At 36.9% G+C, this 72,089-nt stretch overlaps 4 protein-coding genes across 4 annotated transcripts in view; 3 read left to right on the forward strand and 1 right to left on the reverse strand.

Moving 5' to 3' along the window:
• Positions 1-9,899: 9,899 nt before the first annotated feature.
• LOC141394743 (sporozoite-associated mosquito saliva protein 1-like) lies at positions 9,900-11,410 on the forward strand. The gene is made up of 4 exons (XM_073969568.1): positions 9,900-10,297; positions 10,356-10,649; positions 11,054-11,161; positions 11,229-11,410. The coding sequence occupies exons 1-4, from the start codon at positions 10,232-10,234 to the stop codon at positions 11,271-11,273; spliced, it is 513 nt and encodes a 170-aa protein (XP_073825669.1). The 5' UTR covers positions 9,900-10,231; the 3' UTR covers positions 11,274-11,410.
• A 9,660-nt stretch (positions 11,411-21,070) lies between these two features.
• On the forward strand, positions 21,071-29,356 carry LOC141394744 (sporozoite-associated mosquito saliva protein 1-like). Its single transcript, XM_073969570.1, has 4 exons — positions 21,071-21,201; positions 28,655-28,948; positions 29,023-29,130; positions 29,203-29,356. The coding sequence occupies exons 1-4, from the start codon at positions 21,136-21,138 to the stop codon at positions 29,242-29,244; spliced, it is 510 nt and encodes a 169-aa protein (XP_073825671.1). The 5' UTR covers positions 21,071-21,135; the 3' UTR covers positions 29,245-29,356.
• Positions 29,357-32,591: 3,235 nt separating this feature from the next.
• On the forward strand, positions 32,592-43,337 carry LOC141392415 (uncharacterized). The gene is made up of 4 exons (XM_073965359.1): positions 32,592-32,645; positions 42,751-43,041; positions 43,112-43,219; positions 43,296-43,337. The coding sequence occupies exons 1-4, from the start codon at positions 32,592-32,594 to the stop codon at positions 43,335-43,337; spliced, it is 495 nt and encodes a 164-aa protein (XP_073821460.1).
• Positions 43,338-65,058: 21,721 nt separating this feature from the next.
• Positions 65,059-72,089, reverse strand: part of LOC141393134 (zinc carboxypeptidase-like) — a 12,678-nt gene continuing 5,647 nt past the window's right edge. Inside the window, exons 3-6 of the mRNA XM_073966089.1 lie at positions 65,953-66,331; positions 65,794-65,887; positions 65,434-65,730; positions 65,059-65,339 (exon numbers count right to left, since the gene is read on the reverse strand). Of these exons, the coding sequence (XP_073822190.1) occupies positions 65,146-65,339; positions 65,434-65,730; positions 65,794-65,887; positions 65,953-66,331 (964 nt within the window). The 3' untranslated portion in view covers positions 65,059-65,145. The remainder of the gene's footprint in view (positions 65,340-65,433; positions 65,731-65,793; positions 65,888-65,952; positions 66,332-72,089) is intronic.

The following is a 72,089-nucleotide window of genomic DNA, read 5'->3' on the forward strand; positions in this document are numbered from 1 at the left end:
GGACCTATATCGAGAAATTTCAGGTGGAATGTTTTATACCTCCAAGGAAGACTTAATACCAAATTTCAGCCATTTCGGAAGAATATTGAGCCCACAACCTTCAAAATACCAGAAATCCGGAGGTACCGTTCTATGGGGGCTATATGAAGACGTGAACCTGTGCCGAGAAATTTCAGGTGGGAAGTTTTTTACCCCCAACGAAAACTAAATACCAAATTTCAGTCATTTCGGTGGAATATTGAGGCCACAACCTTCAAAATTTCGGAATTTGGGAGGTACCGTTCTATGGGGGCTATGTGAAGACGTGGACCTATCCCGACGAATTTCAGGTGAAGTGTTTTATAACCCCAACGAAGACTAAATACCAATTTTCAGTCATTTCGGTGGGATATTGAAGCTACAACTTTAAAAATACCGAATATCGGTAGGTACCGTTCTATGGGGGCATTGTGAAGACGTGGACCTATGCGGACAGATTTCAGTTGTAAAGTTGCATACCCCTAACGAAGTCTTAATACCAAATTTCAGCCATTTCGGTGGGATATTTAGACCACAAATCCTTGAATATATTTTTGCATATGGTTTTGCATATGCTCATTTTATGCAGATATGTGCAAATATGTCAAAATATGCACGATATGCAGAATATGCAAAATATGCAAAAATTTCTGGGCATAATTCGTTTTATTTTGTAATAAAACGAGTTTCTGTCTAATCAGATTTTCTCTACGACCATCCTAACCATATATGCATTTGCATAGGATTCCGCAGTCTACTGATCATGCACACCAACATAATTGGCATCAATTGAAAGGTCAAGGGTTCCACTTTCAAGTATATCTCACTTGTCCGGAATGTCACTTCCAGGAATTAAGATATAAGCTGTATATTAAAAATTTTCACAATTTTCACACAAAAGTTTTGGTCCATTTAACCCTCTAATTGCAAGCTTCTCCTTTGTGATATAATCTTACCTTATTTAAAATTACGCGTTGATCGGACTATTATTGAGACCTACAGAGCCGCTAGAAAATTGGATAAATATTATGTTTTTGGTCCATTTCACCCGCTAAATATTTCACGATCATCACCAATAAGAATAGGGATCTATTCTGATCTGAATCCGACCTCCATACAAAATTTCGTGACGATCGGTTCATAATTGCGGCCTGGAGCGTGTTTACAATTTATAATTGACAGACGGACGGCAGACGGACAGACACACATCTCAAAATCGCTTTATCTCGTCGAGATATGAAGATTGGTATACCACATTGGGGGTCTCCCACGAATATTTCGCGGTGTTACATGAATTTTTACCAAAACAAACTTATAATACCCTTTTCCACATTGTGGTATAGGGTATAAATAGAAGAAATGGGAAAAAGTCCAACATTTCTTTTCTATCACGGATAATGGAGGTTCCTGGATAATCGATTCACGGACAATCGAGGTTCAACTGTAGTTCATGGGCTTAAGATTATTCAGTATTAAAATCAGCTACCATCTAGTGCCCGACTATAAATGGTGGGCCGCTGACTAAAGCTGCCCTAGAATAGGGTTTCTATGGATATATTAGCGTATAACTCTGTTATCTGACCACGTACATTAACATAATTGGTATCAGTGGCAAGATGATGAAATCTTCTTCCAAATTTGTCTTACGTTGGCGGTACGTGCCTTCCAGGAAGAACGCTATAAGATCTATACTAAAAATTTTACCAATTTTCAGAAAAAAGTTGATTTTTATTAATCCGCTAAATTGGTTGGATTTTAGGTTGTTTTGGAGATTGTTTTGTTTCTCCATGCCTATTTTTGCATCATAAGATAATCGGATGCTTTGTTCATGTCATTTTGTATCAACAGCATAAACAATTCTTACCGTATACGCCCTCCAGAGGGACAAGGAGGGAGAGTGTTACGTCGTGGTTTCTTAAAACACTCTTCGCAGCAGCACAAAGCTGTAACAGGCGCATTGGCTTGATTTTTACACTCTAAATATTTTTGGCCACTTTCTCCATGCAGTGGATCCACTGTGATTTTTGGGTATTTACTATATTGACTCGCCAATACAACATCTTACACCCTATTTGTGGGTATAGGTTTTGAAATCGTTTCAAAATGGATAGTTTTACAATACTTCAAACAAGTGGGTAAATACTTGGGTAAATACCCGAGCATTTACCCAAATGTTGGGTAAAAACTCTTTAACTACCGAACCACTTGACGTAGTCTGACGAAATTTGGCTCAAATCTTACTTATATTAAGAGAACAACTGGTATTGAAAATACGGTCACTGGGTCCATGTTTTGATATAGCCCCCCACATAACCGTACCTCTCGATTTAAGGTATTGTTCTACCTTTTAGCCACATTTTACAATCATATTGGCTGAAATTTGGCACAGTGAGTTCTCAATATGTAGAAAATATCCTTGCAAAAATTTTTCAACATAGGACCACGTTTTCTAATAGCCCCCATATAAGGGAACCCCGATTTCGAGTATTTACCAAAAGTTGGGTAAAAACTCTTTAGCTGTCGAACCACTTGACGTAGGCTAACAAAATTTGGCTCAAATCGTTCTTATATCAATAGTATTAAAAGTATTGAAAACGGAGTCCCTGGGTCCATGTTTTGATATAGCCCCCATATAACCGTACCTCCCGACTTCAGAAACTCATATTGGGGCTACAAGAAAACGTGGACCTACGTCGACAATTTTTTGCAAGAATATTTTATATATATTGAGAACTCACTGTGCCAAATTTCAGCCAATATGATTGTAAAATGTGGCTAAAAGGTAAAAAAATACCTTAAATCGGGAGGTACGGCTATATGGGGGCTATATCAAAACATGGATCCAAGGACTTCATTTTCAATACCTTTAATATTATTGATATAAGAAAGATTTGAGCCAAATTTTGTTAGCCTACGTCAAGTGGTTCGACAGCTAAAGATTTTTTACCCAACATTTGGGTAAATACTCGGGTATTTACCCACTTCTTTAAAGTATTGTAAAACTATCCATTTTGAAACGATTTCACAACCTAAACCCAGAAATAGGGTGTAAGATGTTTTATTGGCGATTCAATATAGTAAATACCCAAATAAATACCCACAAGTGGGTAAATACCCGGTAAATACCATATCTAAGCTAGAGCTACGAACACGTGTCACTGTTAGAATGCAGGGTTGAGATGAAGAGGCGGTTTGATAGTATGATGCTAAGCGTTTGCGCGACGCCAATGCTTATTCCCATGAGAAGTCAAGTTACAGCCACTTTTGTAGGAAAATTCTATAAAAAACTGCACATCGGGATGTATCGTTTACCTTCCAACCTGCTATCAAAAATAAGCACAAACTTTAAAAAGGCTATATCAAAACGTAGACTTGTACCGATCATTCACAGATAATGTGGCTAAAACTTTTAAAATACCGAAAATTGGGATCAGGTCCAATGGGGCGTTTTAAGTTGACGATTGAATTTGGACTTCCCAACTTAAAAAGATTATTACACAAAAATAGAATAACTACTTTGACCATATTTTGCGAACAGGTAGCTAAATATCAGTTCTAAATTTCTGCATTATTTGAAGTATTTTAGTGCTTCATAAACTCAAAAAACTGTCTTGCTGAATGATGATGAGCTGTAACTCGATGAGTTTTAGAGATATCAGCATTTGACACAAGATAAAGTAGAAGTCGTAGAAAAAATAGAAATTGCTAACGTTTTTGAGTTATGCAACTCTTTGAGTAAATGAGGGATATATGGAATTTTCCAATTATTGTAAGACAATGCGGCTAAAACCCTGAAATTACCGAAAATCGGGCGTACCGTCCTATGGGACCTATATCAAAACGTGATATTTCTAGGGAACCAAAGAAGACGGAATACAAAATTTCAGCCACATCAGTGGGAAATGGAGGCCACAACCTATACCGACAAATTTCAGGTGGAAAGTTGTATACCTCCAACCAATACTCTAAGTCCGAAATATCAGCAATTTCTGTTTATAATGAGGCGAAAACCTTCATAATACCGACAATCGGGAGGTACCGCTCTATTGTGTGATAAAGAGGCTAAAACCTTCAAACTACCGTCAATGGTGAGGTACCACTCTATGAGGGCTATTTGAGGGCAAACAAATTATATGTTTGGGTGCAAACAAATTATATGTTTGGGTGCAAACAAATTACACTAAGACCTCGCTTTGCGTCGTTTCAGTTTGCGTTGTTTTCGCAGTTGCGTCGTTGCTTAGTTATTACCAATTTTCACTCTGCGTCCATCGATTTTCGATGTTGCGTTGTTTTATATTTGAGTGTCTAATTTTTTATACCCTCCACCAAAATTTGGAGGGTATATAACATTTGTTTTTGATTGTAACGCATTGAAATAACCATTTGTGACCCTATAAAGTAGGTATATACATACATATATTGTTGGTCAGCGTAAAATTCTAAGTTGATTTAGCCATGTCCGTCCGTTTGTTGTAATCACGCTATCTTCGAATTATTTGAGATAGAGGACTGTAATTTTGCCTACATATGTATTTGGTCTGAACTTACATCAAATTCAAAGATGGGCTACATCGATCCACGTTTTAGTAAAACCCCATATAACGGTACCGCCCAATTTCAGTTGTTTTTACCTTTTTAGCGATATTTTCAGAGCGAATTAGCTTAATTTGCCATTTAGTGTTCCCAGTGATGTAGAAACTTGACATTGGTCCACGTTTTGTTATAGCCCTCACAGAGCGATACCGCCCGAGCATTTTGACTGCTTTAGCTACATTTTCTGGCCGAATTAGACCAAAATAGCTATAATTTGGCCTTTAGGGACCCTAGAGTTTAAGTAATTTCTCCACCTAAATTGTGGGCATAAGAAAAAATTGTGTTGTTCTAGCCTGGAACCAATCTCCGAACTTAACATGGTTTTCCATAGAAAATCTTAATTCGCTTTGCGTCGTTTCACTTTGAGTCGTGTTTTTTGGAACGTATCTACGACGCAAAGAGAGGTCTTGGTGTATATGTTTGGGTGCAAACAAATACAAACCTAAAATTCACAAAAAACAGACACATGCACCGGTGGGCGCTTTCTGAGAGCAAGGGAGCCTAAATGTCAATGTGAAACACATTGAAATGTATGCTCAATTGCTCTCAGCAAGCGTTCCTGGCTATCTCTACACACATTTATAAATGGTGGTGTTTTATTGAAAGGCATAGAAAAAAATCACAACGGACACAAAGGTACATAAAAAATTCAAAGAAAGACAAAACTGACTTTAATAAAAGAAACAAGTAAGAAAAGAGTTAAGTTCGGCCGGGCCGAAATTTTATACCCTCCACCACAAATTTCAGCCATTTCGGTGGATTAATGTGACCACAACCTTAAAAAAACCGAAATCCGGAAGGTACCGTTCTATGGGGGCTATATGATGGCGTGGACCTATACCTAAAAATTTCTGGGGGAAAGTTTTATAAGCCTAAAGAAGACTAAATACCAAATTTCAGCCATCTCGGTGTGATAATGAGGCTAAAACCTTCAAAATATCGAATATCGGGAGATATCGTATTATGGGGGCTATATCAACACGTGGACCTATATAAAAATTTTATGGTAGAAATGTTTCTTAGTCTCTGGAAACACAAATACAAAGTTACAACCGACTGTTTGGTCACATGGGTCGGATACATTCAAAATATATTAAAATGACGCGTACTATAAAGGGGGCCTTATGTGGGGGCTATAGCAAAACGTGGACCTATATAACCCAACTTTGGTAGGAATGTTTTTTGGCCTCTGAAGACACAAAGTACCAAATTACAACCAATTCCGCGGTCAAATGGGTCTAATACATTCAAAATATACTAAAATGAAGCGTACTTTATATGGGGCCTTATATGGGGGCTATACCAAAACGTGGACCTATATAACCCAACTTTGGTAGGAATGTTTTTTGGCCTCTGGAGACACAAAGTACCAAATTACAACCAATTCGGTGGTAAAATGGGACAAATATCTTAAAAACTCCTTAAAACGACGACGCGTCACGCGTCATTTTGTATGGGGGCTATACGAAAGCGTGGACCTACATAGCCCGCTTTCAATACCAAAAGTCCTACGTACATATAATATATTTTCCCAAAGTTTCATCAACCTACGTCGATCCGTTCGGACGCTAGAGTGATTTCCACAGACGGACAGACGGACAGACGGACAGACGGACGGACATGGCTATATCGACGTAGAATTGCACGCTGATCAAGAATATATATACTTTGTGGGGTCTACAATGATTATTTCGAGTAGTTACAAACGTAGTGACAAACTTAATATACCCCCATCCTATGGTGGAGGGTATAAAAACTGAATGAAATAACTTATAAAAAGTGACACTTTATGTATGTATGTATATGAAAAATATATTGATGTAATTACCAATATTACATGCGATTTCTTCCTTGTCTAATAAAATATTTCCATTCACCTTTTTGATTCAATTATAAAATGTATTCAACATTTAATTTACTAAAAAGCACAATTTCTTTAAGAAAAGACAAAACACTGATTTATTCACTCACTTTACCGTCTTTACTCAACGATTGTCTCTAGAACACTGAAGAATTAATACCATTTTTTCTTTCCTCTTCGCTTGCTACGTTGGTTAGCAACAACAAAGCACGAAACACACGTGTTTTACGCATATACATCACAAAACTTCTGCGTCTCCTATTACATCATGCACACAGTTTTTTATTATAAACCAGCATTCCGCAGCTGCGAGAGCCCTGTTGTTACTCTCTTTGACAAAAATCCTTTCCACTCATAAAAAAATATGTTGGTACCCAAACATATAAAATTGATGAGATATGTTACAAAATGTTGCAAACATACATATATTTGTTTGGACACAAACAAATTATGTTTGCATCCAAACATATACATATATGTTTGCAATCAGTCCCAAACAAATATTTGTTTGGATCCAACCATATTTCTAACATATATTTTTCTGCGTGTATGAACATTGTAGTTTCAGAATCCGTAAAACTTTCCCAGGTGTAAGCACCTTCCATTTAAAGATGGTTCAAGAGCACCGCTAGCTTCAAGATGAATAAACGTATCTGCGTATATTTTATTGGTCTTACATCAGAATCTTGTCTTTAAACGAGGGAAATTTTTTGTTTAACCCATTTTTTTTTTTTGCTGTGGGCAACCCATTAATGCGAAATAAACAAATTTCAGGCTTTAAATTATATGTTACACATTACTTGATAATGTTAAGAAGGCTATAAATCCTTTCGAAAAGTAAAGCAATCGTATTTTAACTACTGACAGTGGCTATGGAATTATATTTTAGTACATTGCACCTTGGCCAAATTTCCGAAAAATCGAAAATAAAATAGTATCAATTTACATTATATAGTGACGAATATTGTTTATAGGATCCCACTGCGTTTAGTTATGAAAAAATATATCCGTTTCTTGTATAGTAAGTGGGTATAAAAGCAGGTCAAAGTGACCCTATTTGGAAATATTTAAGTTGTTTTTTTTTTTTTTTAATATTATAATATCCAAAATAAACAACGGGTTTTAAATATTTTTTGCAAATGTATTGAAAGGCATGTGAAACGAATTTAAAATGTTCAGTGTCGCCAATGAAGTGCGAGTTTTTTAATAATTGATGTCCGTATTTGTTGATTTTTGCCAAGCCCAATTTTCACAATGAAAATAGTTGTGAGTAAGGTCGAGTTGAGCTGTGTACCTTATCATTTCGTAAAATGGAAAGAGTTTTTTACCATTTTCCATCGAAAGATCCTGCCCATGTTTGCACTTTTCGTTTATGTGATATTTTGTAATGCAGATATGTACAGATTTTTTTTGATTCAGAATATCAGAATATAGAATAGGTCACTTCCTGGCGTTTTATATAATTTAGAGTTTTGATGTATTCTAGGATCTGTAGTAAAATTGTATGGCGGAAAAAATTTCTAGAATATTTTGATCACATTTTATATGCGATTTAAAGGATTTGTGGCCCCTTTTATGACACGCACGAGGGTTAAGTTTTTAAGAAAAATATTCCTCGCAAAGACATCATATACCTAAAGTGCAAGGATTCCAAGTAATCTTAACTCAAATATTTCCAAAACTATAGAAATGGTAGAAGCTTGCACCCCAATTTCAGTTTCTTGTTTTTTTTTTTTTTTTTTTTTGCAAAATTAATGCCGATTTTTCCTTGGTATGTAACGCAGATACAGATTTCATTTCTGTGGTGACTTATGGTGAAATTTAGCGGAGAACATTTTTGTCTTTGACGCCATTCTTCTAAAATGATGCTTTTTTATGACAATTTTGCTAAAACTCTCATGAAGAACGACCTTAACCCTAAAATGTGTTTTTGATTTTGCATGTTTCTGGAGTTTAGGTAAAATATAGAGTATTGGTGTATTCTAGGACCTATAGTAAAAATTTATGGCGAACAATTTTATAGAATATTTTGATCTAATACGATCACATTTTATAGGAGAAGGGACTAAAAAGATCCCCTTAATGACCGTATGAGGGTTAAAATATATGAAAAATAAAACTAGCGATCCGAAAAAACGTAAGAACCCATTAATTTTTAGAGTTTTTGGCCAGGTTTTTTTTTTGTAAAATTGGCCACTGTGCATTGTCTGAAATTTTATTATTTTCATGCTTTGTATTAAATAGGAGACGTTAAAGTTAAGCGAAAATAAATTGTGGTTTTCATATAACAATACAATATTTAATAAAAATAAAAAAATAATTAAAAAATTAAGTTACAGTGTTTTTTTTTATAAATGTACTTAAAACTAGAAAATAATTTTTGATGATAGAATCTCTCAAATAAAAAACTTGCATTTGAATTAAAAATTGTGACAATGTTAAACGGCAAGCGTTTTATTTGAGAGATTCGATCATGAAAAACCATTTTCTAGTTTTAAGTGCATTTATAAATAACTTAACTTAATTTTTTTATTTTTAAGTTTATAGTAAATAGATTCTTTGGTCACTGACCATTTTTTTAACATAACCAAATTACAGTCAATTTAGTGCTACCGTTATATGGGGGCTACAACAAAACCTGACCCATGTCCACAATTTTTGGTGGAGGAGTTTCTGTAAAATTGGGTCCTCCAAATGCCAAGTTACAGCCAATTCGGACTAAAAATTAAGACAAAATCCTCAAAACATCCTCGGTTGGTACCGATATATGGGGCTATAGGAAAAAGATTGACCTGTATTGGTTTTGGTTTCATAATGTATTGTTATCCAAATCTGTTCGATTGGTCAACTGCAACTGAGTTAAAAATTAGTTACTAGATTTGAACTAAACGGACACCAAAGCAAATTAAATAAAACCCTGTAAAAATATTTAGATTTTAAAATTATTATTCTTTAGTTTTTAGCCCAAGTGCTTTAAAACCATTTGTTCCATACGTCGTAACTTGACAAAATTGGGCAATTTTTTGTTCCAAACGCCATGATTTTTGGTGCGGAACAATTCGTTTTTTGTATCTTTATGTTCCATACGCCACCTGGCATGGATATGGAACAAAAAAGTTCAAAGTTGTTTTGTTCTATACGCCAGGCTTTATGGATATGGAACAAAAAGACAAGATTTTTTGCATCACAAAGCGGATGTGGAACATATTGACATCAGAATATCTCAAAAACTATAGGAGATGGAAGAAACCTATTAAAAATCTGAAAGAGCATGGTTTAAAACGTAGTAAGGTACCTTTATCATAAAATGTCAAAGATGGTGTATGGAACACTTAAGCATGACACCGACAATATATATAAATCATACGAAAAAGCACACCCTATTTCTTTCGCTTAAAAGTAAATACAATGCCTCGTTTTTCTATTCAGAGTTTAATTCAATTGAATCTATAGCCTGAACTAAATCGATTGGGGGAAAAACTAGCAAAATATAAAAACTTAATCTGGATTTGCAGTTAGAATAAATAAAACAAAAAGCATTTCAAAAACTCAACAATATTTGATAGTTTTGTTCATAATAAATGAAACAAAAAGAATTCAATTTCAATAGAAAATAATAATTTATACCAACAATTGTTTTTTAATCATTCCGGGTTGTAAGCATTAACCAAATATTCCCTATATAAATCCCAATTTTTAAATAAATGTGATTAAAAAAAATTATTTAAAATTGAAATAACTGTAAATTGACGGATAAAAATGATGCTGAAAATTATTTATCACGTTGCAATCCTACTTGTGTTAATTGAAGTTGCCTTAACCTGTGTAGGTCCTTGAATTTTGTTCAGTTACTATACTATTAAAATTTTTAACTCTACCATAGAATGGCTATAAAGCGAGAATCATAAAAGCTGAAAATTGTGCTGGTCCCGATGGAGTTATAACTCTGGATCCTAATTTCTCGGTTAAGCTGAATAAAAAATGTGAAATCGTTCCCAAGGGATGTGTAACCAATAAAGCCTTTAGTACTGCCAATTCGAAATATAAAATTGTCAAGGATGGGGTGACGGTAGCTGAGGGCACATTCGATATGTGCGGTATGGCTGATCAGGCTCCTGATCAGGCAAGACAATATATGAATATGTTTGGTGTTCCCTCTTCGTGTCCAGTTGATGATGTAAGTAGTCGGATTTATAAATAAATCCGACGTTTATAGTTTTCCTTTGAATAAAAGAGATTTACTAACTAACTAACTGGAACTACTACTATTTACATTAGACAATTTTCCTTGCGGCATTTGTCAGTTTGAAGGAGAGGGAGATGAAGCCTGTAGCAACCCTTTGCTTCTCAACATCCTCTCTCATTGACAAACTGACAATTGCCGCAAGGAAAATTGCCTAATGTAAATATGGACTAACTACCAAACTGTTTTTTGAAAAATATTTGATTTATTTCTGTTTCAATCAAAACAGTATTTCTACAATTACAAGAGTTTGGTAGTAATTCGAATGAATTTTGATTCGTATCGTGTTTGAGAAACCTAAATTTTTTAACAAGAAGAATTTTTCTTTTAATTTTCAGAATAAAATTTGCTCCAATGACAACAAGGTTGATCTCTCTCAATATAAATCCATGCTTAGTCTTGCCCGTGGTAACATCGTTATTGATTCGCAAATAGAACACGATACGGTAAGTAGTTGCATGTTAGAAGAGCGTGCTAATAACATATCCGCCCACCTCTTTTTCTATTTTTCAGGGTAAATCATGTTTTCATGTAGAAATGCAAATCTCTAAATCATAAAATCGTGCTAATTTGGGAAAATATGTAATTAGTAATTTTTATAGCAAATCTCATAGTTGTAATCGGCATAACATGTAATTTGATTTTTATAAATATTTAAACGATAATTTTTCAAATAATTTGAAAATTGGTGGAAAGCAAAATGTTATAAATCTTCATCAGTATCTACGTAAGTATTGGATATCCAATATAACTTGTAAGTACGAGCGCTGCCAGATAACATTATTGTCATTTCCATAGGAATGTTCGACATTTTTAGCATAAACGTACTTAGGACGGTTTGACATACCACCATGTGTTGTTTTGTTTACAGTGCCCTATGGTTTCAATCAGGATTTTTTTTGCCAAAACTATTTTTTTGAAGTTCCAAAATTTGTATATTCTTTTTTTGTTCTTACTTACTTAGTTGGCCCATTACAGAACATTTGTTCCATAGACCGAACTAAGAAAAGATCTCCATTCCTCTCTGTTTTTCGCTTGACTTTTTGGAATACCGCGCCTTTCCATTTCTTCATCCACTTGTTTGCTCCATCGAAGCTTAGGCCTGCCGATTCTGCTTGCACCGCCATGTGGCATGTATTCATACGCCTTTTTAGCGGGTTCATCATCGCTCATTCTCATGATATGGCCTAGCCAACGCAATCGTTGCATCTCGATACGTTTAACTATATTCATGTCTTTGTATAGCTTATATAGCTCGTGGTTCATACGACGTCGATATTCACCGTCAACGCAAATCGGCCCGTAGATCTTTCGAAGAATTTTCCTCTCAAACACACCAAGCACTGCCTTATCTGCTTGCGCAAGTACCCATGCTTCGGAGCCATACATTAGCACGGGTAGTATCAGCGTTTTGTATAGTGTTATTTTTGTTTGACGAGATGTGGCTTTGTTTTTAAATTGCTTACTTAGACCATAGTAGCATCTGTTGGCCAATACAATTCTTCTTCTTATTTCACAACTGATGTTGTTAGTTGTGTTTATGACAGTGCCGAGGTAGACGAAGTCTTTAACTACCTCAAAATTGTAGGTACTAACTTCCACAGTTGGTCCGAGCTCTATGGACGCTTTGCGCGTCGACACCATCAATTTGGTCTTTTCGCCGTTTACCGCCAGACCCACTTTCGCAGATTCTGCTTCGACCTTCCTAAAGGTATCAGTTACTTCCTTTACTGATCGTCCTATGATGTCTATGTCATCAGCATAGGCAAGTAACATGTGGCTATTGGTGTAAATTGTGCCATTTCTTTTGACATTTGCATCTCGTATTACCTTTTCCAGCAAAATGTTGAATAGGTCACACGAAAGGCTGTCTCCTTGTCTGAAACCTCTTTTGGTACAAAATTCTTCGGAGAGGTTCTTTCCAATTTTAACTGAGGACCTAGTATCAGTTAAAGTCATCTTACAAAGCCGGATGAGCTTTGCGGGGATACCAAATTCAGACATTGCGTGGAATATTTTTGATCGGAGGGGACTGTCGAATGCTGCTTTATAATCGACAAAAAAATGAAATATGTCGATTTGCATCTCTTGGGTCTTCTCTAGGATTTCCAGCAGGGTAAATATCTGGTCAATGGTGGACTCGCCAGGTCTAAAGCCACATTGGTATGGTCCAATTATTTCGTTGACCATTGGCTTTAGTCGTTCGCACAATATCCCTGACACTATCTTATAGGCAATAGGGAGAAGACTTATGCCCCTATAGTTTGAGCATACAGTCTTATCTCCTTTCTTGTGGACGGGACATAGGATGCTCAGGTTCCAATCGTCGGGTACGCGTTCTTCCTGCCAGATGGTGCTAACTAGCTGATGCATACACCTTATCAGCGCGTCACCTCCGGTTTTAAACAGCTCGGCTGGTAAGCCATCAGCCGGTTGATTGCTGTTTTTACCTCATCTTGGCCGGGCGGTATACATTCTATACCATCTTCTGGGATAGGATCTGTGGTATCATCGTCTTCGCTACTATTGGATACCAGCAGATTGGAGAAATGTTCCTTCCATATCCTGAGCACGGTATCTGTATCTGTTACCAGATTACCTTGCTGGTCTCTACAAGAGGATGTGCCTGTACCAAAGCCATCTGTTTGATGTTTCACTCTTTGGTAGAATTTTCGGACTTCATTCTGGCTCCTGTACATCTCGATTTTTTTCACACTCCCGCTTTTCCATTTCTCTCTTTTTCTTGCGGAAAAGACGTTTCTCTTCTCTCCTTTTCTCCCGATATCTCTCTCGCGCGCTACGCGTTGCTACTGATTGTAAAGTAGTTCTATATGCCGCATTTTTCTCTTCGGTAGCAGCACGACACTCCTGGTCATACCATGAATTCCTTTGTGGAGGTCTCTGGAATCCAAGTATGGATTTTGCGGCTGTTTGCATGGAGTGGGCAATGCTTTGCCATTGCGCTGATATGTTATCGGGATGAGGAGGGCTTTGATTAAGCAATTGGGCTAGTTGAGTGGAATATGCTGTGGCTATCTGTTGTGATTGCAGCTTACCGATGTCTAACTTTCGTGTTGTGTCTGTTCGTACTTTGTTTGCTACGTTTAAGCGGGTGCGTACCTTTGCTGCAACAAGGTAGTGGTCCGAATCAATGTTTGCGCCTCGGAACGATCGTACATCCAACACGCTGGATGAATGTCTTCCATCTATTACAACATGATCAATTTTATTACTTGCTCTTTGATCTGGAGACAGCCAGGTGCCCTTATGAATATCGAGATGATTAAATCTGGTACTGCTAACTACCATGTTTTTTGCAGCTGCAAAGTCTATCAGCCTCATACCATTGTCAGATGTTTCACTGTGGAGACTGAATTTCCCGACTGTTGGGCCAAAGATATTCTCCTTTCCAATTTTGGCATTAAAATCGCCTAGAATGATTTTAATGTCATGGGCAGGGCAACGGTCATATGTTTCTTCTAAGCGCTCGTAAAATATATCTTTGGTCTGTTCGTCCTTTTCTTCAGTGGGAGCATGAGCACAAATAAAGCTGATGTTGAAGAATTTAGCTTTTATTCGAATTGCAGCAAGTCTTTCATTCACTGGGGTGAAGCTGGATACAAGATGTTTTAGTCTCCGACTAACTACGAATCCGCAACCAAACTCATGCTTCATCTAACAAAATCCTTCACTTTTTGGGGATATGGTAAAAAAAGAAATAATTCAAATCAAATTTCACTATGAGTCTCTAGGTCTAAAAGAAATCTGTTATCATAACATATAACATTCTTAGCAGTCCTTGTTTTTGATATAGGGTTTAGTGCCATATTTTACAAATTTTATCCAGATTGTCGTTGTGATTGGACACTATAAATATCTTATTAATGGTTTTTCTTTATGTATTCATACGGAAAGTGTTGTGCGCTCCATTTAAACAGCTTTGAAATATTTCCGGACCGGAAGTTGTGAGATAGAGGCATTCTTGGGCATTTCTTTCACCAACTAATATTTGATATTGCAGGAACACCTGGCCCCAAAAATGGGGTTTTCTCGTTAGATCCAGCCCTATTTGACAATCGCTAAAAAAGGCTCTTGTCGATTGGTGCAAAGAAAGTTTAAATAATACGATCACGGTGCTTCAAACGACATTTAAAAGATCGTCACAGACGAATCTTGGATCCATGCTTATGAGCCCGAAGCAAACGATCATCTGGGTCTTCGAAGGCGAGCCAAATCCAACGAAAGTTGTTAATGAAAGAAGCAAGTCGAAACAAATGGTCGCCTGTTTCTTCGGCATTACTGACTATACGGCTTGAGCTTGAGGACGGTTAATTCTGAGTGGTGCACTACAACTGAAGTCTTCGTAGAAATTTGAAAAACGAACAAAAGAAGACAAATCATTGTGCACCATGACAATGTGAGCTCTTACACATCGATTCAAACTGGCGCCTTTTTGACTGCAGAAAACGTGGAATTAATGGGTCATCCGCTGTACAGCTCTGTCTTGGCACCCAATGACTTCATTTGATTGAGGTGTCTCAATCGGAGTGGAAAAAGTGCTTCAACAATTGATTTGAGCGCATGAAAAAATGTATAATTTATGCTGGAGACTACTAAGAGAACTATTTTTCGCATTTTCATTGTTAGGCTAGAAAGTTATCGTACAAATTTTAAAGCCACCCGCAAACAGTCATTAAACTATCGTTACTCAAACATGTTTTTCCATTTGTAATGCATTGAAATAATCATTTACGACCCCATAAAGTATATGGGGATTTCTGAGTGAAATCCGACACTTTTTAAAAAAGTGGTTTTTGATTTCCTTTATTTTTTGCTGTGGTGAATTGAATTGAATAGCTGATAAAACAACCTCCAGATTTTCGGTATTTTGAGGATTTTAGCCAAAATTTTCACTGAAATGTCTGTAATTTGACAGTTTGGCAGGCCCTATATAACGGTACCTCCCGATTTTCGGTATGTCGATGATTTTAGCTACATTTCTTACCAAACTATATGTTACTCGACATTTGAGATTCCCCGTGATCACAAGATTTTTTCAGTAAAAATTGTCAACATGTTTTGGAATAGCCTCCATATAACGGTGACTCCCTATTTTAAGGATTTTGAGAATTTTAGCTACATTTTTTGACCGAATTACCTTTTATTTGACATTTGGGTTACCAGTGGTCGCAAAACTTCTTCACTAAAAATTTTCAATATACCTATATTGTCAATTGCCCAATATAACGGTACCTCCCGACTTTCGGTATTTTGAAAATTTTAGCTACATTTTTTAAAGAATAACCTGCAATTTGGCATTTGAGATTACCATTGGTCACAAAACTTCTTCACCAAAAATTTTTAACATATGTCCATGTTTGGGTATAGCCGGATTTTGGGTATTTTGAGAATTTTAGCTAAATTTGCAGACCCAATTAGATGTAATTTGGCATTTAGAATTCCTAGTGGTAAAAACACCTCTCGATTTCACCAGAAGTTCGAACTATGTTTGGTCAAAATTTTACGAAGTCCAAATTTTGGACCGAATCAGCTGATGCGTTCGAGACTTGTCGTGTGCTCCATACTGCCTTGGGGATTTTTACACCTTTCGGGCCGTTTCTCAAGAAGTGTGGACTTGCCTCTGAAAAAACTTATACTGTCCAAATCGATTTGAGAGCATTTCTTAAACTGGATTTGTCCGAAATTTTGTGTTGGAGGTACTTGAAGGAGTGGACCGATATAGCTCATATTTGAACTAAGATTTTCAGAAGTATGGACCAACTCGGTAATTGCCTCTGAGACTTATTGTGCGCTCGATTTTAGGAAAAATTTTGAACTTTTGTGGGGGAGGTATAGAAAGATGTGAACCGATATTGCCCAATTTCAAACTTAAACTAAGTTTGGAAAATATATTACCGAAGCCAAATTGTGGACCGAACCGTTCGCATAGTGTGGCCAAATCCAATATTTTGTGCCAAAAATGCTAAAATATTTTTTTTTTCAAATTACCCAAATATTTGACATGAAGTGATAGAAAGCAAGCTAGTTAAGAAAAAAATTTAAAAATTTCGTTGGTTGCAACGCCACTCTTGGTAATTTGGCCTGTTTCTGAGGAAAAAATTAATAGCGGTGGATATGTGGGCTTTTTATACATTTTTATTGCTTTATATGCAAAAGTAAGATAAAACAAAGAATTACAACATAAAATTCGGATAAAGCGAACATCGGTTATAAGAAACTACGTTTATAGCGAACAAAGTTGTATGTTTCCAAAGAATGTTTCTTAATATTTGTACACACATTCAACTTCTTAAAATGACCACGATTATAACAAACAAAAATTGTTACCCCGCGAGTAGAATTTTTTACAATTTGTTAGGATCAGAATTTTTTACAAATTGTTAAAGCACAAGCGGATAGCGACGAATTTAAGCACTGTTTCAAATATTTTAACATATGATATTTAAAAGTAGGCTTTAATAAGAATTTTACAAACGAACACGTTTATAACGAACTCCGGATATAACGAACAACTTTTCTTTTTCCTACCCCCTATTCGTTCCAACCCAATGAACGCGGTTAAAACAAAAGAAAAACGGTTACAATTAACTAAAGTACTGATCCGCAATATTATTTTTTAAAGGACCAAATAAATCACGCAATCATGATCCCTAGTTAGAACATATTACGGCTATAAAATGTTGACCACAACACGCATGTACATTTTTAGAACACATGGTGAATATTTCTTTAAAGAAAATGTCTTTTTAGTTCAAATCGGATGCTTTTTCGTGTTTAATATTTCCTTCACCAAACAAAAAATTAACAAGTAAGAACGGCGTTAAGTTCGGCCGGGCCGAACTTGTTATACCATCCACCACAAGTTGTATTGAAGTAAAATGGAATAATTAGTTTCCTTTCGTGTGTGAAGAAGACTTAATACTAAATTTCAGCAATTTCGGTAAAACAATGTGAGGCACCATTCTATGGGGGCTATTTCAAAACGTCGATCTATACCGACAAATTTCTGACGGAAAGTTTTTAGGCTCAAAGAAGACTGGTATTTAGTCTTTTCCTATATTTCCTATATTTTGGGTAAGAGAATGTGGCTAAAACTTAAAAAATACCGAAAATCAAGAAGTACGCTTCTATGGGGATATAGGAAGACGTGGACCTATACTGATAATACTCTTCTGGAATATTTTATAACTCTTGGAAGACGAAATAACGAATTTCAGCCATTTCGATTGGATATTGACGTCACAATCTTCAGTATAACGAAAATCGGGAGGTACAGTTCTATGGGGGCTATATCGAAACGTGGACATATACCGACAAATTTTAGTCAGAAATGGGGCAATATGAAAGCGTGGACCTGTACAGACATATTTCTGGCGAACAGTTTTATATCACATTGAAGACTAAATACCAAATTTCAGCCATTTTGGTGGAATATTGAAGACACAACCTTCAAAAGACGAAAAATCGGAAGGTACCTTTCCATGGGGGCTATATGAAGGCGTGGACCTATACCGACAAATTTAAAGGGGAAGTTTGAGTACCCTTAACGAAGTCTAAATGCCAAATGTCAGCCATTTCGGTGGAATATTGAGGCCACAACGTTCAAAATACCGAAAATCGGGAGGTACCGTTCTATGGGGGCTATATGAAGGCATGGACCGATACCGACAAAATTCTGGGGGAAAGTTTTTTACCACCAACGTAGACTAAGTACCAAATTTCATCCATTTCCGTGTGATAATGAAGCTAAATCCTTCAAAATACCGATAATCGGGAGGTACCGTTCTATGGGGGCTATATGAAGGTGTGGACCGATGCCGACAAAGTTCTGGTGGAAAGTTTTATATCCCTAAAGAAGACTACGTACCAAATTTCAGCCATTTTGGTAGGATAATGAAGCTAAAACCTTAAAAATACCGAAAATCGGGAGGTACCGTTCTATGGGGGCTATATCAAAACGTGGACCGATATATTGTTCATGTTCAATACCAACCATCCTGCAAGTAATAAAAACTTCTGTACCAAATTTTGACTCTATATCTTTAAAATTGCGACTTGTATCTTGATTTCAACAGACAGACGGACGGACGGACAGACGGACATGGTCAAATCGACATAGAATTTTATGCTGATCAATAATATATACTTTATAGGGTCTCCGACGAATATTTCGATGTGTTACAAACGGAATGACAAATTTAATTATACCCTCCATATGGTGGAGGGTATAAAAAAATATATATTTTCTACAAGGAGGGCACCTTCAAAAAAGTGATATAACTCAAAAAACGCAAAAATCGCACCTTGGTAATTATGCAGTTGATTCAGAACCCTTTGCTGAAGATATTCCCGGTAGCAGAATTTCGAACAAAGTTGGACAATTTTGTAAAAGTCTATAATATAAAACAATAATTTTGTTAAAAAATAATTCTTAGGTTGTATCCAATATGACGTTTTCTTCTGCTGTAACAAACATTTTGAAGAAAATTATTATTAAAACAGAAAGTACACACCGCCACCATTCCACTGAATAGCATATCTTTGTATCTATTATTACCAAACTCTTACAAATTGTGTTTAAATTCTGCTCTGAGTTTTAATCTTTTTTAACATTTTTTATTTTGTCTTCGAATTACACCACGAGTTTTGAATATTTTTGAAAACAAATTACACATGCATAGAATTTGACATGTTCTTTCTTCGAATCAAATTAGAAAACTCGCGTTATTAAAAGTACAAAAATCGACTTTTTGTCTAAAACCCTGTCCCAATTACCTATAGTGCAACGTTATATTTGAAGTACCGGTACCTATAAAATGACCTTTTTTCTTTAAAAAATATTAAAAAACGGCAAGGAAATGCCCGATTTTGTGTGGGCCATATTATTACGAGTTATTGGAATTATATAATGGACCTTTTTGCTATCCGATAGTACGAAAAATGAACTATCAAAGTGTGCTTAGAAGCAATTGTATTTGGGTTACAGTTCTGTAGAACAATCGCATTTGTTTCGGAACCGTTTTTACGCCAATATTTTTAATTAGTTATTTTTCAATAGGATATAACTAAAAGGTTCCACGAGGTTCCACTATTCTAATGGTACAGAAATTTTGGGGAGCTTTCGAACTATCAATTTCTCTATAGATTAATTGCGACCAATTGCGACGCCGGGAAATAGACCCCCTATAACGGTACCGCCCGATTTTACATATTTTCAGGATTTTACCTACAATAATCAACCGATTTAGCTAAAATTGAAATATAACGTTTTCTACGAGTACTCTACCAAAAATTCTCTATTTAGGTGCACATCTTGATATAGTCCCCAAATAACGGTACCTCCCATTTAAAGGTTTTTAAGTTTTCTGGCCAAATTTTAGGATCTTATTGAGTAAGGAGCATCCCAGCACAAAAGTCTTAATGTAGGTCCACGTTTAGATATAGCCCCCATATAACGGTACCACCGCTTTGCGGTTATAACTTAAAAAATATATGAATTTTTTGTAACTCGCAAAATAATAGATCTCCTTTCGATAACATCTCCTCCAATTTTTATAGCTCTATCTTCATCAGTTTAGAAAATATAGTTTTTTGACACAAAAACTCTATTTTGGGCACACTGTGCCTCGTTAGCATAAATGCTGAGGGTATAATGAACTAATTACAATGGAGAACTTGCATGCAGTCGGTGCGGGAACTTTTGTAACGTAGAAAGAATCGCAATAACACACATCTTAATACGGATATGTGGTGGTATTTTTGATATTTGAAAAAAATGCAAAAAAGTTAAATCCCTAATATGCCATTAACATTGATTTTTTTGCATTATTTTATATATTTATCAAAAATTATTAGAGTTTTTAATATTGATATTTTTATTTGCCCTTGAAGCTCCATAAATTTTTTGTCCACAGTAAATAAGTGGCTATTTTCAAAAAGGAAATTAAATAAACTGTCAAAAAAATAAAAGTTCAAAGTTTTTTTTTATGAAATTATTGTTTCATTTCTATTTTCCTTTGCTGATGGCCATGATGATCAATAACAACAACCTACAAATGTTATTGTTAAATTACAAAATAATACACAAACAAAATTATTTAAAAAATCCAAATGATTTTTTAACATTAATATAATGGTATTTTTCAGAGATAACGGTCATATTTTAGTGGGGAAAAATGTTACGTTATCTCTGATGACTGAAGTTATGGGGTGGAAAATTTCACAAAATGCATAACTTGCCCGTGAAATATACCTTAATTATTTATTATGAACTGGGCAAAGAACGCCTATATAAAGTGGCAAACTCTGTTCGGTCTTCACCAGTTGTAGCCGATTAACAATACAAACGAGTTAATTATTTTTTTGTTTGTTTTTATACTTTCAAATCCGAAAAAACAAAATGTTGTCGAATATAAATTTCAAAGTTTTCATTTTTGCTGTAATCTTGGAGGCTGTTTTGGCATGTGTAAGTAAATTTGAATGGATGTGTTGTTTTTTTATACATCATCGAGCAAAAAATATTGTATAGGGTATTCATAATCCTTCAATCAATTGTTTCTTAATCCTTATTCAGATATCTTAAACTTTGTCCGAGTACTCACAAAAGTGACGTCAGTTATTTAAACAAATGTTATTGTGTCTAAACTGGCGTTGTGTTCATTCGAACCTCATTAGCTTTCGAACTATATTTTAACTTCGTTGTGTACAAAAAAAAAGTTCAAAAATGTATGATTAAGCGCAATTTAAAGGCTGTTCTAGAATGGTTTTGCAATTTTTACCAAATCGATGTAACAGTCCTTGTTATTATATTACATATTACAATGATATATATTTTGTTCGTGGGAAAGTCCATGCTGACTGAGATAATGCCCCAAAAGCACTAAAATCACGTCCAGCATAAAATAAAATGGCTGAGGAGCAAAATAACTTAAGAACGGAGTAAGCGATTTGGCAGAATCGTAATATTTCTTTGTGTATTTTTTTTTACCGAAAGTAGTCCTTGTGGTCCGGTTTAAAACGATATAATATCCATTCTTTCTAACATAATGCCTCCAAGCTCTACATACTTCCCTCAACGGTTGACACTCACTGTTCTGCAAACCCGCAGGGTTAGATTTCCAGGTCGAACAATATTGCATTGTCAACGGTGGCAAAAATACCCCTCAACGAATTATTGGCAACATTTACTGTGTATTTTAGCCATGTAAAACTTCTCTACAAGGGGTGACGTTCGGACTTGACTATAAAAAAGTAGGCCCCATATCAATGAACTAATAAATCGGGGTGCGCTTATAGATTTGAGAAAAATCTCCCTTGTCACTTCTGGGATGTTTGTGGGAACTATACTTCCCTCTATGACGACCCGAAAGTTCCAAAAACCATGCACTAATGGAGTTCTTGTAATATATTAATGATAATTGATTTTATTTGTGTTGTTGTTGTAGCAACGCATATATGTTCGTTCGTGTATTATTTCAGTTATCAAGTTCCTCTGTATCCAGACTCAAGAATTCTGCAGCTGTCGTTCTTCTGCTGCGATGGATGGGGGATGGTTTCCAAGTACGGCATTCACACTGTATCTTCGTACTGCATGCGCAACCATGTTGGTGTGAATGCGATTCAAGCCTGCCTGATAGGCTCGTTGATCTAGCGGTTCTCTTTTATACCTTTGGACCTCTCTCTCTAGATCATGAAGGTCTCTCCTGACGTGCCTGGGTGGGGGGAGCCTGTCCATTAAATCGTGACAGGGATGCTCACTGCGGTAACACCCAAGCAGGTACTGCATCGACAACATCTTATTGTGCTGACGCACCGGTAAAACCTTCGCCTCCTCATGAAGATGGTCCACTGGTGTCATGAGGAGGCACCCTGTTGCAGTCCTCAGGGCGGTATTCTGGCAGGTTTGAATCTTCTTCCACTGCGATGCGCTAACCTTTGCGGACCACGCTGGCGCCGCATAGCTTACCACAGACCGGCCTATTGCATTGTAGGTGGTCAACAAGGTTTCTTTATCAGCACCCCAAGTGCTGCCAGCCAGCGACTTGAGAACCTTGTTCCTACTTCTGATCTTATTGCAAATAGCTGTGGCATGCGCGGACGACTTGAACATGCTATCGAACGTTACGCCCAGTATTTTAGGGTAGTTAGTGGTCGGAATCAGTGCACCATCGACCAATATGTTCAGTGGGAGCCTCATCTCAGCCGTCCATGTGGTGAACAGCGTGGCTGTGGATTTAGCGGCGGATATTTTCATATTCCTCAGATGGAAGAACTGCACTAGGTCAGCTATATAGACATTTAACCTATCACATATGTCATCGACGATAGGACCCCACGCCAAGATCGTACAATCATCCGCATACATCACGATCTCTATGCCGTCTGGAGGGTGTGGAATTTCAGAAAGGTAGAGGTTAAACAGTTCCGGAGATATCACCCCTCCTTGGGGAACTCCCTGTTTCACTCTACGGGTTTTGGACTTCTTGTTTCTGAATTCTACAAACGACTGGCGTCCACACATATAGTTGATTACCCAACGTTTCAAACTTGGCTGGAGATTAGTTTTCTCTATATCCTCGAACAGCTTGGCATGGTTGACGGTATCGAAGGCCTTCGATAGGTCAAGAGCCACCATGACTGTTCGGTCGCACGGCCTTTTCTAGTTCAGTCCTCTACTGATATGTATGGATATGGCGTCTAATGCTGTTGTAGTACTATGCATTTCCCGAAATCCATGTTGATGTTGGGCAACTGGAAAACACCTTCTCATCGTGGGGAGGAGTAGCGCCTCTAGGATCTTTGCTACTGGCGACAGGAGTGAAATCGGCCTGTACGATTCATCTCTGCTGGCATCCTTGCCAGGCTTCAGTAGCGGGACCACCCTGCCAACTTTCCAGGCATCCGGTACAACATGGGTGGCTAACGATAGGTTGAGAACACTTGTTAAATACTCAACTCCAGGTTCATCCAGCTGCTTAAGCATTACCATCGATATTCGGTGCGGGCCCAACGCTTTGGATGATTTAGCGTTTCGGATGGCATCTGCAACATCGCTCATCGTAAATTGTGGTGGTACCTCCTCGGGTGGAAGAGTTCTTCTTATACGGCGTAGCACACTTCTCTTCGCCCTATCACTCTCGGGGTGCTCTATGAACTGCCGGTTAAAATAACACGCGAACCTCTTTGGGCCAGTTACTGTCACGCCGTTGAAAGTAACAGCCGTTCTGTCATCCTTCTTTTCCGGACTCGAGAGTGATTTAACCGTTGCCCACATTTTACTTATTCCTGCACCAATGTTGCATTGCTTCAGATGGTCTAGCCACTTTTTCCGCTTATGTTCGCCCACTAGCCTGTTGACTTCAAGAGTAAGTTCTCTAACTCTTGGGTCTTCGGGATTCGTACGACGAAGCTCATCACGTTCATTTCAGGAAAGTACGGCGTTCAGAGGTTATGAAGTCGGGCGGTCTGTTTACGGAGACGATGATAGGGAGGTGGTCCGAACTAAGGGAAATGACGGATTGCCAGGATACGTCATTTATCAGACCTGGTGCCACAATGGTGATATCTGGCGAGCTGTGGCAGTTTCCTCTTATCCTCGTAGGAGCGTCTTCATTCACCGTGCAAAACGTGGAGCTATCGATTTGCTCTGCCAGCGCTGTACCCCGCTGGTCATTACCAAGACGGAGTGCAAAAGCTCATGATGAGCATTGAAGTCCCCTAGCACCAGACGGTTATCGCCCTCTAACAGCAAACTGATATTGGGCATATAACGTCGGGCACAGCTATTCATCGGCGGTATGTACACATTAAGCAGCTCTACCTCGGCAGTACCACACTTTACTGCTACCCCCATACACTCCATGTATGGGTCACTAGAGCCAAGCTCAAGCGAGAAAGGTCTGTACTGGACAGACTGGTGTATTAGGAAGGCAAGTCCTCCTCCTCCGCTTCTTGTGCGATCCTTCCGCAAAACGTTGTAACCATCACAACGTAAACTACAGGTGGCGGTGAGCTTTGTTTCCTGGATCGCGGCGACCATGATGTTTTTCCGACTCATAAAGTCCACAATTTCACTGACCTTATTGCGGAGACCGTTGCAATTGAATTGCAGGAATGATGCATTTCCGGGCCGTTGAACAACAACATGTGGTGTTAGATGCTGCATTTGTTGTTGTTGTTGTTGGGGAGACTGCGGGGCGTCTCGTATTCCGACGACGACGAAGAGTCAGACGACGACGTAGAAGACGCACTGGGTGATGCGCTGACGCAGCAAGCAGCAACATACCTGTCGCTGTAATCCCTGGTGCTACTAAGCCCAGAGCACCCACGAAAATGCACCCATTCCATACATCCATTACAACTCACCATTGTTGACATGTGGTGGATGCGGATCTTGCAAACGGAACAGATCCATACTGGCCCGGGGTTCATTTCTATCCCGGCACGGACCAGAAGAGCTCGGAGCAGGCATTCCGGGATAAATTGCCGCTCCCATGGTGAAAAAATACACGAACACAAACACATAATTGTTGAGGTGACGGCCCCTGGTCGAAGATTCCTCCGAGTATCCGGTGCATAGAACCGGCCGTCGCGGGATTGTTTTATTTGTGTAGACTGTTTCGATTGGATCTGTCAGTGAAGTAATTAGGCCCACTTATGATAATAACAGTTCGGACACGCTCTAAAGTACGCAATGATCTTTCGACTACTTTGCATGCTCATTGGCATTTGTGATCATCATTAATCTGTTACAACACACAACGTTTTTTGTCACCTACAAAATTGGGGATTTAAGAATTTGTTGCTAAATGTCCACGTTGTGATATAGACACCACTAGATGATACCTCAGATTTTTGTTATTTTTAAGGTTTAAGAAATAGCTCATAATTGGTATTTCATATTCTTTGAGAATACAAAACTTTCCCAAAAAAATTGTCAGTATAAGTCCAAGTTTCGATAGAATGGTACCTCACAATTTTCGGTATTTTCAAGGTTTTGTCTCATTATCGCGCCAAAGTGGCTGAAGTTTTGTATTTAGTGTTCGGTGGGAGCATTAAATATATCCCCAGAAATTCGACGCTATAATTCCACGTTTTGATATAGCCCCTATGTGAAGGTACCTCCCGATTTTCGGTATTTTCAGGGTGTTTGCCTCATTGTCGCACTAAAATGGCTGATAATTCGTATTTAGTCTTCGTTGGGAGCATTAAACCTATCTCCAGAAATTTGCCGTTATAGGTCCACGTTTTGATATAGCTATGGGTGCTAACGGTACCTCCCGAAGTAACCGAATTGATCATAACTTTGCACATGGTAATATTGCTTTCAGTCCACTGCTTCGGGTACCTCCCACACAAAGTTCTGAAAAAGTGAAGTTTAAAATCTCCTCTCGGATTGTTTTGAATATTTTTGGTGCATATTTTCCTTTCTGTGACAAATCCATACTTCCTGACATAATGGCCTAAAAGCTCCAAGAAACCTTGACGGCACCAACTAACTCGCGCAGTTTGTTTCTGATTGCACGTCGTATTATTTCATCTGTAGTGCGATTCTCTAACTCATTTTTTGATTTACCGACAAAAATCAGTAACTTTAAAACTCAAAATTATTACTGAAAAGTTCAAATAAAAGTTGACAACACTGTAGCTATCGGTAGGATTTTACGACTACTTTTTATTGGTCGCTAACTTACCGAATAATATCGTTAATTACCGAAATAATAAGCATTTTAATTTTACCGATTTTTGTCGGTAACTGCAAAAATGTGTTAGAGAATCGCACTACTGGTCATGTCTTACTTTGGAATATGGACTATATCGGTCCCGTCCTTCGTCTACCTTCCATACAAAATTTGGAAAAAGTGCAGTTTAACAGCTCATCTCGGATCGTTTTGAAATGTTTACCAAAAAGTTCTTCTTGTGGGCCGTGTTACGACGGCACATTTTTGGGGGCAAGTCCATACTTCCTGAGATAAAGACAAAAAAGCCTGCCGTCCCCAACTAAACTGGATACTACCTAAGATAACCCTCAAAGAGAGAAACCGATTTTGTCCAACGTTGTTCATCTTTTTATTCCTTACAGCCTCGAATTATGTCCGAATATCGACGTCATCAGACCTCTCTTTCGGATACCTCCAACACAAAGTTTATAAAGAGAGTAGTTTAAGGGCTCGTCTGGGATTGTTTCTAAATTGTTGGCAAGTTGTTTTTTATGCGGTCCCATTTAAAACGGTACAATTTTTTCGGGCCAAATTCATACTTCCTGAAAAATTGGCCCAACAATACAAAAAACACCTATAGTAGTATTGTATTTGCTTCATTTCTTTAGGTTCGTGGCTGAGGGTATATCTCTGACGGCAGAGCTGACTGATACTTTCTTACTTGTCTCTTTGCAATTTTGGCATAAAAATCGCCTAGAATAATTTTAAATGTGATTGGCAGGACAACAGTTTTATAATTCTTTTAAGCGCTCGTAAAATATATCTTTGGTCTGTTCGCCATTGTCTTCAGTGGGAGCATGAGCGCAAATAAAGCTGATGTTGAAGAATTTTGCTTTTATCGGTATTGTCTTTCATTCACTGGGGTGAAGCTGGAGACTAGATGTTTAAAGCTCCGGCCAACTACAAACAAACTCATGTCATGGCAGCTATACTCGTAATGCAGTGCGTCAGAGGGATGGTCTACTATCCCAACGCCCAACGCAAGTTAACTCACTACCTATAACGGGTGTTAAAGGTAACTCCCAGGTGACACCACGAGGAAGTCAGTGTCCACTTGATATAAAACAGAGGCCAAGAAAAGTCCTGGGCTTTGCCAGGTTAAAGTCGGTAATTAAGGGAAGTTTTCGGTAAGATAACGACTAAAATGTAATAGTTGTTAAGTCCTACCGATATCAATAGTGATGTTAACATTTATTAAAACTTTTCATTGATAAATTTGCACTTTAATTTTACCGATTTGTGTCGGTAACTAAAAAAATGAGGTACAGAATTCCACTACAGGGCCGTTGCTTGGTATCTTTCATTCCTTACGTCACCCACTTTCAGAAACTAAAGGAATCTAATTATTACATTTTGCCTCAATACAACTCGTGGTGGAGGGTACAAAAAGATATTGTCATCCCATAAAACCAGTTGGTAACATTTTTGTATTAATTGCATTTAATTCTCATATACATTTTCCAAATAAAATTATTTAATATATTTACTTCAGATTGTTCTGATAGACTACTGTTTAATACGATAAAAACTATTGTTGTAGGGACAATATTACATGCTGAGCCTGACAATATTTTTAAAATACAAATTTCGATTTTCAAATAATGACTACTTGGGTGTATTGTTATTTATACTGACGTTGTTTTCAACATTTCCCCGAAGACTTTGAATGAGTTTTTTTACTACGTTCTCCTAACTTTATATATTGTTGTTCCGATTATACATATTTTTAAAGGGACAAATGACATGATTAGCCCAAAAGTCTGTATTAACCAAACGATCAACTTAGGATAATTTGAGAAGAGGGGTCATGAAAATCGCCCCATGTCCACATGGACATGAATTTAAACCAGAGTAAGTTTGTTGTGTACTCTAGAAAATTGTTTAATACGACAAAAAGTATTGTTGTAGGGACAATATTACATGCTGAGCCTGACAATATTTTTAAAATACAAATTTCGATTTTTAAGTATTTTCAGTGAACTTGGGTGTATTGATATTTATACTGAGATTGTTCTAAAAATTTCACCGAAGACTTTAAATGAGGTTCACCTAAAGATTCTGCACTGAGGAACTTAAAGTCGTTCATAGTCGTTTGATACTTTACCTTTTAGTGCATTATTTTATTTAAGTTTCCTCCTAAGTTTTCAATCATGATTTCACTTATAATTTAAATTTATTTTCTTTACTTCTTCTTTTAAGAACGGGTTTAAGGCCAATCTTATTAAGGCAGAAAATTGTGCCGGTGAAGATGCAATCATAAAAATGGATTCCGATTTCACCGTTAAACTGAATAAAAAATGTGAAATTGTACCCACCGGCTGTATTTCAAATAAGGCTTTCAATACAGCCGTTTCAAAGTTTAAAGTTACCAAAGATGGTATGGTACTTAAAGAGGGTAAAATGGATTTGTGCAGTATGGCTGATAGTGCACCAGCTGAAGTAAAGGATTATCTGAAGGTGTTTGGTGCTCCATCATCGTGTCCCGTCGAAGAGGTATTTAAAGCAGATCTCAAAAATAAATCACCTTTTATTCAATAATAACAATTTGCGGTTTTTTTCTTTTTCAGGCCAAAGTTTGTGCCCATGATCACAAAATCGATTTATCCAAATACAAAGCCCTCTTGGCCGTTGCCCGCGGTCACATTGTTGTCGATTCGGATATTACCCATGATACTGTAAGTAATTTTGCTGTTTAGCCAAGCATTATTTGTTATTGAAATCTTCCAATTGCTTCGTTTATTTTCTAGGGTAAATCCTGCTTCCACATTGAATTGGAAATAACAAATTAATTGCAATATTTACGATTTACGTTTCGGAGGAGTTGGTTGGTGGTATATTCAGTATTTATTTATTCACTATTATGGTACTAATATTTTTAATGTTAAATGTAAATAAAATGGAATGGACCAATTATTTTAAATAGTTTTATTTTCCAACTACAATATTTCCCCCCGAACATCCCAGAAAGTAGGCAGAGACTATCCATGTCGAAAAATGCTGCCGGTCTATTCTACTTTAGCTCAATGAAAAGTTTTACATTTAACAAGTAAAAAGTCATTAAATTCGGTTACGCCGAACTTTTTACACCCTCCATCATCAAATATTGTTAACAAAAAATGGAATAATTAGTTTCCTTTCCTGTTCACAATTTTAGATGCAAAACTTTTTCGACCACGTATACCCCAATTACCTAAATTATCTTATCTAATGTATAACAACCTGATGATAACTTCATATTGGGTCTATATAATGTATATCTACCTTGAATATTTTTGGTGGAAAAGTTTTGTAACTGCAAGGAACCTCAAATATCACATTATGGGTAGTTCCGTCAAATAATGTTGCTAATTCCCTCAAAATAGCGAAACTCGGGAACTACAACTGAGAACCTTCAATGTTAAATTACAGCTAGTTCGGTTAAAAATTTCGGGTAAAATCCTCAAAATACTGAAAATTGGGAGGTACCGTTATATGGGCTATACCAAAACAATGACCTATATATGGGCTATATGGGCTATACCAAAACAATGACCTATGTTGATAATTTTTATTGTAGACCTCAAATGTCAAATTACAGCTAGTTCGGTTAAAAGTTGTGGCTACAATCCTTAGAATTCCGAAAATAGGCAGTACCCTTAAAATACCTCAAAATACCGAAAATCGGGAGGTACGGTTTTATGGGGCCTATACCATAACATGGACATATGTTAACAATTTTTGGTGGAGAAGTGCCGTGACCACTAAGAACCTTAAATGTCAAATTACAGCTAGTTCGGTTATAAATTCTAGCTAAAACCCTCAAAATACCGAAAATCGGGAGGTACCGTTATATAGGGGGCTATACCAAAACATTGACCTATGTTGATTGTTTTTATTGAATAAGTTCCGTGACCACTGAGATCCTCAAATGTCAAATTACAGCTAGTTCGGTTAAAATTTATAGGTAAAATCCTTAAAATTCCGAAAATAGGTAGGTACAGTTTAATGGGGCCCATACCAAAACATGGACCGATATAAATAATGTTTGGTGGAGAAGTGTTGGCATTAGTAGTCAACCTGAAGTGTCAAATTACAGCAAGTTTGGGATGTACCGTTATATCTGGGCTATACCAAAACATGGACCAATGTAGACGATTTTTTGTGGAGAAGTTTAGTGACCATAGAGAACCTGAAATGTTAAATTACAGCTAGCCCGGTTAAAATTTGTAGCTAAAATCCTTAAAAATAGGGAGGCTATACCAAAACATGGACCTATGTTAAGAATTTTTAGTGAAGAAGTTTCGTGACCGCAGTGAACCTCAAATGTCAAATTGGAGCTAGTTCGTTTAAAAATTTTAGCTAAAACACTTAAAATATCGAAAAAAGGGAGGTACGGTTTTATGGAGCCTATACCAAAACATGGATCTATATAAACAATTTTTGGTGGAGAAGTGCTGTGACCTCTAGGAACCTCAAATGCCAAATTACAGCAAGTTTGGTTAAAAATCGTAGCTGAATTCCTCGAAATACCGAAAATCGGGAGATATCAAAAAATGAAGCTATCTTGACGATTTTTGGTGGAGAAGTTTCGTGGCCACAGAGAATCTCAAATATGAAATTTCAGATAGTTCGGTTAAGAGACCCTAGAGTGACTACAACAGACGGACACGTCTATATCGACTCAGAATTTTATACTGATCAAGAATATATGTATACACTTTGTGGAGTCGCAAATTATTACTTCAGTGGTGGAGGTTATAAAAAATTAGCCAACATAAGGTTAAGGGATATTAAAAAATGGGACCCAGGACTCCAAATCTTCTGTCTCCTCTGTCTGCTACCAAAAGAAGGAGGGTAGGAAAGACACCACAGCCAAGGCAGTCGCTCAAGCTATCTTGAGTCATAAGGTGTTTCCGGATCTCCTGTCACCGATGATATTTGATGAACTTGGACTTCGAGTAGCAGTCATTAATAGATATCATCCTTACGGCAAGATCAGCGACAATCGCAGTTCGGTAGCGCTGCCCCCTACAGAGGCATTACAGTCATATGTTTCTAACAACAAAGAACCTCTAGATGTCTTTGTCAACACCAGCGTACGTAAAAATACTTTATGAAACATTTCCAATGGTTTCATTTCGTATTTTCCAATACAATACAAAACGAAACATAACCCACGTTTACCGAACTCGCTGTTTTGTTTCGTTTTGTTTACATTCGTGAGTGCGAACAAAACGAATAGCGATAAGTTCTCAATTCCACAACAACAGATAGAAAACGAAAAAGTTCAAAACACATGAATGATTCAATGAATGATTAATTTGGTGGTTGAAAAAACAACATTCCGCATCGCGAGCAAGCAAAGAGAGCTTCCCTCTCCACTCACTAATGATGATGTTAGCTGATAGGGTTGATAAGCAATCAAATGTGTGTGTGTCTGAGTGTAGCATTGATCATTTCGCACAGCAAATGTTTGCCAAAAATTCTTTTTGTTTCGGTAAAGCATAGCCGAAGTACATTTCAGTAATCGTACGGTTTTCGTATTTTTGCATTGAAAAGTTGGTGGTATTGTTTTGTTTTGAGAGCGAAACGATTCAGAGAAACTGAAAAATATGTGACTTTGTGTCGGTGGTGCTCAAAATATTTTGTGCATTAGTCTCTCTGATAATTTTTTTCCTTTGCTAAACCACGACAGAGGAGAATAAAGAGTACGGATGTTGTTGTTGTAGTCACGTTAACGTATATGGTTGATCTTAGCTGCTTTGTGTGATTGGTACGGGAATCGTTTTGTTTGTTTCCGCTCATTGGTCAACACAATAGATGGCGAAGGTGAACTCTGAGAATGGGGCCGACTCGCGACTGGCAGTGTGAATGAGATCCCCTATAGAAGGGTATTGTCAGCCACCGCCACCTATGGATCCAGCATACTGACAATAATCAGTTATTCTGCTCACTAACCCAATATACAGATTAGCTCATGGAAGCTTGTTAGTCACAGTCCGTAGAATGGTGGTCTTGCCATCAGGGTGTCAGACTGCAAAAGGCAGGATTATTTAAGGACTCGTGAGCATTTTGGGCTAGACGGAACCTTAGCCATGCTAGAGGTTCCGTCTAGCCCAAAGCGATAAAAGAACGCAAGCAGCAACCGCTTCGCATAATGCACTGGGGTGGCAGCGACGCAAATGAGTGCACCTTCCAAAATAGAACCAGGGTAAGTTTATCGATAAAAACCCTTATAAAGACGAATCCCTCATTATTGTCTGGAATATATGCAATGATTGCTCTTTTCCGACCACCGCCAAATACTTTTCCAAGTCGAAGGCATTCGGCAACCACCACATATGAATCCACGGAAAACTGACCGGAACAAATTCACTGAATTAGCAAACTCAAAGCAGGACACATCGCACTGTCCTACTACGGCAGCAAAGGTTGACAATGCATGTGAAGCATGTTAGACAGGTTCTTGTGGATAGCCCAGAAGTCTGTCCACAAACTCTTCCTGGTAGGAGAAGTCAGCAGGTTTGGTGCTCAATGCATCTTGCTGATCTCCGGAAGATCAGTAGAAGGCTTTACAACAAAGTCCACAGATTGGGAGAACTATAAGGTGTATTTCAATAAGTGCAACAGCGAAATTGAGAAAGCTAGACGCGGATCGCTAGGAACGAAGGATTCCAAAACCATCGGTAATATTAAACTTGATATTCGACATGGTCAAACGCTGGTCTAGAGTCTCTGAAACTTCTAGCCAATACTCATTTCCCGAACTATATGAACGTACCATAGCAGTTGTCGTCGGACATCATCATACCTGCAATTCCGCCGGAGGGATTTTTAATTAAATAGCGGTCAAAGTTCACATTTTAGGTTTTTGTTGTCCCTCTGGAGTTGTTATTGGCAAAAGAGAGTGGGATTCGTAGAAAAGACGAATACCAACATTTCGAGGGATGTGTGAAGTGATGTATGAACGTCCGGTCAGGGGCGATGGCTAGAATCAATTACCGCATCGAGTGCAGGCAATCGTAAAAAAACTATCATTATACCACAGTTATTTTTGGTATTATATGAGTAATTGTCATCATTTCATGGTACATTTAACACACCAAAAAATGTATGTATAAAGCCCCTTGTCATTATTTTGTGTTTGTTTGATTTGTATTCTTTAATGGTATTAATTAAATGTAATGTATTATTGTTAAAATAATTTTTTGACAAAATTATAGATATCGTTTCCTATTTTAATTATGATGATATTGACAAATTTTGGTATAAAAAGTTCATCGCCAAAATAATAATGCGCAAACGTTTATCAGTTCTTCAGTGAAAGTGTCGTTTAATTAACATCATTGTTTTTGTTATAAAAGTGAACATGTTATCGAAAGAAGTCCTTAGTTTTTTCCTACTTGCAATGGTATTGGAAGTAACCTTGGCCTGTGTAAGTTTTCACTTAATAACAAGTAAAAAATTTGCGACCTGTAGCGTGATTGCAAAAAAATTGAGAAATTGGATGCATTACCGACTATTGTGGTATCTCCCTTGTTTGACCACCTTCGCCAACCTACTTTACACCAATGTAAAGGTAATATTTGCTTATTCCATTGACAGGCATTGCCGTTGGAATATACCTACTAGAAGCCTATATATTCACAAAGAATAAAAGTTTGGATTTGTCTCCACATGAGTTTTTCCGCATTCCGACCCCTAAACATTATCCACTTACCACCAAAATCAATAGGCTTCTTCCTCTGTGAGGCCCCATCAACCCCAAAAATTTCCTGACTATCCGATCAAAATCCCAACCTGTAGCGTGATTACCAAAAAATAGAAAAATTGGATATATTACTGACTTTTGCGATACATCGGTTGTTTTCCAACTTACGCTAACATACTTTGGATCAATATAAAGGAGATCTTTCCATCTTCCATTGACGGGCTTTCCTTTTGGAATACTCCTACCAGAAGCGGATATATTCGCATAAGAAAAAAACTTTAACTTATCTTCACATAAGCTTTTTGCTTATTCCGTCTGCTGAATATTATCCGACCATCACCAAACTTAATAGGCTTCTTCCTCTGTGGGTCCCGCATCAACTCCCAAAAAATTCGTGACGATCCGATCAAAATTGCGACCTGTAGCGTGATTACAAAAAAATCGGAAAATGGCATGCATTACCGACTATTGCGATATCTCTGTGGTTTGACCACCTACGACAACCTACTTTACATCGTTGTAAATGTGATATTTTCTACTTTCCTTGCCAGGTTTTGCTTTTGATATACCTCTTAAAGAAACAGAGATATTGGCTTTGAAATAAAACGTTGACCTTTTCTCCAAATAAGTTTTTGGCCATTCCGACCCCTAAATATTATCCGACCATCATCAAAAGCAATATGTTTCTTCCTCTGTGGGACCCCCATTAACCCCCGAAATTTCGTGACGATACGATCAAAAATGCGACCTGTAGCGCGATTTGGAAAAAAAAAATTGAAAAATTTGATGCATTACCGACTATTGCTATGTCTCCGTTATTTGGCCACCTACGCCAACCTACTTTGCATCATTGTAAAGGTGGGGTATTCTACTTTCATAATCAGGCTTTGCTTTTGGAAGTTCCCTATCCAAAGCTGTGATATTCGTCATTATAATTAAAATCGCAAAAATGAAAAGTTGGGTTTTATTTTCGACTATTGCGATGTCTTCGTTGTTTGACCACCTGCAACCTACTTTACATCGTTAGAAAGGTGACACTTTCTACTTTCATTGACAGGTTTTGCTTTTGGAATACCTATTATAGAAGCTGAGATATTCGCTTTGGAAAAATAGGTTGACTTTTTCCCTAAATAAATTTTTGCCCATTCCGAATACTAAATATTATCCAACCATCCCCTCCGGGACCCCCATCGACACCCAAAATTTGGTGACGATCCGATCAAAATTACGACCAGTAGCTTGATTACAAGGTTTAGATGGACAGACGGACGGACGGAAAATTTCGGATAAGTTCACTTTAAGAACTGCTATCGAATCACTTTAATTTTTATTGAAGCAACTTGCATTCGCTGCCTCAATTACGATGGTAAACGTTTTTTCAGGGGCAAGTCCATACTTCTTGAGCAAACATCCCGAAGGGTGTAAAAACCCCCTATGGCACAATATGTAGTGGCTGGAGATCCACTTCCATAATGGTCAATGTAGATCCATTCCTTTTAGTATCTCCTCCGCAAAACTTTTGATATCTAATCCTAATGAACATTTTTGTCGGTTCAAATTTCATAAATTTTTAAAAACCCCTTAATACCATAGTATGGAGGGTATATTAAGTTTGTTTTTCCGTTTGTAACGCATTGAAATACTCATTTGCGACCCTATAAAGTATATATATTCTTGATCAGGGTAAAATTCTAAGTCGATCTGAGCACGTCCGTCCGTCCGTCCGTCCGTCTGTGATAATCACTCTAGCATCCACAAAAATGAAGATAGGACGCTGAAATTTTGGGAAAATGCGTCTTTTGTTTGCAGGCAGGTCAAGTTCGATGATGGGCTATATCGGTCCACGTTTTGGTATAGCCCCCATATAACGGTACCCCCGATTTACGGTATTTTGACGTTTTTAGCTACATTTTCACACCGATTTGGCTATAATTTGACATTTAGGGTTCCTAAGTGTCAATAAACATATATAATAAAATTTGTGGACATAGGTCCACGTTTTGGTATAGCCCCCATATAACGGTACCCCCCGATTTGCGGTATTTTGACGTTTTTAGCTACATTTTTAGACCGATTTAGCTATAATTTGACATTTAGGGTTCTTAAGTACCAATAAACTTATATAACAAAAGTTGTGGACATAGGTCCACGTTTTGGTATAGCCCCCATATAACGGTACCCCCCGATTTACGGTATTTTGACGGTTTTAGCTACATTTTCAGACCGATTTGGCTATAATTTGACATTTAGGGTTCTTAAGTGTCAATAAATATATATAACAAAGCTTGTGGACATAGATCCACGTTTTGGTATAGCCCCCATATAACGGTACCCCCCGATTTGCGGTATTTTGACGTTTTTAGCTACATTTTTAGACCGATTTAGCTATAATTTGACATTTAGGGTTCTTAAGTATCAATAAACTTATATAACAAAAGTTGAGGACATAGGTCCACGTTTTGGTATAGCCCCCATATAACGGTACCCCCCGATTTGCGGTATTTTGACGTTTTTTAGCTACATTTTTAGACCGATGTAGCTATAATTTGACATTTAGGGTTCTTAAGTGTTAATAAACTTATATATAAGAAGTTGTGGACATAGGGTGACGTAGGGGATGGAAGATACCAAGGAACGGTCCTGACCGGTTTTAACATGGCAAAGCCCAGGATTTATCTTGGTCCCTCTTTCATCCCAAGTGGACACTGACCTCCCCGTGGTGTCACCTGGGGAACTGCCTTTAACACCCGTTAAAGGTAGTGAGCTAACATGTGCCGCGCGTTCACCCATAAGAACGTTAAAAACTTGGGTTTGGGCGTCGGGTTAGTAACCCTCCCCTAGAAAAAACAGCCTACTATGAAAAAACGAAAGAAAAGAAAAACAAACCCCTCTAAAGTTGACGAACCCCGCAAACGTTTTAAGGACCATGATCTGCGAATCTGCACCTGGAATGTTCGCACTCTTTATAGAGAAGGTGCAGTCTTCGCATTGGCAGACGTACTTGAAAAGTACAAGACCGATATTACTGCCATACAGGAAATACGATGGATTGGGAAAGGCGTCACAACAACACCTAAAGGTGACGCACTGTATTATAGCTGCCATGACGTAAAGCATGAGTTTGGTTGCGGATTCGTAGTTAGTCGGAGACTAACACATCTGGTATCCAGCTTCACTCCAGTGAATGAAAGACTTGCTGCAATTCGAATAAAAGCTAAATTCTTCAACATCAGCTTTATTTGCGCTCATGCTCCCACTGAAGAAAAGGATGAACAGACCAAAGATATATTTTACGAGCGCTTAGAAGAAACATATGACCGTTGCCCTGCCCATGACATTAAAATCATTCTAGGCGATTTTAATGCCAAAATTGGAAAGGAGAATATCTTTGGCCCAACAGTCGGGAAATTCAGTCTCCACAGTGAAACATCTGACAATGGTATGAGACTGATAGACTTTGCAGCTGCAAAAAACATGGTAGTTAGCAGTACCAGATTTAATCATCTCGATATTCATAAGGGCACCTGGCTGTCTCCAGATCAGAAAACAAGAAACCAAATTGATCATGTTGTGATAGATGGAAGACATTCATCGAGCGTGTTGGATGTACGATCGTTCCGAGGCGCAAACATTGATTCGGACCACTACCTTGTTGCAGCAAAGGTACGCACCCGCTTAAACGTAGCAAACAAAGTACGAACAGACACAACACGAAAGTTAGACATCGGTAAGCTGCAATCACAACAGATAGCCACAGCATATTCCACTCAACTAGCCCAATTGCTTAATCAAAGCCCTCCTCATCCCGATAACATATCAGCGCAATGGCAAAGCATTGCCCACTCCATGCAAACAGCCGCAAAATCCATACTTGGATACCAGAGACCTCCACCAAGGAATCCATGGTATGATGAGGAGTGTCGTGCTGCCACCGAAGAGAAAAATGCGGCATATAAGGCTACTTTACAATCCGTAGCAACGCGTAGCGCACGAGAGAGATACAGGGAGAAAAGGAGAGAGGAGAAACGTCTTTTCCGCAGGAAAAAGAGAGAGATAGAAAAGCGGGAGTGTGAAAAAATCGAGATGTACAGGAGCCAGAATGAAGTCCGAAAATTCTACCAAAGAGTCAAGCATCAAACTGATGGCTTTGGTACAGGCACATCCTCCTGTAGAGACCAGCAAGGTAATTTGGTAACTGATACAGATAGTGTACTCAGGATATGGAAAGAACATTTTTCAAATCTGTTGGTATCCAATAGCAGCGAAGACGACGAAGATACCACAGTCCCAATCCCAGAAGATGGTATTGAATGTATACCGCCCAGCCAAGATGAGGTAAAGACAGCAATAAATCGGCTGAAGAATAATAAGGCAGCAGGGGCCGATGGCTTACCAGCCGAGCTGTTCAAAACCGGAGGCGACACGCTGATAAGGTGTATTCATCAGCTAGTTAGCACCATCTGGCAGGAAGAACGAGTACCCGACGATTGGAACCTGAGTATCCTGTGCCCCGTCCACAAGAAGGGAGATAAGACTGTATGCTCTAACTATAGGGGCATAAGTCTACTCCCTATTGCCTACAAGATCGTGTCAGGGATATTGTGCGAACGACTAAAGCCAATGGTCAACGAGATTATTGGACCATACCAATGCGGCTTTAGACCTGGCAAGTCCACCATTGACCAGATATTTACCCTGCGGCAAATCCTGGAGAAGACCCAAGAGATGCAGATCGACACCTACCACCTTTTTGTCGATTATAAAGCAGCCTTCGACAGTCCGCTGCGCTCAAAGGTATTCCAAGCCATGTCTGAATTTGGTATTCCCGCAAAGCTCATTCGGCTTTGTAAAATGACTTTAACTGACACGAGGTCCTCAGTTAAAATAGGAAAGAACCTCTCCGAAGAGTTTGGTACCAAAAGAGGTTTCAGACAAGGAGACAGCCTTTCGTGTGACCTCTTCAACATCCTGCTAGAAAAGGTTATACGAGAGGCAAACGTCAAAAGAAGTGGCACAATCTACACCAATAGTCACATGTTACTTGCTTATGCTGATGATATAGACATCATGGGTCGATCAGTAAAAGAAGTAACTGATACCTTTATAAAAGTCGAAGGAGAATCTGCTAAAGTGGGTCTGGCGGTAAACGGTGAGAAGACCAAGTTGATGGTGTCGACGCGCAATGCGTCCATTGAGCTCGGACCGACTGTGGAAGTTGGTTCCTATAATATTGAGGTAGTAAAAGACTTCGTCTACCTCGGCACCTCCGTCAACACAACAAACGACATCAGTTGTGAAATAAAAAGAAGAATTGTATTGGCCAACAGATGCTACTTTGGATTAAGTAAGCAGTTTAAAAACAAAGCCACATCTCGTCAAACAAAAATAACGCTCTACAAAACACTGATACTACCCGTGCTGATGTATGGCTCCGAAGCCTGGGTACTTGCGCAAGCAGACATGGCAGTGCTTGGTGTGTTTGAGAGAAAAATTCTTCGAAAGATCTACGGACCAATCTGCGTTGACGGTGAATATCGACGTCGCATGAACCACGAGCTGTATCTGCTATACAACGACATCAATATTGTTAAACGTATCGAGATGCAGCGATTGCGTTGGCTAGGCCATATCAAAAGAATGAGCGATGATGAACCCACTAAAAAGGCGTATGAATACATGCCACATGGCGGTGCACGCAGAATTGGCAGGCCAAGGAATAGATGGCGCAAACAAGTGGATGATGAGATGACAAGGCGCGGTATTCCAGAGAGCAAAGCAACAAATAGAGAGGAATGGAGATCTCTTCTTAGTTCGGCCTATAGAACAAATGTTCTGTAATGGGCCAGCTAAGTAAGTAAGTAAGGACATAGGTCCACGTTTTGGTATAGCCCCCATATAACGGTACCCCCCGATTTGCGGTATTTTGACGTTTTTAGCTATATTTTCAGACCGACGTAGCTATAATTTGACATTTAGGGTTCCTAAATGTCAATAAACTTATATAACAAAAGTTGTGGACATAGGTCCACGTTTTGGTATAGCCCCCATATAACGGTACCCCCCGATTTACGGTATTTTGACGGTTTTAGCTACATTTTCAGACCGACTTAGCTATATTTTGACATTGGAAGTTCTTAAATGTCAATAAACTTATGTGACAAAACTTGTGGACATAGGTCTACGTTTTGGTATAGCCCACATATAACGGTACCCCCCGATTTACGGTATTTTGACGGTTTTAGCTACACTTTCAGACCGATTTAGCTATAATTTGACATTTAGGGTTCTTAAGTATCAATAAACTTATCTAACAAAAGTTGTGGATATAGGTCCACGTTTGGTATAGCCCACATATAACGGTACCCCCCGATTTACGGTATTTTGACGGTTTTAGCTACACTTTCAGACCGATTTAGCTATAATTTGACATTTAGGGTTCTTAAGTATCAATAAACTTATCTAACAAAAGTTGTGGACATAGGTCCACGTTTTGGTATAGCCCCCATATAACGGTACCCCCCGATTTACGGTATTTTGACGTTTTTAGCTACATTTTCAGACCGATTTAGCTATAATTTGACATTGGAAGTTCTTAAATGTCAATAAACTTATGTGACAAAACTTGTGGACATAGGTCTACGTTTTGGTATAGCCCCCATATAACGGTACCCCCCGATTTACGGTATTTTGACGTTTTTAGCTACATTTTCAGACCGATATAGCTATAATTTGACAGTTAGGGTTCTTAAGTGTAACTAAACTTATATAACAAAAGTTGTGGACCTAGGTCCACGTTTTGGTATAGCCCCCATATAACAGTACCCCCGATTTACGGCATTTTGACGTTTTTATCTACATTTTCAGACCGATTTAGCTATCAATTGACATTTAGGGTTCTTAAATGTCAATAAACTTATATAACTAGTGGACATAGGTCCATGTTTTGGAATAGCCCCTATATAACGTTACCGCCCGATTTCAGGTATTTTGAGAATTTTACCAACAAGTTTTAACCGAATTATCAGTAATTTGAACATTTGACATTTGAAATTCTTAGTGGTCACCACACCTCTCCACCAAAAATTGTCAAGAAAGCCCCCATATAACGGTACCTCCCGATTTTCAGTAATTTGATGATTTTAGCTACAATATTAAACCGAACTAGCAGTAATTTGACATTTGAAGTTCTTAGTGGTCACAACACCTCTCCATCAAAAATTGTCAACATAGGTCCATGTTCGGATATAGCTCCCATGTAACGGTACCTCCCAATTTTCAGTAATTTGGCAATTTTAGATCTAACATTTGAAGGTTGTGGTGGTCACCACACATCTGCATCAACAATTTTCAACATAGCCCCAATATAACGATACTTCCCGATTTTCGGTACTTTGAGGATTTTACTTAAAATGTTTAACCGAACGTAGGTCCATGTTTTTGTATAGCCCCAAAACAAACCTCCCGATTTTCCGTACCTTAGCTTTATTTTTTGGACGAACTTTCTGTAATTTGAAATTTAAAAGTCAACAAAAATTCTGCAACAAAAATTGTTCATTTAAGTTCATATTTTCGTATAGCCCAGATACCTCCGAACTAGCTGTTAATGACATTTGAAGTTCCCACGTTATGTACCGATTTTCGATATTTTGAGGATTCCAGCTAAATTTTTTTACCGAATTAGGAGTTATTTGACATTAAAAAAACTGTCAACATAGGCCCATGTTTTATTATAACCCCTATATAACAGTACCTCCCAATTTCTAGCCCACCAAAAATTGTCAACAGTTAGATATAGGCACCATAAAAAGGGCCTCCCGAACGAAGCATTTTATGTTCATTATCTGACATTTAAACGTACTCACTTAAAGTTGGGGACAGGAATGAATATTTTATGGTGGAGGGTATGAAAAGTTCGGCCCGGCCGAACTTAATGCTTTTTTACTTGTTCTTATTCACTTCAATAAAGTTCGTGATTGGCGGCATAAAAAGTTCGGTCCGGCCGAACTGAACGCCGTTCTTACTCGTTTTTCATCAATTCAGCGATTTGTTATTTAACAGCATACCAAACGTTGTCTCACGTTAAAAATTTTTTAGAGGGAGATTTGAGGGAATATATTGATAGATATCAAAATACAGTCACGCTTAAAATCACCTTAGAAGACATTGTTTTTAATTTTTCAACTTTTTGAAAATAAAACTTAAGAAGGTGCATGTTGCCTCAATAAGTTGTTTAAAGATGTAACTACTTATCTAACAATTTATTCGTCGACTTTTAGCGACAAAAAAAATAACTTAATGTCGTCAGAAATAAGTTGTTTTTTTTTTGTCCATATTTGCAATAAGTGTTCTGCTGGGTTAGAAACAAAATGACAATATTTTACCAATAAGTGAAAACCATTGGACTGATTTTGCATTGTGTCCTGACTTTGATCATGATTGTTCTTTACCATATAATATGTTTACCTCACCTACCAACCGTCCAACCTTTATTTTCGCTTGTGAAAGACGCTCTTCGGTTCTTGCCTTTATATTCCAGCTATAACATAAGATTCTAAATGATTTATCTATATCATATTATTATTATTATATTAACATTTCATTTCAGAATGGTTACAAAGTCAAAATTTTGAAAACAGAAAACTGTGTAGAAGACCCGGTTATAACTGCCGATCCGGAATTTACTATTAAACTGAATAAGAAATGTGAGCTCATACCGACTGGTTGTGTTGTAAATAAAGCCTTCAAAACATCCATTGCCAAATATAAAGTTACTAAAGATGGAATTCTTGTTAAAGAAGGCAAAGTCGATGTCTGCGGCATGGTTGACAAGGTTCCAGATAATATTATAAAATATGCGGAAGTTTTTGGTGCACCAACATCGTGTCCTGTCAAAGAGGTAATAAATCAAAAATATATTTGTAAATATGTATGTATGTATATCGTAACTAATATCTGTGTATTTTTAGGCAAAAATTTGTGCCGAGGACAGAAAAATTGACATAACTCCATTCAAATCCCTATTGGGTCTTGCTCGCGGGGTTATTGCTGTGCACACAGAACTAACACATGATACTGTAAGTAGATAATTTTTATGACTGGCAATGACTCTTCTATATAATGAACATTATAAATATTTTATTCTCTTTCTAGGGTAAATCGTGTATAAATGTCGAATTTGAAGTCTCTAAGTAATAATTTTCATTTGTGAAGCAGATATAACCGATATGTTGTATGTTATATGTGTATGTTATGTTATTGAGTTAATAAAATTCAAAATATTAAAAGCTTACAAATTGTATCTTGACAAAATGCATCTTAATATAACCAAACCTAAATGGTTATAGCCACTTGCATATTAAAAAAAATTATTTTTTGTGTGAAGGGAAAAATTTATTGTATTTAGTTATTTCGATAAGACTGAAATGTTGTTTTTTATTATTTGAGCATTGCACAATTACCAAGGTAGTGGTGTCACACCAGCTGTTCGAATATAAAGTGCCAAATCCCTTTATAAAAAATTTATTTTTGTTTTAATTTCCCCAACAACATAAAGAAAGTTTTGACATAACATATTCAAAATTTTACGATACCACTACCTGGGTAATTGTGGCATGGTGTTGAGCTTAAGTGACAAAGGAAATCCGAAGACTCGAACCCACATCACCAAATAGTGTGACATATCGGCTGTGGAGTGGTTTCTACAGTAATGCTTCGAAACGTATACTTATACCGAAGCTATTACAATTAAGAGACTAAGCTTTGCCATCGAACTTTGATCCTTCACATGCAGTGAGGATATTTTTTAACTCGCTTAAGGACAAGGTTATTATGTTCTTAATGATCCCATAAAAATATATATGATAAATCGTTTTCAGCTACAGTGCACTATAGGTAATTTGCCATGTTTTTGAGACAAAAATTAATAACAGCGGAATTAAAGGATTTTTTAACTTTTTAAATTATTTATGTGTAAAAGTGAGATAAAACAAAGATTTTTACAGATAAATTCGTATATAACGAACAACGGTTATAAGCAACTACGTATATAACGAACAAAGCCATATTTTCCAATGCAATTTTCATTAGTTTTCTTATACACAACAAACTGTTGAAAACGATCACGGTAGTAAGTAACAAAAATTTTGTCCCCGCGAGTAGATTTTCCAATGAATTTTTACTACAGTTTTGTATATTTTTTGAATATACGCTATTAAAGACGAGTTTAGTACTCCCTTAAACCCTATCAATGATTAATATGTAATAGAGAGATAAAATAAAGCTTACTACTGCCGCACCGTTTATAGAAAACCACGGATATACCGAACAATTTGTCGCCATTACTTATTTTGCTTGCAATGAAATTGTAAACAACAATATTTTTTACATTTATTGTTTATTTCCTCAAACCAAACTTCCACAATTTTAGGACTTTTTATTGAGAAGTAACCTAATAAAATCTCATAAATATCAAAAAACGGGCAAAATCGGGTTTTGAAACCTAGTAATACCAATGTAGATGACTTTCAGTAATGTGTTCTAGGTGGCAAAATCACGGCCAAACACGGCCAATTTAGTATAAGTCTATATGAAGTTAGTTTAAGAAAAATAAAATATTTATTTCTGACTTTTTGTGTTTTTGGTCGCTACAGTAAAAAATTGGCTTGCTGAATTTAAACGTGGTCGTACAAGCATTGAAGATGAACCACGTAGTGGACGTCCAAAAACAGCAACAACAACAGAAATTGTAGCCAAAGTGCATGTTATGGTATTAAATGATCGACGAATTCATTTGAGATGCCCATGATATTAGCAATTTTACGCACTTTTAAATTGCTAATATCATGGGCATCTCAAATGATCGAGTCCATTTAATTTTGCATGAAGAACTACAGATGAAAAAGCTTTCTGCAAGATGGGTGCCGCATTTGTTAACAGTCGATCAAAAACGCATAAGAATAAACATTTCTCAAGCTTGTTTGGATCGTTTTAAGCGAAATAAAATGGATTTTAAGCGTCGTTTCATAACTGTTGATGAGACATGGATCCACCACTATACTCCAGAGACAAAAGAACAATCCAAACAATGCACGATGGGGCCAATGGCAGGTTTTTGAGGCAAAAAGTCATTTTTTCAAGTCAGCGATTGAAATCAAATAATAACGGAATTATATTCTTAACACTTTGAAACCTCCACAACCAAAAAATTGCAATCTGGCAACGACCCACGGCGACATGCCAAGCTGTCAAAGATGTCATAATTATGATTCCGTTTATTTCTGACATTCAGTCGTAATTAAACAATTTAAGTATTTTGGCGCCAACACCTGATCTGTTGATATTATCTATTTTTTAAAAATGGAAAATACGGGTAATGGTATGTAAATTAAGATTATTATTAAAAGTGCAAATGTAATATTAGATGTGGTTAATAATTTGTTGTGTCAGTAAGTGATGGTTTTTGATGTAGTCTGTGGTATCGTCCATGTGTTCTTTGGAGTAGAACTTTCGACTTCAGGGTACTTTCTCGTAAAAATATGTATCTGATGAAAGGTGACAATGTCGGCTAACAGATTTTGAAAAGAATTTTTGCGTATACTTGCGAATAAATAAATTATCAACTTCCAGATTTCGTAAAACTTAAAAAATTTGGATATTTTTCATTTTTGGTTGGAAAATCAGCGAAAACCTAAACACCTTATAGAATGGATTTCTGCAAAATTTAATCGAGGTGTCAAAGACAACTTCATGACGGAAGTTAAAAAGCAAATTTATAATATTTGTGCACGCCTTAACCAAAAATGGATAAAAAATTGGAGTTCAAAAAGTCGTGTATTACAATTTGAATGCTTATGGTTAGCTAGCGACACAGTATTTACGGTAAACAAGGTTATGATAAAAAGAAGAGAGGGCGCCCTAATGTGGATTATAGTGAAGGAAGAAAACTTGCTTCGGAAGTCTGCTATGAACACGGCAACAATACCAAACCCTTGATTCATGCCGCCTCTGTTTCGGCCAATTTGTCAAAAGAAAAATATTTAAACTATGTTCTCAAAGAAGTTCGGTATCAACCAACTAAATTGAGAAAACAATTAACTTCGGCAGAGAAAATTTATGAACGATATATCCAAATCTGAACCGATTTCAATATGATGTCTCAATAATGTTTTCTAGACCAAATTCCGTCACACACTTTAAATTTCATCACAATTGGACATATATAGCGTGATTGCTGCACGAAATACCTAAAATCGGGTGAAAATATATATGCGAGCTATATCCAAATCTGAACCGATTTCGATATAATATGACATACTTTTTTTTCTAGACGTAATTTTGTCACACATTTTAAATTTAATCGAAATTGGACAGAATTTGCGTGTTTGTTGCACCAAATACCTAAAATCGGGTGAAAATATATATGGGAGCTATATCCAAATCTGAACCGATTTCAATATAATTTAGCAAACTATTTCTAGACCAAATCCTGTCACACATTTCAAATTTCTTCGAAATTGGACAGAAATTGCGTGTTTGTTGCACGAAATACCTCAAATCGGGCGAGGAGCTATATCCAAATCTGAACCGATTTCAAAATAACTTGGCAAACTTATTTCCAGTCCGAATTCCGACACATATTCCAAATATCATCATAATTGAACAGAATTTTCGTGTTTGGTCCATCAATTACTCGAAATCGGGCCAACATATATATGAGAGCTATATCTATATATTAGAGGTGGGCGCGTGTCGTGCCGTGAGTAGTGCGTGTTCGTGCCTTCCCGAAAATCGCCGTGTTTGTGCGTGTCGTGCCGGAATAAATTTTTGGCCGTGCGTGATCGTGTTTTTTTGTTCGACACGATTTTGCACGACACGACTAAACACGACCTGCACTATGTATCACGATCGTGCTAAATTTTTGGGCTTCCTTTAGAAGTCGTGCATGAGACCATACTTAACAAGAAAATCGAACATGAAAATAAAACGACCAAAAAATTCACCAACTGTAGTTTTCCCAAATTTATTTTCTTTGTTTTTGTAGTCTGGTAATTTTTGCCGTTTTGTTATGGAGAGGCCAGAGTATGAGTGAAAAAATGGGTATGGGTTTTTAACCAAAGCTGGAGTTACACACTGCTTATATTTGATTCTGTTGATTTTTAAATTCTTAAGTGTTTGGTCAAATAAAATACGATAGTGATGTCGAAGCAGTCAATTCAGACTGCAGTGTATAAAAATGACCCCAAACTAAAATTGTTTCCAAAAATGGATGCAAAGAGTGTGGTCTGGAAAAGCTTCCAGCTTATAAAGTACATTGTCGACTATGTATGCTGGAATTCATGCAAATCGGTATTACACTATCAAAGCAAGGCCGGGGGGGTTACTCTCTATTGCGATGCGTAAGAAAAATGCGATGCGTAAAGAAATTAAAAGCGTCTCTAATACGTTTTCGTATCTCCTTTGGCAAGTGTTTTAGTTCCTTTTTCCTTTCTGGCACCGCCGCAATCTGTAATACAAAAGCATATGTCAAAATCGTGCGTTAACGCAAATATCTTGCGCTAACAAAATACCAAACGCAAACGCATCGCAATACAGAGTAACCCCCCAGGACGGGATCTCTATCGCGACACAAGTGTAATGTGAACGAAATATTTTAAATTTTATCTGTTTGGTAAAATTCTGAGAAATCTTTATTTTCCGAACACCTATTGAATCTTCCTACCCCCGATGAGCAACGTTAGCAAGTCGACTGGTAATAAGAAGCCACCTGACAAGAGTTTGGTTGATGGTAATCCGCCCAAAGATCATATAAAACATGTGAAATCTAATGTTCAGATGGCAAAAACAACAATGTTTGATGAAAGGAGATGTTTAGACCCTCCCAGTACCGAATCAACTTTTGATATGGATGTTTTAGATGCATCAGCTACTGATAATGCTGTAATGCAGTGCAAATCTAGTGACCAAGAATTTATTCGTGTTGAAAGTAAAAGAAAGCGTCATAATAGCAATAGCGATACAGATGTCTTAAACAGTTTCTCAGTTAATGAAGCAAAGAGTACAGCTCCAAAAGGATCAATGGCGAATGCATCCAATAAAGCAATTACAAATCTAGGCCAGAACAGGTTTTCTATATTGCAAGACTTTGTCGTTGGCGATATAAATTCTAACTTACCCACACAAAAGAAAGTCAATCCTGGAAAACCTAACAAAGAACCTAAGAATGTTTCCGTCAAATTTTGTCCTCCTATATTTTTGCGAAATGTAGACATTAAGGGCATGATTGACCAGTTAAATTCTCGAACCCCCAAGGTAAATTTCAAATTTGTGAACAAAAGTAGATATAGAAGCAAGTTATACTTGGAAGACCCACATCTCCATTCTGAAATGATGCAAGTGCTACGGGATCAAGGTAAGGATTCTTATTCTTATACGCCAAAAGAGTTTAAAAGGGTAACCTTAATTTTACGTGGACTTGCTCTCGGCACCAAGGAAAGTGATGTACAAACCTTTTTTAATCAATCTGATCCCGACATTATCGAGTCTGTAGTTAAATTTCAAACAACACATTCAAAACGCAATAATTACGATACTGGGCTTTTTCAAATAACTTTATTTCCCGGTAAAAAAATTGGTGATATATCTCACCGAACGTTAGTTTTAAAACAAACTGTTTTCTGGGAACATCCGAATTCTCATTTTAGGGAAATTCAGTGTAAACGGTGTCAGAAATGGGGCCATATTGCTAGAAATTGCAGCAGACCATATGCTTGCGTAAAATGTGACTCAAGTCACGAACCAGGTAAATGCGTTCAGGATCAGAAAAATGAGGGTCCTAAATGTATTAATTGCGGTGAATTGGGCCATCCCGCAAATTGGAGGGGGTGTTCAGCTTTCAAAAAATACCAAGAATATAAGAATAGAATATTAAAAGAAAGCCAAGAGAGGAAAAAAGTGGCCGCCGAAAATGTTAGTCGCGCTATTACCCAGTCTGGCTTTGTAAATAAAGGGAAGTCATTTGCTTCTTGTTTTGAAACAACAGCCAATAAAAACTTGTCACATTCTACTACCAATCGCCCAAGTACATCTCCTATAATTACAGAGTTTTTGGAAATAGCTAAACTCATTTGTGGCTCAGAGGTGCTATCTTTAGAAGATAGAATTAAAAATTTTCTGAATAATTATAAAACATTGTCAAAGGAACAAGCAAAAAAAGAATGTTTGTTATTATTGAAAGAAGTTTATGACTCTTATGATAAATAAAACTATAAAATTTATGGCATTCAATGTAAGATCCCTTGTGGATTCTAGTAGAAGAATTGAATTAAGCGACGTTTTACGTCGCAATAAAATTGACTTCGGTTTTATTCAGGAAACTCATTTGAAATTTCGTAAGAATGTAAAATTAGATCAATATTCTTTCATAAGGGACGATAGTGCTCAGGGGATTGGTATTGCTATAAAAGATTCGATTACTTATTCAAGGATCAATATTCCAGACTTACCTTTTCCAAATATCTTCATAAAGGTTGATTTAAATTTTAACGGCTCCTTTAAGAGACTTCTTCTTGGCTGTATATATTGGCCATCAAATTTAAATTCTGCTTCATTAGCTGCAGGACTTTCATCCATAATTACCTTTTCACATAATTTTGATGGATTAGTGATTGGTGGCGACTTTAACGCCAAGAATTCGTTTTGGGGTGATAACCTCCCCAACTCGAATGGAATCGCTCTTAACAATTGGTTAATTCGTAACTCGCTGTACATCACAAGAATTTGTGATACAAAACCAACTTATCCGAATGGCTCCTCATTTTTAGACCATTTCTTGGTAAGTTCTAGCTTACTAAATGTTTCAAATCCAAATTATGAGACAAAATGTTTGTCCGGTTTCTCTGATCATTTCCCATTGGAACTTAGCCTTCGTTTCAGTGACTTTCAATACCTTCTAAAAGTTCCCCGAACCTATAGATCATGTGAGGAGACAAATTGGAATAATTTTCGAGATGATATCACCTCAAGCTTATCAGAAGATTTCCCTCCACTTCACCGGAATCTTAATAATAGTGAGATAGATGAATACATTAATTCTTTTTCATCATCAGTTGATTTGATTGCTGAAAGGCATTCGGTAACGATGAATGTAAAGGCAAAGAGTTTTATTCCTTCGTTAAACATACGAAAGTTACTCCGGATTAAGTATGATATGCAAAAAAAGTTAAAAAACATTTACCATCGTACCTTAAATAGGAGGCATCCCGAGTATGTTTTAATTTCAAAGCAAATTCAACTACTAGGAATAATTATCAAGGAACAAGTAAGCTTGGAACAAGCGGAACGTCTAAATAGTCGACTTAAAAACATAAAGCCAGGCCTAACAGCGTTTAAAGAAATTTATAACATCACTGGGTGCAAACGCTCATCTTGTTTGAGGCAAGTTTCTGTAGCAGGTGCAGTAAGGGACGGCTCAGATGGACTTGCTATTTTAAAGGATCATTTTACATCCGTTTATCAATCCTCTCCTCCGAATAGAGACGAGTCGGAAATAGCACCAACTATTGATAGAGTTTTAGCAGGTTCATCTGAACCTTTATGCACGTTTGATGTGAATTCATCGTCATTAATCAATTCAAATTTAGCTTTTACATCTTTAAATCAAGTTAAGGATGAAGTTAGCTTATTAAATAATAAGAGATCCTCGGGCCCTGACAACATATCAAATTACTTAATTAAAAAACTACCCACTAAAGCTTTGGAATTTTTAACCATAATTTTCAATAACTGTATTAACAACTGTTATTTTCCCAATACTTGGAAAGTGGCAAAAATAGTTCCCATCGTAAAGAAACCCGGAAACTATGATGTTAACAATATAAGACCAATTTCGATGCTTTCAAACCTTGGTAAATTGTTAGAAAAAATAATTATGCAAAAAATGAAAGACGATGTGGTAAACGAATTTATTCCAGAATACCAGTTCGGGTTTAAAAAAGGTCACTCAACTACTCATGCGCTACTAAAATTCCATAATGACGTTATAGAGAATCTTAGGGATCGTAAATGTACAGTTGCTGTCTCCCTTGACATTGAGAAGGCCTTTGATCACGCATATCATAATGGAATACTTTTCAAATTAATAAACATTGGGTTTAATGGACACATTATAAAGCTTCTTCACAGTTTTTTCAATAACAGAAAGTTCTTTGTGGAGTTTGATGGTCTTAGTAGTTCTCTTGGAAATGTTGATTGTGGTGTTCCACAAGGATCAGTTATGGCACCTTTTTTGTATACTGTTTTTATTCACGATTTTCCACACACTCTTGATGACTCGAAAGGTATATTATACGCAGATGATTCCTTATTATATGCGCATGCAGAATCTCCCTTCGTTGCTCTATCCAAGGTTCAGCGACATCTGTCATTAGTTAACGATTTCTATGTTTCCTGGGGTATAAAAATTAACGTTGGGGAATGTGAGGCATTATGCCTTAGAAATGCGTCCGGCAAATGTGCTAGATTTAGTTTTAAATGGAAACGAAATTCCATTTAAAGACAATTTCAAGTATTTAGGAGTCCATTTTAATAAGTTGGTGAAATTTAACGAACACGCTCGATTAATGCTTCGGAGAGCTAATAAAGTGAAAGGGTCGTTGTCAGTAATTTTGTGTAACAGATCTACTCCTACTGCGACAAAACTTTTAATATATAAGACATGTATACGTCCAATTTTGATGTACGCTATTCCAATTTGGTTCAGCGTTTCTCCTACGGTGATTCGAGAGTTTGAGATATGTGAAAGAAAGGTGCTCAGGCAGTGTTTGAATAAGAGTTACCAGAATCCAACAAAAAGATATTCCAATTTGCATATTTATTCGGAATCTTCCATTATACCTATTGGTTTGTATGCTCTAAGTCTTCTTAAGCGGTTTGTTGAGTCATTGTCAAACCACGAAAACAGTTTAGTTAAAGACGTCTATATTAATCAACGAGAATTTGGCTGGTCAGATGTGTATTATCTGTCACCTGTTGGTGTTTTAAGAGAAAACATTCCACATGAATTTGACTATTCAGCTTCGCTTTCGTCAGATTTTTACTCCCTTTCAACCCCTAACACTCACAGAGGTTAGCACTTTAGTATAGTATTAGTATATATATGTATGTATATATGTGTATATGTATGTATAGGTATATATATATATATATATATATATATATATATATATATGTGTGTGTGTGTGTCTACATATATACATATATATGGTTAGTTTTTATTGGTTTTTAGTTTTAAGTTTTTAGTTTTAAGTTTAACTTATGGAGATTTCCACAACAAAATTGTCAAAATGTCGGGAGCAAGCATTGAATTTCAATTTACACCACAATAATTGTTATAACTTATCACAAAAGCAAGTAGCTCATACCATTACACATTAATTAAAATAATACAAAATAGTTTTAAAATTTCCTTGTCACATGCTAATTGTAACTGTTCAAACATTATATAAGTCTCAATAAATATATCTTGAATCTTGAATCTTGTAATGTGAACTTACAAGATGTCACTACACAATCAAAAATATCTGATTTTATCAGTAAGAGTGTACCATAAAATGTTGTCAACCAACTATCCCGCAAGCAGCTTGGACTTATTGCAAAGGATTTGCATCCACTCAGTATTACTGAAGGTAAGACATTTTATTTCATATCAACCCGTTTATGTGTTCTTACATTCATATATTCTAGGAGGTTTTCGTGAATATGCACAAGCACTCATAAATATAGGAGCACAGTTTGGGAAACAACAATTCAAAAATCTAGTCATTTCCAGAAAAGTATTAAGTACCAAAATCATGTCTGAGGAATATGACAAATTGAAGCATCAGATCATGGCTGATATCGAGGGCCAAAAAATTTCATTCACAACAGACATGTGGACCGATGATTATACTCAAAGGAGTTTTATTTCTTTAAGTGTGCACTACATTAATGATAATTTTGAACTAAAGGTAGCACTTTTAGGAGTAAGAGAATTTTTGGACGAGAAGAAAACGGGAGAAAACATTCTTGCTAACATAACTACCATTCTTAAAGAATTTGATATTGAAGACAAGTTGGCGAATTCTGTATTTGTAACCAACAATGGTTCCAACGTTATTTCGGCTCTTAAAAGATTTAAACGTATATCTTGCGCTTGTCATAATTTGAACTTAGTTATGGATGATGTTATTGTAAAACACCCTCTTCCCGAAATGGGAAAACTGATTGACTGCTCAAAAAAACTTGTAAAATATTTTAAACCCTCGGAGCTAAACAACAAATTGTCGAAAACATTAAAACAAGATATAAGAACACGTTGGAATTCAACATATATTATGCTTGACAGCATATACCAAGTCCAGAATGAGATTAAGAGTATTTTGCTAGAAAAGAATGAGTTGAGTAGTATATCTGATTTAAAGTTTTCATTGTTAGAACCTCTTTTGGCTTTTCTCAAAATTTTCAAAGAGTGTTCCGAAAAATTAAGCTCGGAAAAATACCCTACTATCCATATTTTTACCCTTTGGTCTGAAAAGCTATTGAAAGTTTGCTCAATTGATACCATTGACTCTCAATTCATGAAAGATTTGAAAGCTAAAACTAAACAATCATTGCTTAAGCGCTTTGTGCCAACAATGGCACATATTATAGGGACGTTTTTATTTCCGCCGTTTAAGGAGATGAATTTCTTATTACAAGATAAAAGAAATGACGTAATAGCTAATGTAAAAGCAATGTTACTTGATATACAAGGTGAGAACATAGAGTGTTCTAATGATGAGGAGGAAATTACAATGCCACATTTACACGAATTTTCAGAGTTTTTGGATCAAAATTTGGCAAAAAGACGAAAAATTAAAAAGTCTCCAATTGATACTGAAATTGATACATATTTAGCGAGTGCCGTATCTAGCCAGACTGATGTTTTAAACTTTTGGAAACAGTCGAACCTAAAATATTTAAAACAATTAGCCAGGAAAATGTTGGCTATACCCGTCAGCTCAGCAACGAGCGATAGATTTTTTTCCACATCTGGAAATATTCTCAACGAAAGACGAACTAGACTTTTGAGCTCTAACTTGGACAAAATAATGTTTTTAAATAAGAATATGTAAATGTTTGTTTATAAGTAATTTTGCAATATGTATATTTTAGAACATATGCATTTTTTGAACAAATAAATGTACAACTATATCGATATACAGTATGCAAAGTTCATATTCGTACACCCCTAAAAATGAATAAAATCGTTATTAATTCCATAGTTTATGTGCAAATATGAAATAATTGATAGGAATTACCATAACGAAAAAAGATTTAAGAATAACAAAACAAATTTTTAATTTATTCCGTCATTTAGGTATAGATGGCGCCTGTGTGGTTGGCAAAGTTCGTATTCGTACACCTAGAAGCACTTTATATTTGGAGTTTTTAAGGATTTTCAAAGCAAAATACCGCAAATTTTTGTTCTTTTCTTCTCTTGGAATGCCTCAGCTATAGAAATATGTAAAAATAACGGTAATTTTATTAAAAAATTTGCATGAATAAAAAGTCGGACGAATATTTGAAATACTTAAGAAAAATGTGCTAGATGTGATTAAATATTGCAATTTATTCCCGAATTTTGGACGAAAATAGCTAATAGCAGTCTTTATGTAACAATATTCGAGGTCTAATATGAAAATAAATGTTGTCAGCGTTTGGAAATGCAAAGAAACGTAATCCGGGCTTAGGTAAAGTAAACACATTTTTGGTTTTTACTTGGTGAAAATCGCAAGTTCCATTTTATATTTGACATTAAATGTATTGAAGTTTTAGAATACGGTTTCGAAAATCATTTTATGTCGAAAACTGTGAGAAATTATGAAGAAAAATGAAACTGTACAAGTTTTCATACTGTCTGCGTACGCCTGAAATTCTACGCTTACTATGAACGAGGGTTATGGCTGCCAAAATTGCGAAAATAGTGATCTTTACTTCTTGAAAATTATATTTCTGTGGCGAAGGATCCAAAATGAGTACAAAAATGTCAAAAGAATGAGGTAAATTGTCCAGTAACGAACGTGGGGTCACCTTTTAAAGAAATGCATTATTTTCGGAGAAATTTCCTTCTTTAAAATTTTATTATTCTTCGTAATTTCCGATATGTCTTGACATAAAATGATATTCGAAACCGTATTCTAAAACTTCAATACATTTAATGTCAAATATAAAATGAAACTTGCGATTTTCACCAAGCAAAAACCAAAAATGTGTTTACTTTACCTAAGCCCGGATTACGTTTCTTTGCATTTCCAAACGCTGACAACATTTATTTTCATATTAGACCTCGAATATTGTTTCAGAAGGACTGCTTTTAGCTATTTCGTCCAAAATTCGGGAATTAATTGCAATAGTTAGTCATTTCTAGCACATTTTTCTTAAGTATTTCCAATATTCGTCCGACTTTTTATTCATTCAAATTTTTTAATAAAATTACCGTTATTTTTACATATTTCTCATTAAAAACTCCAAATATATAGTGCTTATAGGTGTACGAATACGAACTTTGCCATCCACACAGGCGCCATCTATACCTAAATGACGGAATAAATTAAAAATTTGTTTTGTTATTCTTAAATATTTCTTCGTTGCGGTAATTCCTATCAATTATTTCATATTTGCACAAAAAATATGGAATTAATAACGATTTTATTCATTTTGTTAGGGGTGTACGAATATGAACTTTGCATACTGTATCTTTTCTTTAGTTTCGTGCGTGAGTGCGCGTGTTCGTGTCTTCTCGAAAAACGCCGTGTTTGTGCGTGAAAGTGCATAAAAATGTTGGTCCGTGTTCGTGCATGTTCGTGCCTAATTTTTTAGACACGCGCCCATCTCTACTATATATGAACCGATATCAAACAAAAATGGCAGATTAGCTTCTAGGCCGATTATAAACATCTGCACGAAATTTTGAAGGTTTAGCTTGCCCCTGTGATTTTTTGCCTCAAAAACATATCATCGGCCCCATCGTGCAATGGACTGAAGCTAGAGGAATTGCCCCAAAGAAGGCAAAAACAATTCAATCGGCTGGTAAGGTTATGGCAACGGTTTTCTAGGACTTCAAAGGTATTTTATTGATTGACTATCTGCAAAAGGGTAAAACAATAAATTCAGAGTACTATTACAACCTTTTGGATCAATTAAATGTACAAATTCGAGAAAAACGTCCTGGCTTACAACACAAAAAAATAATTTTTCATCAAGACAACGCACCAGCACACAAGAGTGTTTTAACAATGACTAAAATCAACGAATTAAAGTACGAGTTGCTTGACCACCCACCTTATTCTCCTGATTTAGCTCCCAGCGAATTTTTCTTGTTCCGAAATCTAAAAAAATTCCTTGCTGGCAAGCGTTTACCTCAAATGAAGATGCAATTACAGTTGTAAACCACTATTTTGAAGACGTTGAGGAAAACTATTTTAATCAAGGGATAGAATTGCTAGAAAAGCGTTGGACTAAGTGTATTGAAGTTTCAGGAGATTATATTGAAAAATAAAAATATTTTTGAAAAACTAACTATTCTCTTTCAATTTAGAATAAGAATTTTCCGAACCGCCCTCTTATATTAAATAAATTCCTCTCGCAATTGCCAGTCTATTCCATTTTACATATATTTATATTTGGTTTATTTTTCCGCGGTTTTAAATACGTTGAAATATGCCTTACAATATATTTTTTTTAGTTCTTCGAAATTCTCACTTTGACTGCAATTTAAACCGGGATAATGACGCTATTTTGAAAAATATCATTCATATTTGACATGTTCTCTTTTCAATGCCGACTAAAAAATTATTATTATTAAAAGTTGCAAAATCGACTTTTTGCAAACTGGGCAAATTACCTATAGTGCAGTGGGCACCGCAAACTGCTTTAGTAAAAACAGTAGGCTGGCATTTGTCAGAAAAAAAATCAATATTTTTCAACAACAACCATACCGAAAGTACCTCAAAGTAGGACCTTTCTTGTAGATAATTCATAAAAAATGAATTTTTTTGGTGGATATAATCCCTTGAATAGTTCGGTTTGTGAACCATCGTCTACACCTAGGACTAGGTGTTTCTTATTTCGATACCGTTTGTGACATATTCCAATTTGATGTTGATCTTCCATATTCCAACACAAAATTTCGATATGTTTTCTTTTACTCTAGGTTCCCATTTTTATAAGCAAGTAAGATAGAATCAGTCGTCTTTATTGACAGCCATGTATCCTCCGCCTATGACTGTATCATATGCAATAACAAGAATGCAATCTCACCTGGTGGGCCTACTAAATATACTATGAACAAAACTCTATAAAACATATATATCGTTGTAATCAGAATCCCAATGGACTTACTTGGATAGAAAGTCAAAATAACCCTCCAAAAGCACCTAAACAGCACATATGCGAAAAGATAAAATTTTTGTTTCCTTTTAGGCCATGGACTTAACCACGAAAAATATCATGAGAAGATCAACTCATCTTCTATGAGAAGATCAACCTATCTTCCTTTAAAGCGAAACTTTCACAGCTTTTAGGAGAGAGCGGAGATGAAGGAGCTACTCCACTTCCGCTCTTTCCAAAAACTGTGAAAGTTTCGTATGAATAGATTTCTATGAGAAGATCAACTGATGCTCTATGAAAAGTGGTTTTCTATAAGAAGATCAACTGATCTTCCATAATCTTCTTATAGTAGATCATAAGAAGATCAACAGATCTTCTATGAGAAGACAAAGTGAACTTCTGTGACAAGACCAAGTGATCTTCTATGAGAATATCAAGTGATTTTCTATGAGAATTAGAGTTGGGCAATTTAGCGGAGCGGATCGATAGTTCCTTAATATAGTTCCATAGGTCCAAATAGTTCCGAGACCGATATGGTTCAACGAATCTTTCTCTTTCATCGTTCTTTTCATTCCAAATAGTACCGAGACCGACATAGTTCAACGAATCTTTCTCTTTCATAGTTCTTACCGTTCCGAGATCTAAATAGTTCACAGAATCTCTCTCTTTCATTGTTCTTTCTGTTTCTTTCGTTCCAAATATTCCCAAGACCGAAATCTTTAATCGTTTTGTGGGTGATTTGACATAAAAATAAATAAATTACAGCGAATAAACAGCAAAGAAGAAAGATCGATGTATGTGTTTAATTATAGGAACGAGAAGAGCGAAAGGAACTTTATGAACTAAAGGAACTATATAAATGCAAAAGCTGGATATAGTTCCAACAGTTCCTTGTCCGGAATAGTTCCTTGGACCTAGTTCGTTCCGAAACTACACAACTCTAATGAGAATATCAAGTGAACTTCTATGAGAAGATCAAGTTATCCTCTATCAGAAGTTTAAGTGATCTTCTCTAACAAGATCAAGCCGTCTTCTACAAGTGGTTCTAACTGATCTTCTATTAGAAAATCGCGGAGAAGATCAAGTGATCTTCTGTGAGAAGATCGATGAGTAGATCAAGTGATTTTCTTTCAGAGTAGCTCCAGTGATCTTCTATGAGAAGATCTAGTGAGCTTCTATGAGAAGATCAAGTAATTTTCTATGAGGAGCTCAAGTGATCTTCCATGAGGGAATCAAGTTTTCTTCAATGAAAAGGTCAAGTGAACTGTTATGAGAAGCTCAGGTGATATTACATGAGAAGATCCAATGATCTTCTATAAGAATATCAAGTGATCTTTCATGAGAACATGAAGTGATTTTCTATAAGAATATCAAGAGATTTTCTATGAGAAGTTCAGGTGAGCTTCTATGAGAAGATCAAGTGATATTCCATGAGAAGATCCAATCATCTTTTACATCCAGTAATCTTCTTCTATGAGAATATCAAGTGATCTTTCATGAAAACATCAAGTGATTTTCTATAAGAAGATCTGTAACGTGACAAAATCTTCACGTACATAATTCAACAACAACTACCTTTACCATACCGAACCAGCCATTCAATAGGCAGTAATCACTACATTACATCTGTTTACATGTTGTGTTCTAAGATGTAACCCAACGGAGAATTCAATTCCAGTGTAGTTTCGCCGTTACAATTTTAACGCACACTGTGAATAATTCTCATTTACTCTGTACTCCAGGCCACTAAAGTATTTCAGTTTTACTTGAGAATGGTGAGCTTACTACTGCAGGGAGTTTGCTACACGGGCTGGAACACAAGGTTGCTCTAAGTCCGCCAACTTACGCCTCGGTGCCTAGTGTTGGGAATACTTTTTGAGAGCTACCCATTAAGTTGTGGTGGCTGATACATACACAGGGCCTTCGGGTCAGCTGTTCCACTGGGCCTTCGGGTCAGCAGTTCCACAGGGCCTTCGGGTCAGCTGTTCCACTGGGCCTTCGGGTCAGCAGTTCCACAGGACCTTCGGGTCAGCTGTTCCACAGGGCCTTCGGGTCAGCTGTTCCACTGGGCCTTCGGGTCAGCAGTTCCACAGGACCTTCGGGTCAGCTGTTCCACTGGGCCTTCGGGTCAGCAGTTCCACAGGGCCTTCGGGTCAGCTGTTCCACTGGGCCTTCGGGTCAGCAGTTCCACAGGACCTTCGGGCTGTTCCACAGGGCCTTCGGGTCAGCTGTTCCACTGGGCCTTCGGGTCAGCAGTTCCACAGGACCTTCGGGTCAGCTGTTCCACTGGGCCTTCGGGTCAGCAGTTCCACAGGGCCTTCGGGTCAGCTGTTCCACAGGGCATTCGTGCGAGCTGTTCCACAGGGCCTTCGGGTCAGCTGTTCCGCAGGGCATTCGGGTCAGCTGTTTCGTACTAAGTAGCGCATGGTAGATACTAGATCGTAGCCTAGACTAACTCCCGAACATCAACAGCCGAGCGCCAAAGCCGACATTCATTGTACTCCCGAACATCAACAGCCGAGCGCCGAAGCCGACATTCATCGTACTCTCGAACATCAACAGCCGAGCGTCGAAGCCGACATTCATCGTACTCCCGAACATCAACAGCCGAGCACCGAAGCCGAACGTCATCGTACTCCCGAACATCAACAGCCGAGCGCCGAAGCCGACATTCATCGTACTCCCGAACATCAACAGCCGAGCGCCGAAGCCGAACTTCATCGTACTCCCGAACATCAACATCCGAGCGCCGAAGCCGACATTCATCGTACTCCCGATCATCTGTAGCCGAACACCGAATTCATCGTCTTCCCGATCATCTGTAGCCGAACACCGAATTTATCGTCTTCCCGATCATCTGTAGCCGAACACCGAATTTATCGTCTTCCCGATCATCTATAGCCGAACACCGAATTCATCGTCTTCCCGATCATCTACAGCCGAACACCGAATACATCGTCATCCCGATCATCTGTAGCCGAACACCGAATTTATCGTCTTCCCGATCATCTATAGCCGAACACCGAATTCCTCGTCTTCCCGATCATCTACAGCCGAACACCGAATACATCGTCATCCCGATCATCTTTAGCCGCACACCGAATTCCTCGTCTTCCCGATCATCTGTAGCCGAACACCAAACACAAACAACACCGTTTCCCTCGTAGAAGAAGCCGATAACTCAACACGAGCTCCTCAGCTGCCAAATCCCAGCGAATCTGCATAATCCAACGCCAACTATTAATCTAAATATATATACCATTGAATTCATTCTTATCGTATTTGAACACAAGTAGATTGTAAATTAGTATTTATTCAATAAATCCCCGATTTAGCCCCCAGGAAAGGGAGAATACTAGTCTTCTCATTTCGTAAGGTTTAGTGGGTCCTTATGGAGACCCCGGACGCGACTGAGCTTACCCCAGCCGACGACAAAACCACGTTACAGATCAAGGTATTTTCTATGAGAAGATCAAGTGAGCTTCTTTAAGAAGATCAAGTGAGCTTCTTCGAGAAAATCAGGTAATCCTGAAAATATATATGGATGTAATATCCAAATCACCGTTTTCAATATTATTTCGCAAACTTTTTCTCAGAGCAAATTTCGATACACACCTCAAATTTCATCAAAATGGTACCTATATAGGTGAGGTTGTTGCACCAAATAACTCAAATCGGGCCAACAAGTCTACTGAGCGAAATCCAAATCTGAACCGATTTCAATATAATTTGCGAGTTTTGTGCACCAAATACCTCAAATCGGGCGAACATATATATGGAAGCTATATACAAATCTGAACCGATTTTCAACAAAAGCAATAGCGTTCTTATGGCTAAAAAGATGATGTTCCCAATTTTGAATAGGATAGTAAATGCGACCTATACGTTGCGAACAAAAATACATGGACAGACGGACATGCATAAATCGACTCAGAAAGTGATTCTATGTATATCGCCAAAAGGAACTATGGGTGTATCTCGTTTCCTTTCCATGTTACATACAAATGCACAAACACATAATACCCCTTACCACAATGTGGTATAGGGTATAATTACACTATGCGACACGAAAATTATTAACCATATTCTGACACCACAGCGTTATAGAAGGCCAAAAATAAGAAAACACGTGTCCCTGCGTTTTTCCCTATCACTTCAACTGTCGCGGTTATGGGCCCCCAAAGACCTGAGGCTTTGATGTCAAAATCGATAATTTTGTCAGACACATATCTTCTAAACCGCTAGGAATTTGCATAGTTGTAGCTCTCGTCATAAAGAATAATAATTAAACTTCATCTTCGAAGTCAAAGGTCAAATTTCCATTACAATTTATTCTCGGATATTAATCGATCAAAATAGGAGCAAACAACTTTCGAGAACATACGAACTCTATAGAAGCGGTTCTTAATCGCCAAAATAGCAAAATAAATGCGATTTTTATCCTTTTTTTCTTGGTTTCCGCTCCATAGATACTAAACGTTTCAAAATTCAAGAAAACAATAAACCACAATAATGTAGCAAAGTTATCAGCAAACAACATTCAACATACGTCTATGAACGTTTCTTAAATGCGAAAATAGCCAAAAACTTTTGAAGATATTAGATGTTTATATTTTTTTTCTCCAATTCTGGTCCACAGATACCAACCACCCAAAAATTAAGGATACAGTCAACTATAAAAATGTACCTAAGATTTCAATAAACAACATTCTAGAACATATAAAGATTCTAGGAACTGTTCATCAAGCTCAACATTTGATTATTTTAAATCATTCTTTCCTGTTCAGGTCCGTAAATAACAAACCTTTCAGATTTCCTTGAGTTTTGAACAGTTAGTTATTTCCAGACATGAGCAGGCGGAAACATTAAAAATAATTTTTATTGTTTGGGAATTTCAGCTTAAAATGTCATTCCTAGAATCTTTATATGTTCTTAAAAGTTGTTTATTGAAATCTTAGGTACATTTTTGTAATTAAATGTATCCTTAATTTTTGGACGGTTTGGTATCTGTGGGCTAGAATAGGAGAAAAAAAGGTCCGTAAATAACAAACCTTTCAGATTTCCTTGAGTTTTGAACAGTTAGTTATTTCCAGACATGAGCAGGCGGAAACATTAAAAATAATTTTTATTGTTTGGGAATTTCAGCTTAAAATGTCATTCCTAGAATCTTTATATGTTCTTAAAAGTTGTTTATTGAAATCTTAGGTACATTTTTGTAATTAAATGTATCCTTAATTTTTGGACGGTTTGGTATCTGTGGGCTAGAATAGGAGAAAAAAATATAAAAATCTAATATTTTCAAAATTTTTGGATATTTTCGCAATTAAGAACCGTTCATAGACATTTCGGTTAATAAGCCATGGGTCAGAAAATTACACACTGTGTTATTTCAGAGAGAACAAGGTGTCCAAAGGGATCAAACCGACGACAGCCGATTCCCAAAGGTGGTCCGCACACTACGGACTCCGCAAAGGAATTTGTAGAAGAGATGCCAGTGCGCCAATCAGCATCCATGATTTATGGACCAGGCGAAGTTTAGGGACAAAGTATGTAGGTTATACAGATCTTCTACGAGAATATAAAGTGATATTCTATGAGAACATGTTTTCTCCTGGTCTCTTTTCTCCTTTTCTCGTGATCTTTTATAACAAGATCAAGTCGTATTCTACATAAAAGATCGATGAGAAGATCATGTGATCTTCTATGGCAAGACCTGGGGCTGGTCTTGTTCTATGAAAATTTGAAATGAAAAATATTTTCTTTATAATTTTTTTTCATTTGACAGTTTTCTCCTTTATAAAACTTTTCATTTCACATTTTCATAAAAAACAGAATTGAGCCCCAGGTCATCTTCTATGAGAAGATCAAGTGATCTTCTATGAGAAGAAAATATCCAGTGATCTGCTATTTGAAGATTAATTGAACTTTTTTAAGAAGATCAAATGATCTTCTATGAGAAGATCAAATGATCTTCTATGAGAAGATGATGTGATCTTCAATCAGAATATAAGGTGATCTTTTGTGAGAAGATCAAGTTATCTTCTATAAGAATATCAAATGATCTTCTATGAGAAGATCCAATTATCTTCTATAAGAAGATCAAGTGATCTTCAATGAGAAGACCAAGTGATTGACAATGAGAGTATCAAGTGATTTTGTATGAGAATATCAAGTGATTTTCTAAGAGAAGGCCAAGTGACCTTCTGTGACGAGAAAATCAAGATACATATCTCCTATCAGAAGATTAAGTGATATTTTATTACAAGTACAAGTGATCTTCTAAGAGAAGGGCAAGTGGTCTTGTATGGGAATATCAAGTGAACTACTATGAGAACATAATGTGATCTTCTATAAGATGATCATGGGATCTTCTATGACAAGATCACGTTACTATGAGAAGATCAAGAGATCTATGAGAGGTCCAAGCCGACTTCTATGAGAGGTTCAAGTCGCATTTTATGAGAAGTTCAAGCATCTTCTATGATAAGAACAAGGGTCTTCTATTGATAAGGCCTTGGTCTTCTAAAAGAAACTGGTTTTCTGTGGGAAGGAGAGTGCACACAAGTGGTCTCCAATGAGAGTGTCAAGTGGTTACCTATGAGATCAAATAATTCTCTATGAGAAGACCAAGACGTATTCTATAAGAAGGACAAGTAGTTTTCTATCACAATATCAAGTGGTCTTTTATAAGAACGGTCAAGTGGACTTCTATGAGAAAATCACTAGATCCTCTATAGGAAGACCAAGCGATCTACTATGAGAAAACTAAGTGCTCTTTCTAAGAAAATCAAGTGGTTTTCTATGAGAAGATCAAGTGATTTTCTATTAGATCTTCTAATAGATAATAGGTATTTTCTATTAGAAGATCAAGGTATTTTATTTATTTATTTGTTTAAAGTTTTAAAGGGCTTCACACACCAAGGTATTTTCTATGAGAATATAAAGTTATTTTCTATGAGAAGATCAAGTGATCTTCTTCAGGGGACCTTCTATGAGAAGATCAAGTAATCCTCTGTGAGAAGACCAAGTCGTATTATATAAGAATTCCATGTTGTTTTCCATGACAAAATCAAGTGGTCTTTTATTGGAAGGTAAAGTGGACGAAAACCAACTTGGCTTCTGCGGTTATATCATGAGGTGTATTATCAGAAGATCAAGTGATATTATGAGAAGACAAATTGTACGTTTATGAGAAGGCCAAATTGTCTTCACGTGATCCTACATAATAAGACCAACTGGTCCTATATGAGGAGACTTTGTGGTATTATATGAGAAGACTTGGTGGTATTATATGGGAAGACCTAGTGGTCTTCCATCCGAAAACCAGGTGGTGTTCTCTTAGTAGGCCAAGTTGTCTTCTATGAGAAAGTAAAATGGTCTCCTATAAGAAAGCCACGTAGTTGGTGATCTGAAAAACTTTTTTTTTTAACATATAGCTTTAAATCCCTGCAAAGCTTCATAACACAGGGACATTTAAAGTAATATATGAATAAATAAATTAAAAACCAAATTATAGTTGAGCAATAATTATATTATGTATTTTAATTTAAAGTTTTTTTCTTTTTACTTATTTACAAGTCTCAATTTAATTTGAAGTTTAAATTATGTCAATCTCCTTAGCAGCTGCAATCAAACCAACAAAACCGTCTAAAACTTCCTTGGCTACTGGTAGAATCATTTCGGGAGGCAAAATGAAACCATATTCGCCTTTGTCGCGCAATTCAATGGTAAAGGGAATTTTAATACCTTTAACGGCATAGGCCCATTCCTTGCCAGAACCTGATACTTCATCTGTAAAAGATAAGGAATGACAAAGCATTTTAAAAATGAAATATTTTCGCAGGACACTTTAAGTTTCGCCCATTCTCATTGAATATCAACTTACAAAGTGTTGTGGCACTCGAACCATAAGTGAAAACTGTATTATAACGACGATATAAGGCATCAGCAAAACCCTTGGCCACATACATCATTTCATCATAGTGTTCGGGGAATTCGGTGGCAGTGTGGCCCCAGGGTGACAAAACATATTGACCATACGAATGCAAAGAGATGTAAATTTTAATTGTATCCTCAGGAATGCTGGTGTTAATGAATTTGGTCATTTGATTGATTTCGGGATCCGATTCAGCATAGGGGCCAGCATATGTCTCGGAGCAGGGATCATCAGAAGCCCCAGTTACTGTTGGACAAAATCAACATATAAATTTAAAACTTATTTAAAATCCTATTTGAAATTACTTACACATCCAGAGGAAATCAAAGTTGCGATTCAAATCAGTACCAATACATTTGCCACTTGGATCAGAAGGTAGTCGGGATTTACGCCACATGCGATTCTACAATTCAAAGTTAAACATTAATTCCAAAGAAATCTTATTGCAAAAATTCTTCATCCACCCACCACTTCATGTGAATACACAAAGCCATCAACATTCAAAACCGGTATTATCCACCAGTCAACACTTTCGGCCATCTTTTGTACACCAGGATTACGTGAAGCCAGCAATTCATCAATAATGTATGTAATTGTTGCCGATGTTATCCATTCGCGGGCATGAATGTTCGATTCAATGAAAACCGCCTTATTACCAGGTTTACGTGAAATCTTAATGCCCCTAATCAAACGTCCTTCATAAGAATAGCCAATTTCGAATGGTGTCACAATATCAGGATAACGTTCAATAATTTCATCTAACCATTTGTAAATTTCATCAAGTGTATGGAAATTTTCCCAATCAAATCCATATGATCGCGTTTTGGGCTGTTCGTTATCAATTAGACTGAAACGAAAAAGAAATGGGTATGAGATTAAAATAATCTACAGTGAGATGTAATCTACATTGAAATAATTTGTAAAACAAGTAAGAAAGTATCAGTCAGCTGTGCCGACCGAGATATACACCCAGCCTCGAACCTAAAGAAATGAAGCAAATACAATACCTCTCACCTCTATAGGGTGTTTTTTAAGGTTTTGGGTCAATTTCTCAGGAAGTATGGATTCGTCCCGAAAAAATTGTACCATTTTAACTAGGGCCGCATACAAAACATGTTGCCAAAAATTCAAAAACTATCCTAAACGAGTCCTTGAACTGCACTTTTTCTAAACTTTGTGTGGGAGGACTTAATTCAAGGATTTAAGGAATAAAACGTTTGATAACGTTTGGCCCAAATCGGTTTCTCCCTTCGAGGGTTATCTTATGTACTAAACAATTTATTTGGCGCCGGCAGGCTTTTTTGGAGCTTTTGGTCCATTATCTCAGGAAGTACAGACTGGTCATCGAAAAAATGTGCCGACGTAATAGGGAAAAATGTCAAATCGATCCAAGATGAGTTATTAAAGTGCACTTTTCCCAAATTTTGTGTGGGAGGTAGAGAAGGGACGGGACCGATACAGTCCATATTCCAACCTAATTAGTGCCGTTAGGGCACTGGAAAGAATAATAAGATGTGCAAAGTTTGGCCTAATCGATTACCCCCTTCGAGAGTTATCGTTCACACACCTATAACAGAAAAATGTTGAACTTTTGTGGGGGACGTGCCCGAAGGAGTGGACTGATATGGCCCATCTTCGAACTTAAACTAAGTTTGGACAAAATATTACGATACCCAAAATTTGGTTGGAGACGCATGGCTAAATCGACTCCAAATTTCCTGAAACGAATTTCGTCCAAACATACTTTGGGTCTAAAACCGTCATTTCGATAAGGCACATTTTTGGTCCTATCAAAGTGCATATACCCGCGTTAGCGTAAAGATTGAGGGTATAATTATCAAAATACAGAAAATCGGGAGGTACGCTTAGATCGGACTATACAAAAAAAGTGGAATGTCAAATTACGCGTAGTTCCGTCAAACAATGTAGCTAAAACCCTTAAAATACCGAAAATCGGGAGGTACCGGGTACAAATTTTTAGTGGTTAAATTTAATGACCACAGAGAATCTCAAATGTTAAATTACAGCTAGTTCAGTTGTCAATTGTAGCTAAAGTCCTCAAAATATTGAAAATCGGGAGGTACCGTTATATGATGGCTGTACCAAAACATGTACCTATTTTTACAAATTCAGGTCGTGACTGCAGAGAACTTAAAATGGCAAATTACGGGTATTTCCGTCCAGCAATGTAACTAAAACTCTCAAAATACCAAAATCGGGAGGTAACATGACCTGCCTGCAAACAAAAGACGCATCTTCCCAAAATGTCAGCGTCCTATCTCCATTTTGTGGATGCTAGAGTGATTACAACAGACGGACGGACGGATTTGAATAGATCACTACATGGTTCTCTCAAAAGATGCGTACATGGAGTATTATAGCGTACATTTAACCACACGATGTCTCACTACGCACAGAGGGGAAATGTGTGTTAAAAGTTGATCAAAAGCCCTAGAAAGCTCATTTACAGTCGGATTGATGTAAAATTTTGCACAAAGAATATCTTCTGTACCAGGATTAATTCTATAGAAAATAATGAAAATCGGTCCAGATTTGGATGCAGCTTCCATATATATTCGCATCTGATATGAGATAAAAATTCACCAAAATCACTGAAATTTGACACATGCAACCTGAACTAGCCTAAAAAAAAAATTGAGCCAATTTTCAAACAAATCGGTACAGATGTATATATAGTCCCATATACATATATTTCATACAAATTTTATTTTTTGAAACTTACTTAAATTTTTCTCAATTCACATGAGAAAAGCCGCGAATGTTTCTGAATAATGCAAACATATTTGATAGGTGTTGGTTTAGTCAGATAAATAAGAGCCCCGGTTATAAGGCGGAACAAAATTTAGTGTGAGTAAACCTTACAATTCCATAAAAAAATATTTCCTATTTTAGTTAAGAAAAATTGGATTTTTTCGGAATGGCGCAAATATGCGCAATTTTTTATGATTGAATCTGATATTTGAGAATCAAGCGCATAAAACATTAGAAGAAACTATGGTCGGGAAACGACGGGGAAATAGACTTTTTCACTATTGAAATTGTAGTAATCTTAAAAATTATCATAAAAAATTTTCATAAAGAGGATATGTATCACCATTATTAAAGAACAAAGATGTAAAATCAATCTGAAAATTTTAAATGCTAATCTTGTTCGGAGACTGTACAAAAACAATAAATCTTGAAAAATGTAAATTTTCGCGAAAATAATGTCATTTTAATGTTCACCTAATTTCTTAGTTTTCGGAAATTTATTTTTTGTTTTCAGTATGGCTGAGTTCAATCGACTGCTGCATTGGATTGGTTAATCTTACAAAGTCGAGGATGGTTATAGCAAATGTAGAAAAGAGTCTGGTTGCCGTTTATCAACATTTTTTTCATAAAAAACGATTTTCATATTTTGAGTTTTGAGCAACTTTAGGCCTATGTTTCCCCTCTGTGCTACGATACCATACCTTGTGGGGCAGCCCTGAAATAAACGACACACAGTGGTTCCGATTTTCCTGGCCAAAACCCCATTCTTTGTCATCACCGATTTTTAATTTCTGTATGGGATTTGATAGTAAACATATTGAAACTATGGAAACAAAAATATTAGGCCAATCAAATTAGAAGGTGCGGGCGTGCCGCGCTCCCAAATATGGCCACTTTTTCGCAATTTTAAAAAATACGTCAATGTTTCCCAATTTTAGAAAATACATAATTTTTGCAAATTGCTGGAGAATGAAATAGCTGTGTTCATTATTATACCCTACACCACTATGTGGAAAGGTGTTTTTTGAAAAAAAAAAATCATGTAACACCGCGAAATATTCGCCGGGCACCCCCAATGTGGTATACCAATCTTCATATCTCGGCGAGATGAAGCGATTTTGAGATGTGTGTCCGTCAGTCCATTATAAATTGTAATCAAACTCCAGGCCGCAATTATGGACCGATCGTCACGAAATTTTGCATGGAGGTCGAATTTAGACCAGAATAGACACCTATTCTTAATGGTGATGATCGTGAAATATTTAGCGGGTGGAATGGACCAAAAACATAATTTTTATCCGATTTTGTAGCTGCTTTGTTGATCGCAATAATAGCCCGATGGCCTCGAAAATTCGAACAAGGTAACAGTATATGACAAAGAAGATGCTTGCAATTTGAGATGGTGATCGGATGATGTTTAGAGGGTTAAATGGACCATAACTTTTGTGTGAAAATTGTGAAAATTTTTATATACCGGTTATATTTTTATTCCTGGAAAACACATTCCCATATAAATAAAATTTGGAAGACCAGCTCTTGCCATCTCCATTGATGCCAATTATATTGATTTACGCGGTCAGATAACAGAGTTACAGCCTAATATATCCAGTTGTACGAGGTAAGGGTTTAGGACGAAGAAGATGCCTACAATTTTGGATGATGATCCGATATTATTTAGCGGGTGAAATGGACCATTACTTTTGTATGAAAAATATACAAATTTTATTTTTAGTCCATATTTTTTATTCCTGGATGGCATATATCGGCAAAGTAGCCTACTTATTTTCATTTCCTCCATTTTTCGTTATCAACTGCATTACCCGAGAGTAAAAGCACACTTTCCAATTTGGTAAAGCAAACAAATTGTAAAAAACCAAAAATTGGAAATTTTCTCATATTATTCAATTTGTGTATTTAAAATGGAAAAAACTAAATTGGCTAATAGGCAGGAAATCCAAACTTTCAACGGCAAACAAAATAATGATATATAATCCATCTTTGAAACCGATATGGACGTATGGCGCTCAATTATGGGGGTGCACAAGCGAAAAACATATAAATATGATCTAACGATTTCAAAATAAACTGCTAAGATGCATTGTAAACGCACCATGGTATGTCCGTACACAAGATTTACATCGGGATCTTGGGATAAAAACTGTAAAAGAAGAAATAGAAAATATAGCAACAAAACATAACATCCGATTAAGAGGCCATGCTAACACAGAAGCATCAACCTTAGCTGATCAGATTGGTTCGGACCGAAGACTTAAGAGAAGGAAGCCATTGGGCCTAGTTAGAAGTTCTATGTAACCAGAATATTTATAATGTAAATTTTATATACAAACACATAAAAAACATATTATGTATTGTTTAAATTTGTTTTAAATTGCTTGTTAGTTAAATGTAACTAGTTGCAATAAATAAATAAAAAATAAAAAAAAAATTGTGTATTTATGGTATCACAAAAACCATGGGACAAAGTTAATTCAGATGAAAATGATGATGATATTATGTATCCTTCTAAAATTTGGTGGATTACAGTAACAAATTTAATAAAAATTGCAGATTTTCATATGATTGTACAATACTATGCCATTTTTACTAAAAACAAGTAAAAAAGTGTCAGTCGGCTTTGCCGATAGAGGTATACCCTCAGCCAATGTGAATTGAAACTTTCATCTACGGACAGATAGAATGTATTTAGCGTCTCTTCAGAATTTTGTGGCCCTTTTTCAACATTTGAACTTGCCGACAAAAATGTGGATTAGGAATTAACACAAATGTTGAACTTTTGTGGGGGAGGTACCCTTAGGGAGGACCGATATGGGCATTTTTAAAAGTTATACTAAATTTTGACAAAATATTAGGAGATCCAAAGTTTGGGCCAAATTGGTTGCACCATTCAAGTGATATCGTCCTAACATTTTAGTGACATTTTTTAAATATTGGGGAGAAGTACCGGAAGTTGGGGACCGGTATTGCCCCATGAAACTAAGTTTGGATAAAATATGACGAAGACCAAATGTTGCACCAAATCGGTAGAACAGTTCGAAAGTTATCGTTCTCTCCGACCGCCACATGTGGTGACATAGTGGGTTTTTACACCTTTCGGGCTGTTTTCCCAAGAAATATGGATTCGCTCCTGAAAAACATTTACCGTCTAATGGAGGTAGCGAATGCAAATAGCTTCAACAAAAATCAAAGGGATTCGAGAGCAGGTCTTAAAGTGAACTTATCCGAAATTTTGTGTGGGAGGTATCCAAAGGAGTGGACAAATATAGTCCATATTCGAACCTGATCTATATCTGGTAGATATATTAGGATGTGCAGAGTATGGATTACATCAGTCATTCCCTTCAAGAGTTATGGTGCGCATATTTTTTTTTCCGAAGATTTTTGAATTTTTGTGAGGGAGGTACCTGAAGGAGGGGACCGACATGGTTTATCATCGAACTTAAACTATGTTTGGACAAAATATTACGAAGGCCAAATTTTGGACCGAATTGGCAGATCCGTTCGGTATTTATCTTGCGCTCCTACCACTACACACGGTGTCATAGGGGTTTTTTTGCACCTTTCTGTCTATTTCCTCAGGAAGTATGGACTTGCCCCTTATGAAACTTGTACCGTCGTATGGGGGACAGCAAATACAAGTTGTTACAACCAAAATCAAAGCGATTCGAGAGCATGTCCTAAACTGAACTTTTCCGAAATTTTTGTGTGGGCGGTACCCGAAGGAGTTGACCGATTGAGTCCATATTTAAGCTTCATCTAAGCCTGGTAGAACTTTCACGATGTACAAAGTGTGGGCCAAATCGGTTACTCCCTAC

This window comes from Musca autumnalis, unplaced genomic scaffold, assembly GCF_047663935.1.
Source record: "Musca autumnalis isolate F117 unplaced genomic scaffold, ASM4766393v1 scaffold_2, whole genome shotgun sequence".
In the NCBI taxonomy this organism is placed as follows: Eukaryota; Metazoa; Arthropoda; class Insecta; order Diptera; family Muscidae; genus Musca; species Musca autumnalis.

What these genes read in the sequence shown, in the direction of transcription:
- LOC141394744 (XM_073969570.1), top strand. Translation starts at nt 21,136, where the DNA reads ATGTTGTCGAATATAAATTTCAAAGTTTTCATTTTTGCTGTAATCTTG. An exon ending in CATCGTGTCCCGTCGAAGAG is followed by an intron (nt 28,949 to 29,022) that starts GTATTTAAAGCA and finishes TTTCTTTTTCAG; the next exon opens with GCCAAAGTTTGTGCCCATGA. An exon ending in CGGATATTACCCATGATACT is followed by an intron (nt 29,131 to 29,202) that starts GTAAGTAATTTT and finishes TTTATTTTCTAG; the next exon opens with GGTAAATCCTGCTTCCACAT.
- LOC141392415 (XM_073965359.1), top strand. Translation starts at nt 32,592, where the DNA reads ATGCACTGGGGTGGCAGCGACGCAAATGAGTGCACCTTCCAAAATAGA. An exon ending in CCTTCCAAAATAGAACCAGG is followed by an intron (nt 32,646 to 42,750) that starts GTAAGTTTATCG and finishes ATTTCATTTCAG; the next exon opens with AATGGTTACAAAGTCAAAAT. An exon ending in CAGAACTAACACATGATACT is followed by an intron (nt 43,220 to 43,295) that starts GTAAGTAGATAA and finishes TTCTCTTTCTAG; the next exon opens with GGTAAATCGTGTATAAATGT.
- LOC141394743 (XM_073969568.1), top strand. Translation starts at nt 10,232, where the DNA reads ATGATGCTGAAAATTATTTATCACGTTGCAATCCTACTTGTGTTAATT. An exon ending in TTGAAGTTGCCTTAACCTGT is followed by an intron (nt 10,298 to 10,355) that starts GTAGGTCCTTGA and finishes ACTCTACCATAG; the next exon opens with AATGGCTATAAAGCGAGAAT. An exon ending in CTTCGTGTCCAGTTGATGAT is followed by an intron (nt 10,650 to 11,053) that starts GTAAGTAGTCGG and finishes TTTAATTTTCAG; the next exon opens with AATAAAATTTGCTCCAATGA.